Source organism: Bufo bufo, chromosome 6 (genome assembly GCF_905171765.1).
Source record: "Bufo bufo chromosome 6, aBufBuf1.1, whole genome shotgun sequence".
Lineage (NCBI taxonomy): Eukaryota > Metazoa > Chordata > Amphibia > Anura > Bufonidae > Bufo > Bufo bufo.
In genome coordinates, this window is record NC_053394.1 from 14,401,068 (window position 1) to 14,473,156 (window position 72,089).

Below are 72,089 nucleotides of genomic sequence, written 5' to 3' on the forward strand. Positions count from 1 at the left end.
GGATCATCCTGAGAAAGAAAGAAAGCGCTGGTGACCTCAACAATGCAAAAAGACCTGGACGCCCACAGAAGACACCAGTGGTGGATGATGGAGGTATAATTACCATGGTGAAGAGAAGCCCCTTCACAGCAGCCGACCAAGTGACCAACACTCTCCAGGATATAGGCGGATCAATATCCAAATCTACCATAAAGAGAAGACGGCATGAAAGTAATACAGAGGGTTCACTACATGGTGCAGCCACTCATCAGCCTCCAGAATAAGAAGGCCAGATTGGACTTTGCTAAAAAACATCTAAAAAACCAGAACACTTCTGGAAGAACATTCTGTGGACAGATGAAACCAAGATCAACCTCTACCAGAATGATGGAAAGAAAAAAGTATGGTGAAGGCTCGGTACAGCTCATGATCCACATACCACATCATCTGTAGAACACGGCGGAGGCAGGGTGATGCTTGGGCATGCATGGCTGCCGGTGGCCCCGGGGCCCTAGTGTTTATTGATGATGGGACACAGGACAGAAGCAGCCGGATGAATTCTGGGGTTTTCAGAGACATACCGTGCGCTCAAATGCAGCGAAACTGATTGGTCGGCGTTTCATAATACAGATGGACAATGACTAGTGTTGAGCGGGAGGTGCCATATTCGATTTCGCAATATTTTCGCGAATATTCGCTTAAATATTCGTCTTATATTCGTCGAAATCGAATATTCGTCATTTTTGTATTTATCGCGATTAAGACAATGGGGGCACATCCTAGCAATATGCCCCCATTGTCTCAGATGAGACAACCCCTTTAATATAGGTCATCCATATCTGATTGGTGGGAGTCCACCTCCCAGCACCCCTACCAATCAGCAGATAGAAGGGACTACGGTGCTCATGGGGTCACCGCAACCTTCTCCTCAGCTAGTGACCCTTTACAGCTCAGTCCAAACACCAGGTACCAAGCATGGCCAATGTACGGCAGTGTGCTTGGTGTACTATGAAGAGTCCATGGCGCTCGTCCAAATGCTGTGATCAATCCAGACATCTGAAGGAATTTTTGGGTTACCATTTTCAAGGGTAATGTACAGTATGTAACCTTCGATAACATAAAACGAATAGAATGCAAAACCTACTTACCTTGACTCATATTCACGGATCCCCCTGTGGCTGTTATGCAGTGTACTCAAGTTGTGTGCAGTAGGTGTTTCTGAGTGTAGTAGTGCAATGTACACTAACCTGGTACAGCTGACTCTCTGCAAGGGCAGGTATAGGTAGGGATAGTTCGTGACGCCAGTGCCAAGTAAACGGTGGCACGCCGTTTGCGGATGCAGGAATAATTTGAGGAAACGTGGTGTTAAAACAGAACTTCAACTTTAGTAGTTTGCAGGCAGAGACAATATTGGAAACGCAGTTCCTCAGCATACAGTCGATTTTGCAATTCGGTCGATGCAGGCAATTCAGTTATAGCAGGGTAATTACAGAGTGTTGAACACAGGATTTGCAGCAAAGGAGCTTGCACTCTAACTCTGTCTGATCCTGGAATGTAGCAACTCTTCACCAAGGCCCATTAACCTAAGTCTGGCTTTATCTCCTTGATTATGGCTTAGATAAGTACCTCCTCTGTTTCTCTCAGTACCTCTGGCTCCTCTGATCTTTGCCTCAGTCTCTCAGCTTCTGAATGGTTCCTCAGGCCCTTAGGCTAAGATGTTCCTGCTTCTGCATATGGGTATTCAGGAGGGAATCTTCTCCTGAACAGCAGGCTTCAGGCCTGGACTTGTCTCAGACATTGTCTAATCTCCAACTGTAGCTTACTGAAACTAGACTCCGTCTCCCCTGCACTTCCTGGTCTGGGCCTTATATAAACTAGGGCTCCCTAGCTCCCTCTATGGACTAGAAGTAGGAATGACACCCCTAGCAGGCCTGCAAGTGCAAGTTTCAGTGACAGGAAAATACACACATTACATTACATTTTATAAAACTGACATAAAGCAACTTCCCATAATTAGGAGGGACGACAGCACACCAAGTGACCTTTGGTAGTAACGGGTATTACAACTCCCGTATACTACATACCCCACTGCTTTAAGCTGAGTACGACCTCGTACTCCATCATGGGTCGCCCAACTGGAATCTCTACCTGAAATAGAAAAGAGACATGCAGGCATACATACATGTAATTCATCTGCATTTACAATTACATCAGGTCCAATTGGCAAAAGTGAAGGGTAGTGACAAGGGGCGTCGTTCTCTTCTCTCAGGATAGTGAATGGAACGGGGGCGCTGACCTGGCACAGCGTAACATTAGAACCAGGATAGTCCATGACAATGAATAAGTCCATGATAAAACAGTAGAAAACGGTATAAAAGTTCTTGGAGGCTCAAATAACAAACATGAGTCCGTACCCAGGTTATTTCTTATTAAATCACAGAGGCTCTCATGCGGTGGAGTCCATCTCTGGGCACAATACTTTTAAAAGAGTAAGAATCTCAGAGGCTCAGGTCCTTTTGAGTCTGTCTCCGGGCACGGTTCCTTGGTAACTGGTTGCACAATAAAATGGACAGCAAAGACAAGTGTTGTAACACCCCTGATCAACCTGAAAAGGGGGTGAAGGGTAAAAGGTGCAACAAAGGAACAGGCACAACTTGGCGTGGGTAGCAAAAGCAGGCAGGAGGTCCTGGAAACAAACGTGGCCTTGCTGACTTTGTGATTTCAGTGGTCAACACCTACCACTGAGCCGTGGACAAACTGGCAGCTGCAACAAAGGACCAGCAACATAGGACTCCTGTCCTGGAAGGGTTAACATCACCTTCTGGAGAAATAAATCAAAGGCCTAGCAGGCTGATCACAGTGGCATATTGTAGCTGCTTGGCTCTGCTGGCAGGTATCGTCTGTAGTAGTCCTCTACAGGAGGATGTGCCCACATAACAGTATCAGGGGGCAGCTGCAGGGTAAAGGGGCCCCTAATAGGTATTGGCCCCATAGGCCTAGGGGTGAACCCTCTGGTGGGCCGTGCCGGCCCTGGCATGATCACTGCAGGGGGTGACATGCTTGGCACCGCCGCAGCAAGCGGTCCGGTGCTCTGGGTGCAGCAATTCACGGCAATCGCGGGTCCGGTCTGGGGCACTGACGGAGCGGTGACAACAGAAGGCGGTCGGCGGGTGGTGACAGGCACCCTTACCTCATCCTTCCTCGGCGGTGTCTGGATCCTGGCGGTGTAGGTCTTACGCAACTCCCGCAACTTCTCCTCCAGCCGGACGATCTGCTCACCGATACTCTCTGTGTCGGAGTCGCTGTTCTCTGCTGGCGCCGCCGGCGCAGGTACAGTCACCGATGACGCAGACTCGGCCTCTTCAGGTTCTGGACTTGCATCTGGTCTCCGTCCCATCCGGATGTTCTCAAAGGTAGCACTAAGTCCTTTTAACCGTTCCAGCTCTGATATTGTCTTCTCCCGACGAGGCAGCTCGGGGGAAGGATAGGGGCTCACCCATTTCTCCAACACGGTTGGCTGCCAGAAGACGTTCGGCCCGATGAAGGAGCTCCGCTCCTGAAAGGCGTGATGGGCCGGCTCTGGAGAGCGTTCCGGTTCTCGCTCGCAGCCAGAGTAGTCTTCTCCTTCTTCTGCCTCCCAATCCTCAGGTCCTCGCTTCGGACGGGTCACAGCAGTCGCATAGGGGCCGCGCAGGCCCTCGGCAGGGGTGTACTCCACTTCCTCTCCCTCGCGGAGGCTGTGCTGGTACGAAGGGAGGTAGTCTCTCTTGACAGACCTTCGATTCACATAGAGGTCTCTGCCAGTCAGATAGTCTTGAATAAACCCGTAGCCACGGGATTTGTCAAACGACAGCACCACTCCCTTTCTCCTTTCCAGGCGGGGTTGGGTGTGCGTATGCTTCTCGTGGATGGTCTTGGTCAATTCCTCATACACGATCTTAGTCTTTATGTTCCGCTTGATAGCGGCCTCTCGGATCTCCGCCATCAGGGAAGACCATTTGAACGATGGCTGAGAAAAGTCCCTCCATGAGCCATAGTAGGGCTCGGGTTCTTTCTCCCTGGTGCGGCAGGCGGGTTGCTCCGGTCCCGGAGAGTAGGCCGGTGGAGCCTCCTCTAGCTCTACACCGATGTCAGTCATCTTTTCAATCCTTGGTGCGGACGCTGCAGCAACACTCTGCTCACAATCCAACATGCTCGATCCTTCTGAGGAGAGCGATAGGGTCGCGTCAATTAGAGTAGCCAGCTCCTCCCACTGCACTGGGGAGCCGCCCCCCAGGTATTCCAGTATATGGAAGGCGGTGTCCATGCTGGCAGACATGCAAATGTCCAGATAAGCCGTGGCGCCTGCCCTTGACCTTCTTCCCGCTTTTTCCTCAGAAAGGCGCCAATTTTTCCCGCCTTTTCGGGATGAAGGTGACGCAGCAGTAAATTCAGCAAGCCCAGCGGCCATCTTTAGGTACAAACGCTGTCTATTCACTGACGGCAAGCAGGAATGTTTAAAGTCCACAAAACCACACTCCAATGCAGCGATTTTCTTCCTCTGTGCAGCGCAATACTGTACAGCGCTTTTTAGAAGTTTTTGACACACTTTGGGTATGATTTTTAATCCACAAAGTCCACTTGTATAAAACAGGAAAATTGTCACTTTGGTCACAGGGCAACGGTATAAGGCACAAAGTTCACGCTTCTTGCACTAGAAAGCGTGCGTATCCTGTTCGTGACGCCAAAAGAGACGTGCAGTGTACTCAAGTTGTGCGTAGTAGGTGTTTCTGAGTGTAGTAGTGCAATGTACACTAACCTGGTACAGCTGACTCTCTGCAAGGGCAGGTATAGGTAGGGATAGTTCGTGACGCCAGTGCCAAGTAAACGGTGGCACGCCGTTTGCGGATGCAGGAATAATTTGAGGAAACGTGGTGTTAAAACAGAACTTCAACTTTAGTAGTTTGCAGGCAGAGACAATATTGGAAACGCAGTTCCTCAGCATACAGTCGATTTTGCAATTCGGTCGATGCAGGCAATTCAGTACAGCAGGGTAATTACAGAGTGTTGAACACAGGATTTGCAGCAAAGGAGCTTGCACTCTAACTCTGTCTGATCCTGGAATGTAGCAATTCTTCACCAAGGCCCATTAACCTAAGTCTGGCTTTATCTCCTTGATTATGGCTTAGATAAGTACCTCCTCTGTTTCTCTCAGTACCTCTGGCTCCTCTGATCTTTGCCTCAGTCTCTCAGCTTCTGAATGGTTCCTCAGGCCCTTAGGCTAAGATGTTCCTGCTTCTGCATATGGGTATTCAGGAGGGAATCTTCTCCTGAACAGCAGGCTTCAGGCCTGGACTTGTCTCAGACATTGTCTAATCTCCAACTGTAGCTTACTGAAACTAGACTCCGTCTCCCCTGCACTTCCTGGTCTGGCCTTATATAAACTAGGGCTCCCTAGCTCCCTCTATGGACTAGAAGTAGGAATGACACCCCTAGCAGGCCTGCAAGTGCAAGTTTCAGTGACAGGAAAATACACACATTACATTACATTTTATAAAACTGACATAAAGCAACTTCCCATAATTAGGAGGGACGACAGCACACCAAGTGACCTTTGGTAGTAACGGGTATTACAACTCCCGTATACTACAGTTATTCCGATGCTTACCAGGTCCACTCTGGTCTCTACTTCCTGGTCCAGACTCATGAAGGTATAAGAGTGTCCTGCGTTACACAGATAACTCAGTGATGTGAGTGGACACGGTGTAATGCTTCATTTCCCCTGTGGTGGCACTGCAGGAAAACTCAACACTTACTCCCAGGTTTCCCCACAGATCACAGCTGATGGCTGGGAATCGCGGCAGGTAGATACTTTCTTATTAGATTACTGTCAAGGAATCTTTCTAACAAATAAGGATCGTCCAAAGCAGAGGCTCTGTTCCGGACAGTGGGTGTGGAACCTTTGCGTCAACCAACCGGTTAGACTTTGGGCTAGATGTAAGGACTTTATTTACGCAGCCCCCTAGTATTCCCCCTATAAACCTATACAGGGATCTGGTCTTCGCTACGGGGGAGCCACCAGGCTCGTATTATTGTTTACTATTCATGAAGTAAACTGATCTATTTTTTTTTTAAAGGAGTTATAGTCATCACGGGCCACGCTGGATCTTCAACCAACATGACGGTGACGGGCACTTCGCGATCAAATGGATGAGGGGAGTATGATTTTTACATTTTTTTAAAAATTTTACACTTTAATATTAATGTCAGATGCTGCGATCAGTGAAGAACGCGGCATCTGAGGGGTACAATGATGGGGCGTGGTGCAATTGCCGCTCCCTGTCATTGCACCCACTACTTACAAAGAAATGCACTTCATGATGAAGTAATTCGGCACAAAGCAAAATTTTTTTTGTAACATTCGGCGAAGCAGCCAAACCTAATTTTCCAATACTTCTGTGATCTCTAATTATAACCACACATATTCATTTTTACTAACCAGATTTTCAAAATTCTAATTTCTGTAGATGATTAGCGGGCACCATCTTGGTTGAGCTATTTTTAAGGGCGTACAAAAATTTGCTTTAAGCTTGTGTGGATATGATTCATTGACCTGGGCAGAAGTCATTGTGCAGAGAGGGGGAATAGATACGCTGTGACCATCACCTATTGTGAATGGTGGATATACACTCACCTACAGAATTATTAGGAACACCTGTTCTATTTCTCATTAATTCAATTATCTAGTCAACCAATAACATGGCAGTTGCTTCAATGCATTTAGGGGGGTGCTCCTGGTCAAGACAATCTCCTGAACTCCAAACTGAATGTCAGAATGGGAAAGAAAGGTGATTTAAGCAATTTTGAGCGTGGCATGGTTGTTGGTGCCGGAGGGGCCGGTCTGAGTATTTCACAATCTGCTCAGTTACTGGGAATTTCACGCACAACCATTTCTAGGGTTTACAAAGAATGGTGTGAAAAGGGAAAAACATCCAGTATGCGGCCGTCCTGTGGGCGAAAATGCCTTGTGGATGCTAGTGGTCAGAGGAGAATGGGCCGACTGATTCAAGCTGATAGAAGAGCAACGTTGGCTGAAATAACCACTCGTTACAACCGAGGTATGCAGCAAAGCATTTGTGAAGCCACAACACGCACAACCTTGAGGCGGATGGGCTACAACAGCAGAAGACCCCACCGGGTACCACTCATCTCCACTACAAATAGGGAAAAGAGGCTACAATTTGCACGAGCTCACCAAAATTGGACTGTTGAAGACTGGAAAAATGTTGCCTAGTCTGATGAGTCTCTATTTCTGTTGAGACATTCAAATGTTAGAGTCCGAATTTGGCGTAAACAGAATGAGAACATGTATCCATCCTCTGATGGCTACTTCCAGCAGGATAATGCACCATGTCACAAAGCTCGAACCATTTCAAATTGGTTTCTTGAACATGACAATGAGTTCACTGTACTAAAATGGCCCCACAGTCACCAGATCTCAACCCAATAGAGCATCTTTGGGATGTGGTGGAATGGGAGCTTCGTGCCCTGGATGTGCATCCCTCAAATCTCCATCAACTGCAAGATGCTATCCTATCAATATGGGCCAACATTTCTAAAGAATGCTATCAGCACCTTGTGGAATCAATGCCACGTAGAATTAAGGCAGTTCTGAAGGCAAAAGGGGGTCCAACACCGTATTAGTATGGGGGCACTAATAATTCTTTAGGTGAGTGTATATATACAGTACAGACCAAAAGTTTGGACACACCTTCTCATTCAAAGAGTTTTCTTTATTTTCATGACTATGAAGGCATCAAAACTATGAATTAACACATGTGAAATTATATACATAACAAACAAGTGTGAAACAACTGAAAATATGTCATATTCTAGGTTCTTCAAAGTAGCCACCTTTTGCTTTGATTACTGCTTTGCACACTCTTGGCATTCTCTTGATGAGCTTCAAGAGGTAGTCCCCTGAAATGGTCTTCCAACAGTCTTAAAAGGTGTTCCCAGAGATGCTTAGCACTTGTTGGCCCTTTTGCCTTCACTCTGCGGTCCAGCTCACCCCAAACCATCTCGATTGGGTTCAGGTCCGGTGACTGTGGAGGCCAGGTCATCTGGCGCAGCACCCCATCACTCTCCTTCATGGTCAAATAGCCCTTACTTTCAAAGTTTTCCCAATTTTTCGGCTGACTGACTGACATTCATTTCTTAAAGTAATGATGGCCACTCGTTTTTCTTTACTTAGCTGCTTTTTTCTTGCCATAATACAAATTCTAACAGTCTATTCAGTAGGACTATCAGCTGTGTATCCACCTGACTTCTCCTCAACGCCACTGATGGTCCCAACTCCATTTATAAGGCAAGAAATCCCACTTATTAAACCTGACAGGGCACACCTGTGAAGTGAAAACCATTTCAGGGGACTACCTCTTGAAGCTCATCAAGAGAATGCCAAGAGTGTGCAAAGCAGTAATCAAAGCAAAAGGTGGCTACTTTGAAGAACCTAGAATATGACATATTTTCAGTTGTTTCACACTTGTTTGTTATGTATATAATTCCACATGTGTTAATTCATAGTTTTGATGCCTTCATAATCATGAAAATAAAGAAAACTCTTTGAATGAGAAGGTGTGTCCAAACTTTTGGTCTGTACTGTGTATATATATATATATATATATATATATATATATATATATATATATATATGTTATCTTTCATTTTATTTCTACCTGTAATCATAATAAGGCTACTTTCACACTTGCGGCAGGATGGATCCGACATGCTGTTCACCATGTCGGATCCGTCCTGTGGCTATTTCGCCGCGCCACCGGACCGCCGCTCCGTCCCCATTGACTATAATGGGGACAGGGGTGGAGTTCCGGCGCAGTACGGCGGTGCACGGCAAAAGCCACCGGACTAAAAAGCCTGACATGCAGTAATTTTAGTCCGGCGGCCTTTCGCCGTGCACCGCCGTGCTGCGCCGGAGCTCCGCCCCGGAGCTCCGCCCCGGTCCTCATTATAGTCAATGAGCGGCGGTCCGGTGGCACGGCGAAATAGCCACAGGACGGATCCGACATGGTGAACAGCATGTCGGATCCGTCCTGCCGCAAGTGTGAAAGTACCCTTAGATGACTTTGTTCTCTGAAGATCAGGAAGCTCAGTGGTAGAAAAAAACTTTACCTAAAGTCTAAAAATATATATTTAATAAAAAATAAAAAAAACTTGGTTTAACTTACAATAACTTTCTGAAAATACATTCCCTTTAAATTAAAATGTCCCTTGAAATTTTGGGAATAGTAGGGTTAAATGATTCATTTAAGCCCTCATGCACACGACTGTTGTTGTGTTCCGTTCCGCAAAATGGGGTTCCGTTGTTCCGTGATTCGTTTCCGTTTTTGTTTCCGTGTGTCCTCCTCTATTTTTGGAAGATCACCAGACATGAAGGAAAGTAAAAAAAGTCTAAGTCAAGTATGCCATGCAAATGATAGGAAAAAAACGGACGCGGAAGCGCGGACGCAGATGACAATCTTGTGTCCCTCCGTGTTTTTTCATGGTCCCATTGACTTGAATGGGTCCGCGAACCGTTTTCCGTGAAAAAAATAGGACAGGTTATATTTTTTTGATGGACTGGAACCACGGATCACGGACACGGATGACAAACGGTGCATTAGCCGAGTTTTCAACAGACCCATTGAAAGTCAATGGGTCCGCAGAAAATCACAAAAAACGGAACAACGGGCACGGAATAAAACAACGGTCGTGTGCATGAGGCCTAAGGGTCCATTCAGACGTCCGTTGAATGGGTCCGAATCCGTTCCGCAATTATGCAGTACGGGTGCGGGCCCATTAATTTTCAATGGGGCCGGAAAAGATGCGGACAGCACACAGTGTGCTGTCCGCATCCGCATTTTTGGTCCGCGGCCCTGAACTTCCGGCACGTGGCTCCGGAAAAAAATAGAGCATGTCCTATTCTTGTCCGCAGCTGCGGACAAGAATAGACATTTCTATTGGGGTGCCGGCCCGGTGTTTTGTGGATCCACAAAACACTGCGGACGTGTGAATGGACCCTAACCCTACTATTCCAAAAATTTCACAAAAAGAAATGAAGCATAATGGAGTCGCCCTTTAATTATTGCACTAAGCGCACAATGTTCCAATTTTGCTGGATTAACATTGTAGCACTGGCCCCTTGACACCTGACACAATGGCTGCCCCCTCCTCCGACGTCTCCATACTCCCTGACACGTAGATGAAGCTTTAATCCCTCGGCAGCTCAATAAAGTCAATAGTGAAGTTAGGTTATCGCCGTCCGTCCCCGGCCCATTGTGTTCTGCTTCCTCAGTCATTTTCTTTTTGCTGAGGTTCCTGACTCCTAATCCCTCATTACTCAAGGATTTTATCTGCAGCGAAATCCCTCCAATGAGCTGAGACCGAAATTCTCCTCTGTTTTAATTAGACTCTATAAAGAACGACTCAATCACCGCAATCACCGCGCCATCCTATTACTGAAGTCACGGAAATTACCGACGCTTCAGATCTCACTTTATAGGAGACATCTGCCTGGAAGTTTACTGACACATAATTTATTTCCTTTGTATCAGAAAAAGATTCACATTAGTAAATAATATTACAGAATAATTACAGAAATTAATTTCCAAAAGAATTCAGTACGTCAGAGGAGTTCCCGAATGTAATGGCGTAATATCTGTCATCTCCAAACATCCATCATTCATTTACTGCATGTGTGTCGTAGTAGATGCGGGACAGTATTATACTACCGACACCGAGTATTTTAACCATATCATCATTTTTAAGCATTTTTCCAAGCTGTATAAATGTGAATGTTTATTGGATTGAAGCAGATCAGGTAATATGTATTTATGTAATGAGGAAGAATATGGCCTGAGGAGATCAACAACCTAGATCATGGTGTGCATAATTATTAGGCAGCTTGTTTTCCTCAGGCAAAATTTCCCAAAAAAGAGTTTTAACTGACTCTGAAAAGTCAAAAATTGTTCTGTCTTTCCTAGGAAAGCGGCGCTCTTGAAATTGCTAAGATATTAGGGAGTGATCACAGAACCATCAAACGCTTTGTTGCAAATAGTCAACATGTTTCGATAAAAAGACGTAAATCAACTGCCAAATATTTGAGAAGAATCAAACATGAAGTGACCAGGAAGTCATTATCCTCCTGGGCCGTCATATTGCAGAACTGCAGCCTCCCCTGAGGGCCCAGAAGTACAAGGTGTCCAGTGCTCATAGACATGGCCGAGATAAGGAAGCCTGAAACCCAACCACCACTGAACAAGACGTCAAGACTGGGAGAAGAAATATCTGAAAACAGATGGATCAATGGTTTTATGGACGACTGAGATGAGGGCGACTCTTGACGGACCAGATGGATGGGCTCATGGCTGGATCAGTAATGGGCACAGAGCTTCACTTCGACACAGACGCCAGCAAGGTAGAGGTGGGGCACTGCTATGGGCTGGTATTATTAGGCTCAATTCACACCTGAGCGTTTCTGAGACGCGCGTTTTACGCGCATATTTATCGCACGTTTTACGCGCGTTTTTATGCGCGTTTTTTGCAATAGTAAACGCGCGTTTGACGCGCGTTTGTGTGATTGACTGCAGTGTTGTCCAATGAGCAAATATCCCTGTCTATCTGAAGTTTGGCCAATCATAGGGCATTGTAGGTGTGCAATTCCATGTGTGTTGGTAGAGTGTGTGGTTGGTAAAGTCATGGAATGCTTTAGACGGCGACGTGTTGCGGCACTTGTTGCAGCTATCGAACTGGAACGCTTGAGGAGAAGGCGGGACAGCGGGCGACGCTTCTGGGTCCACCCTGTCATTGCCAATAGACAGGAGAGGGGCCAGTTCTGGGCACTGTATGCGAAACTCCGTGGCCATGAGGACAAGTTTTTTGACTATACCAGGATGTACATCCCCAGGTTAGTACGTATATGTTGTTGCAATGTTTTTTCAATGGTTAAGCTAAGTGTTTTGTGCTTTTTGTATTGTTAACCCTGAGCATTTTATTGTTTCCCAGCTTTGACGAGCTCCTGGTGCTGTTGTCCCCTCATTTGCAGCGTCAGGACACCTTCATGCGGGACTGCATCCCACCAGTGGAAAGACTGGTCATTACTTTGCGGTAAGTCGCCTATTATTGTGGCCATTTTACCCATTTGCAGTGTGTTGTGCCAGGATCTGAGTTTCGCCGTGTTTCTCTTGTTGTTTGGGATGTATGAGTGTTTGTGCGGGGGGTATGTGATGTGTATGTTGACAACGTGTGGCATACATATCCCATACATGCATCATGTATACACATTTGCCCATGTTTTACCCCTCACTTTCCAAAAATACTCCAAACATTTCCTTCCATTTTTTTTCGTTGGTGAATGTATTAACATCATACATTTCAAAATTAAACAAAGGAGCAATTTTTTGGTATCAACATAAACATATTACAAAGCATTTTCTACATATGTGACCGTTTTTGTCACCCAAACCCTTGAGGCCGAGAATTTCCCTCTTCTCCTTTTCACAGGGTTTCATATTGAGGGCCAGAAAACTCTGCCTCGGGATCCCGCCGTGTCTCTCGGGCTCCGCGAGACTGATTGGCGGGTGGCATTTCAGTGGTGGTTGAGGTGCTTGGGCCCGTGCTTGAAGAGGGATATGTGTATGATGTGTGTTGTGTCTGCCATGTGTCATGAGGGTGTTGTATATTACTTTGTGTGTATGTGTGTGCTGGGTATGTGTGAGGGTGTTGTTGTGCTTGTTGGGGATGTTGTGGCCCATATTGTGGCCCATATTGGGGGCAATATTGTGGCCCATATTGGTGCCCATATAGTGCTGGCTGCTGTGGGGCCTGCTGTGGGGCCTGCTGTGGGGCCTGCTGTGGGGCCTGCAGTGGGGCCTGCAGTGGGGCAGTGCTAGATGTTGCGATCTCGTAAGGGATGCAATATTTGTCTATGGTCTTCGTCAACTCATCCCTTAGTTTTGTGACCATATTTCGGGGCACATGAAGCATTTTCTCCTCTAGACTGAGGAGAAAATAGGCATCCGAAGAAAGTTTGGGCACAGGATGTGCCAGGGCATCCAGGCAGCCTATTAGCCTGTCCTGTTGCCTCTCAGTTCTCCTCCTTTTTTGTCTGGGCTGCTGACTTGCTTCTGGGACGGCTGGGCCAGGCTGCAAGGGGCTCACCAAACTCGGAGTGGGTGGGGGGCCTGGAGGACTCATTGGCCCCATAGATGGTCCGGGCTCACTGTCCATTGTTGTGCCCTCGTCCTCTTCTTCGTCAACTCGCGCCTGGCTGGGTTCCCAGCTACTATCGGTGCTGTGAAGTGGAAAATCAAGGTAAGTATGTTCCCCATATGAAATTGAATGTATGTCATGTCATACCACAGCCTCTCCTCAATGTGTATGGCCTTGACTCACCTCCGCATTTCCGTGCATGGAATCAAAAAAGACAGCTGCTGGGCATGCACGTAAGTGGAGCGTGCGCCTGGGGACGATCCGCTCCTCTGCTCCCTTTGTTTGCGCCTATGGCGGATAAAGGCGTCTTTGAGGCTTTTCCATTTCCCTTTCATAGTGGTGACTTAGGAAAAAAAAAAACACAAATTAATAATGTCTCTTTATTTTCTTACATTTGTTTCAGATATTTAGCTACCGGACAGTCATTGACCAGTCTACACTTCGCCTTTCTCATCGGGAAGTCCACAGCCAGTATGGTCGTCCGGGAAACCTGCGTGGCAATTTGGGACGTCCTTCATCCTGCTGTGATGGCCCAACCACAGAAGGAGGATTGGCTGCAAATTGCGGATAATTTTTTAGAATACTGCAATTTCCCAAACTGTGTCGGCGCAATAGATGGCAAACACATCCGCGTTCAGAAGCCCATCAGGAGCGGGAGTCAATTTTTTAATTATAAAAAATATTTCTCGTTTGTTCTTTTTGCGGTGTGTGATGCAAACTATTGCTTCAGGTACATTGACGTGGGGTCCTACGGCAGCAGCTCAGACTCAGCTGTTTTCGGCCATTCTGCCTTTGGCCAAATGCTCAATAATAATGAGATGGACCTCCCGGGGAACACCACACTGCCTGGGACCACTTATCCGGCTATGCCCTTTGTTTTTGTGGGGGACGAGGCGTTTGCGCTGGGGGAGCATGTGATGAGGCCGTACTCCAGCCGGGGACTCTCCATTGATAGGCGGGTATTTAATTACCGGCTGACAAGGGCACGCAGGGTGGTGGAGTGCGCCTTCGGCATTTTAGCAAACAAATGGCGCTTTCTCCATTCTCCGATTAATTTAAAATTGGACACCGCCATCTCGGCCGTGAAGGCAGCGTGTGCTCTGCATAATTTTGTACGTGTACGGGATGGCTTTAATTTTGAAGATTCCCTCAGCCATTCCTTGGAGAGTCCTAATCCGAGCGGTGTGCGTGGGAGCAGACACGGTGTGGCTGTCCGGGACCACTTCACCGAATATTTTGTATCACCACATGGGGCGTTACCCTGGCAATGGGAAGCCATCTAAGTTTATGTTAATTTATATTTTTCGTCTGAAAAGAGTGTTTCAATTGGAATTTATTTTGCATTTTGGTGGTTTATTACTATGCCTAAATGACCAAATTTGAAATGCACTTTTGTGCATTTGATTTTTTTCACCTATATAGTGCCCCTTGTGGATGCCCCTATAGTGGCCATCAATAGTCGTCTGTTAACACTGGAAAAAAATGTGGGCGAAAACATGTGTCCCATTTAAGTGCCCCATACTCGGCCAGTAGAATATAAGCCCATGTGGGCGAAAGAACGGATTCCATCAAGGTGCCCAATACTGCCACGTTATAAACAGAAGCACCTAAAATATGCCAGCCCACCCATAGCCCACAATCTGTGGATTTGGAAAATGGACACAATATCAATAACAACTTAGGATTCCAATCCCTCAACCCAAAATTAGGGATACATTTCAAAATGCCACTACATTTGCGGAGCGCAGTCTGCCACAAGACAGTGGAACCACTGCAAATTGAACATACTGGGCCATTGCATTGTACCAGAATGTGGGGAGGGTGAACCAGGACAGTACTAAAAACTAAAGGGCTGAGGGGACACTATACAACATGTAATGTCCACATCATTCTTTGTAAACTAAGGCCACTGAGTGTCCATATACAAGAACAGGGATGGTGATGCTGCGTCGTTCTCTCACTGTTGCTAAAATCCCACTCCATGCATGCCTGCACAGGCTCCAGCAAGTAAAATACAGCCCAGCATTTGTGGAGGTGGCGTTTGACAACAGCTGGAGGGCTGCAGGTAGAGCTGGCCAGGGCTATTACATATAGTTGGTACACCACTGCACACAAGGAGTTTACTTTTCACATTACAACACACATGGAAATACCTTTTCCCTTTTTCACTGTCTTTGTGAAAGTTGCCCAATCTGGCCAGATTCTTTTACCAATATCCTCCCAGGCCTGCTGCCTGCTGCTCCTAATTTTATAGTTGGCATCCTGTGTGTCATATAGGCAGCGTTTGGCTTGCACCAGCCTGATCAGGGTCTCAGTGTCACATCCAGACTCCTCCATGCTGGCTTCTCTCCAAAACTGTGCTTTGCACCTGGTGTTGTGCCTTTTCCAGCATGTTGCAAAATCATAAACGCGCGTTCGAACGCGCGTTTTCGGTGTAAAAAACGCGCAAAATACAAGCGTTGCGCGTTCCCATTGAAGTCTATTGGGCCAAAACGCGCGACAAGCGCCCAAAAAAACGCTACCGAACTTGTGTGAGCGTCGGGCGTTTTACAGCGCGATCGTACGCGCTGTAAAACGCCCAGGTGAGAACCATTCCCATAGGGAAGCATTGGTTTCTCCTTGTTGAGCGTTTTACAGCGCGTTGGAACGCGCTGTAAAACGCTCAGGTGTGAATTGAGCCTTAAAGATGAGCTTGTGAGAACTTTTCGTATCTAAGATGGACTCCATATCAACTCCCAAAGCAGTGATAGCAGATCTTATATCTGGCTGTTGTAATGCCCTGGAGCAGGGGGCACTTTGATGTTTGGACATTTGTGGACATTTGTCTATTTCCCCTATGCAAAGTGTAAACTTCTTACTTTGTTTCTCTTGAAAGGGTTAACTTGCATTGTTTAACATTGTATAATTAGGGTGTGTCAATTTAGGCGAGAATTATTTTTTGGGGGATTTATGTAAATGAGGGGGTCTAAAAATGTGCCTATTGATGTGTAATGTCCTAATTTAAAAGGTTTTTCGTTATTGATAATCATTTAGCTTGGTAAATTTGTGCTTGATTATAACGTATATTGAAATTTCCGAAAAAAGGGAATAAATTAATATAAACTCCACAAAAATTTGCTCAAAAAGTTGTTTAATGAAGTAAAACAATTTGAATTATATTCTGTCTCTATTATCAAACACTGAAAACACATTGTAAACATTTTTTTAAAGCTTCAGCCAACAATATTCATCAAATCTTGCTTCGATTCATTCCTAGACACCATTCTTCTGCTTGCTTCCTGGCCTCTAATGAATCCTTCTCGTTTCTCATGAGTATGCACTTTGCCAGAAGCCTCTGTTACTTGTTTCACACACCTCTCTATGGACTGTCCATGACATGGCCACTTTGGAACTTGCATTGGCTCTTGAACAAACTTTCATATTTCTGATATTTTGAGTTTACAAGTAAGTGGAGGTTCATATACTTTTTCTGACAAGTCTATGAGTTCCAAAAGTGAAGTTGCATTTGGATTTACTGCAGGTGTTTTCCTAGGCCGAACAGATAGGTCTCCTGGTGTATCATCATCTTCATTCCTTAATTCAATTATCTTCTGGACCCCTGCTTTCCTTTTTTTTTGGTCTTCTGAGCATAAAAGTGTCTGAAGCACCGTGTCACTAAATGCGAACCACGATGAACGTTGGATTGTTTGCAAAACAATATCTGCTACTGCCTTCTTCTGGGATTTTAGGAGCTTCAATTGATAAAGAATGTGGAGGGATCCTTCCACCCAAGAGAATTTCGATTTGATTGTAAACCAGCAGGGATAGTATATGCCAACAATGTATTCCACAAGCAGTTGCAACGTGTTCAAGTTGTTGCCTTTAAGGCCATGTTTTGAAACCCATATGCGACAAATCCTATTTGCAGTTGTTAACCACCGAGAGTGGCTTACAGGACCAATTTCTAATAATGCCAGATCAGTTGGAAGTACACCTGTCCTTATAGCCTGAGTTATCCTGTAACCATAAGCCTGATCTGTAGAGAGATCTTTGACAACAGTGTTACTCAATGGAACCAAAGGCTCTGGAAAGGATATTCTGACAAATGAGGGATTGATTTCAAGTTCATCAAGCATGTTGCCAATTTTACCACTCCACTTGTTGTTAGACAAAGTTTTCCCATCCAACTGTTTGATCAAGTGCCGCAAAGGTAGCTCATTAGTATGAAGAGCACCAACCAACCAGATGAGTTTACGAGTCAGCTTTACCTCAACCCAATGCATGACTTCTCCTTCACAACCAGTGTTAAAGGGTTTCTATCACTTTGTTTCACCTATTTAGCTTTCAGACACTAGCGATCCGCTAGTGTCTGCTTTATCTAACCATCCTAATATAAGAGCTTATTGTCCTGCCGTTTAGCTAAAAAAATAACTTATATAGATATGCAAATGAGCCTCTAGGTGCTATGGGGGCGTGATTAGCACCTAGAGGCTCCGTCTACCTTAACAAACTGCCGCCGCCCAGCGCGTCCCTCCAGCCCGCCCATCTCCAGCTGAAGCGATCCTCTCCGTGCGCGTCTCTGTTCTGTGCATGCGCAGTGAATGTCTGATCGCTTCCCTGCTCAGACATCTCCACTGCGCCTGTTCCTCGGAGCACTATGACGTCATCGGCGCAGGCGCAGTGGAGATGTCTGAGCAGGGAAGCGATCAGATATTCACTGCGCATGCGCCGAATACGAGGAGCATCGCATTCCGGAGGAGATGGGCGGGCTGGAGGGACGCGCTGGGCGGCGGCAGTTTGTTAAGGTAGACGGAGCCTCTAGGTGCTAATCACGCCCCCATAGCACCTAGAGGCTCATTTGCATATCTATATAAGTTATTTTTTTAGCTAAACGGCAGGACAATAAGCTCTTATATTAGGATGGTTAGATAAAGCAGACACTAGCGGATCGCTAGTGTCTGAAAGCTAAATAGGTGAAACGAAGTGATAGAAACCCTTTAACCTTCGTTGAGTCACCACTAGGGTTGAGCGAACCCGAACCGTAAATTTCGGGTTTGAACCGAACTTTAGGATTTTTGGACCTCGGACCTGAACCCGAACATTTCAGTAAAAGTTTGGGTTCGGGTTTGGTGTTCGGCGATTTCTTAGCACTTTTTGAAAGGCTGCAGAGCAGCCAATCAACAAGCGTTTAACTGTGTGACCTTAAAAGCCGTCACAGCCATGCCTACTAATGGCATGGCTGTGATTGGCCAGAGCAGCATGTGACCCAGGCTCTATATAAGCTGCAGTCACGTAGCGCTGCACGTTACTCTGCTGTTACTAGTGTAGGGAGAGGATGCTGCTGCTGGTGAATTCAGGGAGAGAATAGGAGAGAATCTTTAATCAGAACTCCAATTGAACTCAGCGATCTACATAGATTTAGTTGTGTGGGTGCAGTGCACAATCTATTTACCCTGCCCTGAGCCCAGTGACAGAGAAAAATAACTTTTATCCGTCTGTTAGTTAGGTGGGTGGCGGCGGCGGCCATTTTATGCAAGCTCAGTGCACCAGCACTGCATATGTGCTTTTGTGACATTCAAATCCAAGCTTGAAATACTGCAATTATGATCTGGGTTTAAAAAACACCCTTTTTTGGCAATTTCCTACATCTGGTGCCTTTGCAGCATTAGGCCCCCTGCACACGGCCGTTTTTTGCGTTCCGTATACGGAACCATTCATTTCAATGGGTTCGCAAAAAAAATTGAATGTACTCCGTATGCATTCCGTTTCCGTATTTTAGTTTTTCCGTTCCGTTCTAACATAGAACATGTCCTATTATTGCCCGCAAATCAAGTTCCGTGGCTCCATTCAAGTCAAGGGGTCCGCAAAAAAAACGGAACACATACGGAAATGCATCCGTATGTCTTCCGTGTCTGTTCCGTTTTTTGCTGAACCCTCTATTGAAAATGTTATGCCCAGCCCAATTTTATCTATGTAATTACTGTATACTGTACATGCCATACGGAAAAACGGAACGGAAAAACGGAACGGAAAAACGGAAACACAACGGAACAACGGATCCGTGAAAAACGGACCGCAAAACACTGAAAAAGCCATACGGTCGTGTGCAATAGGCGATAATTTTCTGGGTTTTTAAAAACACCCTTTTTTGGCAAAATACACAATTTTACAGCCCTTGCTGCATCTGCACGTGTGAAATTCAAGCGTTAAATACAGGTTTCATATTCTGTTAGTAAAAAAAACACACTTTTTTGGCAAAATACTTAATATTGTAGCTCTTGCTGCATCTGTGATTGTTAAAAACAAGTTTGAAATACTTCAATAATTTTCTGGCTTTGAAAAAACACCCATTTTCGGCAATAACCTCCATCTTGGGCCTCTGCCGAATTAGTCAGTGTGCAATTTAGGCTAGAAATACAGCTATAATTTTCTGGGTTTTACAAAAACACCCTTTTTGTGCAAAATACACAATTCTACAGACCTTGCTGAATCTGCTCGTGTGAAATTCAAGCGTTATATACAGCTGTCATAATCTGTTAGTAAAAATTTTGGACAAAAATCTTTAATTGCGGCCTAGTCTGCATCTGTACGTGTGAGATACACATTTTAGATACTGTGGCTCTATTCTGCTATTAGAAAAACACCCATTTAGGGCAGGATCCTAAATTTGAGAAATATGAGGAGAGCGTCAAATAAGGGACGTGGCCCCGATCGTGGTGCTGCTGGTGGAGTTCCTGTTGCAGGGAGAGGACGTGGTCAATCTGTGCCAGCTACACGCACAAGTGAAACCCCTTCCTCAGGTGCGAGGAGGCGACAGAACCTGCAGCGGTATTTGGTCGGGCCTAATGCGGCTCTACGAATGGTGAGGCCAGAACAAGTACAGGCGATAGTAGATTGGGTTGCTGACAGTGGATCCAGTTCCTTCACATTGTCTCCCACCCAGTCTCCTGCTGAAAGACCACAGTTGGCACCTGCAGCCGATGTCCATCAGTCTTTCACCTCACCCCCTTGCAAATCAGCCAAGCAGTCTGAGCCCCAATTCATGCAGCAGTCTCTTCTGCTTTTTGATTACTCTGTTAGTAGGGTTTCCCTGCAGCACGCACGGGTGAGTCGCTCGGCGGAACAGCACCACTTCACCACCAATGATTGGGCCTCCATGTGAGACCTGTGTTCCTTGTTGCGTTGTTTCGAGTACTCCACCAACATGGCCAGTGCCGATAACGCCGTTCTCAGCGTTACTATCCCACTTCTATGCCTCCTTGAAAAAACGCTGCTGGCGATGATGGAAGAGGATGTGGCACAGGAGGAAGAGGAGGAAGAGGGATCATTTCATAGGGTTTTCGGCCAGTCATTCACAAGTGGCTCCGAGGGTGGGTTCCTGCACCCACAAAGGCCAGATACACAATTGTCCAGCCAAGGCACAGTTCTGGAGGATGATGAGGTGGAGGATGAGGAGGAGGAACCGTGTTCACAGCAGGGTGGCTCCCAGACCAGCTCATGGCCATCACTGGTGCGTGGCTGGGGGATACAGAGGACACAGACGATACACCTCCCACAGAGGACAGCTTTTTGTTGCCTCTGGGCAGCCTGGCACACATGAGCGATTACATGCTGTAGTGTCTCCGCAACGACCGCAGAGTTGCCCACATTCTAACTTGTGCTGATTACTGGGTGGCCACACTGCTGGATCCCCGTTACAAGGACAATGCACCGTCCTTAATTCCCTCACTGGAGCGTGATCGTAAGATGCGCGAGTACAAGCGCACGCTGGTAGACGCGCTGCTGGTGGCATTCCCACCTGACAGCAGGGGCACAGTGGAAGCACAAGGCGAAGGCAGAGGAGGAGGAAGAGGTCGCCAATAGTGATGGACGAACATCTGCCGATCAAATGTTTGCGAACCGCAAGTTCGCAGTGGGTCCCATTCATTTTAATGGCAGGCGAACCTGAAAAACCTTCTGCTCATATTTGTAGCCAAGAAATAATTACTAGAATGCACAAATGCACAAATAGTCCCACAACATGGACAGTGACATACCAGATGTATTATTAGAATTTGCGATCTCCATTATTATTTTTTTTATGCAAAATATCGGCAATATAATTTTCGCATACGCGCATGCGCAAAAGGACTATACAGTACCCAAATGCACTATACAGAAAGTATATTGGTATATAACACCCCGCTTCAATCAGTTTTTTTTGGGGGGGGGACTGGTATATTACACCAGTAGAAATTATTTGCCCCAATAACGCTTGTCCCTCTATATACCTGCAGTATCGCAGCAGAACCGCACACGACTGCCGCACAATACAAATGCACTATAGTATACTGTCTAACATAGAACGTATATTATAACATTGTACAAGGAAGGCAATCCATTAGAATATACATAAAGATAAAACGTAGCCTTTAATAATGTTACTATGAGGGTCCATTCACACTTCCGTAAGTGTTTTGCGGATCCGCAAAACACGGACACCGGCGATGTGCATTCCGCAATTTGCGGACCGCACATCGCCGGCACTATAATGGAAAATGTCTAATCTTGTCTGGAATTGCGGACAAGAATAAGACATGTTTTTTATCGTAAACGGAAGCACGGATGCGGAAGTGCGGATCCGCGGATGCGGACAGCACATTCCCGACCCATTGAAAATGAATGGGTTTGCACCCGTTCCGCAAAATTGCGGAGCTGATGTGGACCCATTTTGCGAACTTGTGAATGGAAAAGATATTCCTCAAAATGAAAATAAATTAAATTATTAAAGTTAAGCAAAAAGCGTAGATGTGGTCGGCAATAACAAGAGCTCGGCGGCACCAAATCAGAAACCATATGTCCTACCACAATCCGGGGGGTTCCAGTGCACATCCAAGAATCCCGGAGGGAAAGCAAAAAACCATCCATCCCTGGGCTAGATGATGATGTGGTATTGAAGGACAGGGTGGGAAAAGAACTGTCCCTGATATTGCCCTACAGGGGGGGCTATTCTGGCCCTGATAGCCTAACCACAGACCACCCGCCCTGATAAGAGCGACCCCGTCCGGAACCTTACCCTATATAAAAAATGGCCCTAGTAAGCCCCTAGCCCCTAGACCCCTGACTTCCAGGTGATCACTATATAGATCTATGTGTTTTTGACTCATTATAAAAGTATATTATAAATATATCGCACCCCTCTGTGTATCACACCTATCGATAGCGCACCTATACTAGTGCTTAACAGGACTTTTGTGGCCCTATTAGCCAGCGTTTGGTGTCCCTAACAGCCTGTCCCTGCTCCACACAGCAACCTCTCCCTACACTGGCAAAAGACTGAATGTAAAATGGCGCAGGGCCGTAGATAAATTTTTTTTCCTGGAGGGGGTTCAGCTTTCTCAAATTATAAGAGTCATCATCCACATCCACAGATATCTCCCTTCCCCCCATAACAGTGTCCCTATTGTAAGACGGACCCGCCGTTCCTTCTGTAAGTGACTAAGTGAGCTACTTGTGCAAAGTATATGTACTACTACAGCACTACTATCTAATAATCTATCACTACTAACTTACTGGGACTGTCAGGACTCCAGATAGGCTCCCGCTCTTCAAACACTAAAACTAGGCAGCCTGCAGCCAGTGTATTATCTGAACGTGTGTTTAGCACGGCAGGGGGTGTCATCACAGACAAGCGCAGCCGCCTGTCCACAGCCAACGTGGACAAGCTCACGTTCATTAAAATGAACCAGTCATGGATCCCTCAGGACTTGTCCGTACCTTGTGCAGAATAGACATGTATACCGGCACTAAGCAGCCATTGTTATACTACAGCGCAATTGCTCATTCTTGTATTTTGGATATTTCACACCTCGTCCTCCTCCACCGCCGCTTCCACCTACTCCGCTACGTCCACCGCCTCCTCAAACTCCTACTCCATATGGAACTCCACCTCATAAATCAATTTTTTTTTTTTTTAAATTACGTATTTTATTTTATGTCATTTCAATAATTTGTCTGTTACACTTTAGGGTGAAATTCAGCAATTTTTGGGTGTGATAGACCCCTGCTCTACCTAGTAGACAGGTTAATAAATTTGACTAATTTTTCTGTTACATTCTTGGGTTGACATTTTACAATTTTTTACGTAAATAAACCCCTGCTCTGCATAGGTGACAGGGACCTAAAGGGAACCTGTCACCGGGCTTTTGTGTATAGAGCTGAGGACATGGGTTGCTAGATGGCCGCTAGCACATCCGCAATACCCAGTCCCCATAGCTCTGTGTGCTTTTATTGTGTAAAAAAAACGATTTGATACATCTGCAAATTAACATAAAAGAGTCATATCTTACTTGTGTGACCAGAGAAGAGTCATATTTTCAAGCTCTGACTCATCTCAGGTTAATTTAGCATATAGCATATGTATTAAAACTGTTTTTTATACACAATATAAGCACACAGAGCTATGGGGACTGGGTATTGCGGATGTGCTAGCGGACATCTAGCAGCCCATGTCCTCAGCTCTATACACAAAATCCCGGTGACAGGTTCCCTTTAAATTTCAAAAATTCGTGTTTAATTGGCCTTTTTCGTCGATCCTTCTGCTTTAATAATTTGTCCCACATTTCCGCTCGATCAAAATTAAATTTCATCCATTGACCTCCCTTGGATGTGGACTCTCTTTCTCACGCTCCCTCTCCGGCGTGGAACCCTGATTCGCCGATAACCGTGATCACCATGGTAGGCTCAGAAAAGAACATTGGAAGTTGATAGAGAAGATATCCAAATGGATGGTGGACGTCACAGGGACGTGCGATCAGGCAGAAGTTATCTAGAGTCAACAAAGCGGCAGCAAAGCCTCTCCTGTCTAACGTTTCCTAATCCAAAATACCCCAGTGACATTCCCTATAATTTTTTATTAATCATTCCAATAACAGGGCATCTTAAGAGTCCTGTATTGTTATTTATCGTCATTACCTCCCCGAGTCGGGAATGGGTAATGCCACGCGCCTCCTTTCCTTCAATTCTTCTGTTTTAATAGCTTCTCCCACATTTCTGCTAGATTACATTGAATATCATCCATTGACCTCCCGTGGATGTGGTCTCTCCTTCTCACGCTCCCTCTCCGGCCTGGAACCCTGATTCGCCGATAACCGTGATCACCATGGTAGGCGCAGAAAAGAACATCGAAAGTTGATAGAGCAGATATCCAATTGGATTGTAAACATCATGGGGACGTGCGACAAGGTGGAGCAGTATGTGTGCACACGCCTACATGTACTGACGGGTCTGCCCCTGCAACTTCTGGGTCTCCAAATTGGGCACATGGCCTGAGCTTGCCCTTTACGCCTTGGTGGTGCTGGCCTGCCCTGCAGCCGGTGTATTGTCTGAACGTGTGTTTAGCACGGCTGGGGGGGTTATCACAGGTTATATTTCCCAATGTTTTGGGGTGTACCCTAATTTGAACAAAAAAATAAATTAAAAAATTAAACCAGTGTTGACTACCTCCTCCTCCTACTCCGCCGCTTCCACCTACACCGCCACATCCACCACCTCCTCAACCTCCTACTCCATATGCACCTGGTCCTCCTAGATCAAGATTATTATTTTTTATTTTTACGTATTTTATGTTATTTAACCTCTTTAACCTGATGTCCTGGTACTTGAGGACACAGGGCGTACGGGTACGTCCTGTGTATTTCCGATCACCGCCGCCCAGCGGGCGGTGATCAGAACCCGGTGCCTGCTCAAATCATTGAGCAGGCACCTCGGCTAAATGCGCGGGGGGTTCCCGTGGTCAATTCAGACCTGCGGATTGCGGCTTTACCTTCGGTTTTCGGCTGCTGGCGGCGGTGCCATCGGGTCCCCATGCGGCTGTAGGGGGGACCCGATGGCATGGAAGGCAGCGCGATGCCTAAGGAAGACATCGCGCTGCCTTCCGATAACGAGCCTGTGAGATCCAGCCCCCTGGATCTCACAGGCAGGAAGCTGTATGAGTAATACACACAGTATTACTCATACAGCCAATGCATTCCAATACAGAAGTATTGGAATGCATTGTAAAGGATTAGACCCCCAAAAGTTCAAGTCCCAAAGTGGGACAAAAAATAAACAAAAAAAAGTTTAAAAAATAAAGTTTCAAGTAAAAATAAACAGAAATGTAATTTTCCCCAAATAAAGTAAAAAAAAAAAATTGGTAAAAAATAGGGGGGGGGGGGAGTATACATATTAGGTATCGCCACGTCCATATCAACCGGCTCTATAAACATATCACATGACCTAACCCCTCAGATGAACACCGTAAAAAATTAAAAATAAAAACTGTGCTAAATAAACCATTTTTTTGTCACCTTACATCACAAAAAGTACAACAGCAAGCGATCAAAAAGGCGTTTGCCCACCAAAATAGTACCAATCTTCCGCAAAAAATAAGCCCCTACCTGAGACAATCGCCCATAAAATAAAAAAACAATGGCTCAGAATATGGAGACACTAAAACATAATTTTTTTTTGTTTTAAAAAAGCTGTTATTGTGTAAAACTTACATAAATAAAAATAAAAGTATACATATTAGGTATCGCCACATCCGTATCGACCGGCTCTATAAAAATATCACATGACCTAACCCCTCAGATGAACACTGTAAAAAATTAAAAATAAAAACTGTGCTAAATAAACCATTTTTTTGTCACCTTACATCACAAAAAGTACAACAGCAAGCGATCAAAAAGGCGTTTGCCCACCAAAATAGTACCAATCTTCCGCAAAAAATAAGCCCCTACCTGAGACAATCGCCCATAAAATAAAAAAACTATGGCTCAGAATATGGAGACACTAAAACAATTTTTTTTTGTTTTAAAAAAGCTGTTATTGTGTAAAACTTACATAAATAAAAATAAAAGTATACATATTAGGTATCGCCACATCTGTATCGACCGGCTCTATAAAAATATCACGTGACCTAACTCCTCAGATGAACACAGTAAAAAATTTAAAATAAAAACTGTGCTAAATAAACCATTTTTTGTCACCTTACATCACAAAAAGTGTAATAGCAAGCGATCAAAAAGTCACACGCACCCCAAAATAGTGCCAATAAAACCGTCATCTCATCCCGCAAAAATCATACCCTACCCAAGGTAATCGCCCAAAAACTTAAAAAATTATGGCTCTCAGACTATGGAAACACTAAAACATGATTTTTTTTGCCTCAAAAATGAAATCATTGTGTAAAACTTACATAAATAAAAAAAAAGTATACATATTAGGTATCGCCGCGTCCGTGACAACCTGGTCTATAAAATATCACATGATCTAACCTCTCAGATGAATGTTGTAAATAACAAAAAATAAAAACGGTGCCAAAACAGCTATTTCTTGTTACCTTGCCTCACAAAAAGTGCAATATAGCGCAACCAAAAATCATATGTACCCTAAACTAGTACCAACAATACTGCCGCCCTATCCCGTAGTTTTATAAAATGGGGTCACTTTTTTGGAGTTTCTACTCTAGGGGGCTTCAAATGGGACATGTTGTAAAAAAAAACAGTCCAGCAAAACCTGCCTTCCAAAAACCGTATGGCATTCCTTTCCTTCTGAACCCTGCCGTGTACACGTACAGTAGTTTACGACCACATATGGGGTGTTTCTGTAAACTACAGAATCAGGGCCATAAATATTGAGTTTGGTTTGGCTGTTAACCCTTGCTTTGTAACTGGAATAAAATTATTAAAATGGAAAATCTGCCAAAAAAGTGAAATTTTGAAATTGCATCTCTATTTTCCATTAATTCTTGTGGAACACCTAAAGGGTTAACAAAGTTTGTAACTTGAGGGGTTTAGTTCACAGAATGGGGTCATTTTTGGGTGGTTTCTGTAACGGATCTCCTAGCACCCCGACCGGGTACCTCCGTTGAATGGATGCTCCTAGTGCTTTCCGAGGACTCCAAGCACTCCACTTGACACCGTACACACTGCAGACCCCACGAACTTCCGCAGCTTGGTTGAGGTCTCACCGTCTCCTACCCACCCTGGACCTACGACAAGGCTCCAGGCTCCAGTGGGTGAACCTCTCCTAAAACCAGAGAGCAGGAACAGCTCTTAAAAGAGCTAGTAGTTATGCCAGGGGAGTATAGCAAATCTCCCAGCGTATAGCAATCCCCAGCATCGATCAGTTACCCAAACATCAGCCTCAACATAGTAAAGGGTATAACAGGAACTCTTTATTGAGGGCTACCCGCCCGTATTTATGCAGGTCCCCATCTGGTGTACACGCCCCTAGGGGACCAGAAGGAAGACTGTGACACAGGACAGATACGTAGCACTCAGGATACACAGACACAACACATCCCCACGATGCATCATGGTTTCCTACTCTCTGCCCTGGAGACACCTGAGGAGTAATTCAATTATCTCTCAGGACAAAGGGAAATTGCCAATACACATGTGGGGGACAACAGGACAGAAATCACCACCCAAACACACAATGTCACACCCCCACAGCAAACACAGACATTTAACATAGCCCCAGATAGCTCAAGTCTGAGTGCATATCATTAGGTGAATGGCACTCAGAATACACAAATACATTAAAATTAGCTATCTGGGTACCCTCACCTAACAAAATACAATTTTACCAGTGTCATGAAGTACAATATGTGACGAAAAAACAATCTCAGAATGGCCTGGATAAGTCAAAGCGTTTTAAAGTTATCACCACATAAAGTGACACTGGTCAGATTTGCAAAAAATGGCCTGGTCCTTAAGGTGAAATAAGGCTGTGTCCTGAAGGGGTTAAAGTAATTTCCCTATCTACATTTGTTTGCAGAGCACTTGCCATGCTCTTAACCACATTTTGATGCCATTTGCAGCCCTCTAGCCATTTACATGACATTTTTACATCCATTTTAGTGCTCAAAAGTTCGGATCCCCATTGACTTCAATGGGGTTCGGATTCGGGGTCAAGTTCGGGTCCCGAACTTGAACTTTTTTGTGAAGGTCGGCCGAACCCGTCGAACCCCAACATCCAGGTGTCCGCTCAACTCTAGTCACCACCAATAGCCTGCAAACTTTTATCAATGCGTTTTTTTTTTTTTAAATCCACAAGATGGTTAGCAATAACTTCAGCAGGTTTCTTTTTCGTTAAGTCTTTCTTTGGAGTAAAATGGCAAAGATACCTTCCACCTGGCTCACTGCAAACAGTGTAATGCTCTTCTTTCACAATACTTGGAAACTGATGACTTGAGTTATCTGCTTGTAGCAGAACTTTAGTGGAATCTTGGCGTCCATCCAGGGCCGTCTTTGCCGCAGGGCAAAAGGGGCAGCTGCCCCGGGCCCAGTTGCTCCTGGGGGCCCAAGGGAGCTCCGTTTCCCGAGTCTATGCAGCAGCGCAGAAGTCTTCAGAACAAGCTGAACTTACAAGCGCTGCTGCCTGCTTAGCAAGCACGTCGGCGCCCGTCACGTGGTAAAAGGGGGTGTGTGACTCACTGCAGGCTGGTGACTGACTAAGTCCCCGCCTCCGGTCCGGAGCTAAAGGGATTGAGTGGTGAGTCACAGCCTCACGTGACCAGACAACCAGACCAGTGACTCACTCACCTAATAGTACCTTAAGTCACACAGCCAGACCTGCCACTGCCGCGCCAGGGGGGGAGGAGGTAAGATAAAGCAAAAAGCAGTGGCCCTGCATATATATTGACTTTATTTTATATTAGAAACCGGTCAGGTCAACGAATCCAAATTAATAATTGCTATTCATAAATTAGTGGGGGATTATTATAGAGACATAAGGGGTTGGGTTGGGTTCTTCTCTCTGTCTGCTGCTGAACGGTGGCCTGGGGCCCACCACTGGCCACATTTACTAATCTTTGCTCAGGGGGGGCCCTCATGGTGTGGACTGGACTGGTCATTTTCACAAAGGAATATAGCTTAACCATTTATGTGCAAAAGAGAAAAAAAGAGGTGGCCGGTGGTGGCCCCAGGCCACAGTTCAGCAGACAGACAGAGAGAAGTCCTTATGTCTCTCGTGACTCGTCTCTCTAATAATCCACCAGTAATTTAAATAACCCCATTAGTGGGGGATTATTATAGAGACGGGAGACAAAGGGGTTCTCTCTGTCTGCTGAACTGTGGCCTGGCCTGGGGCCGGCCGGCCACATTTACTAATCTTTGCTCAGGGGGGCCCACATGGTGTGGTGTGGACTGGTCATTTTTACTAAGGAATATAGTTTAACCGTTTATGTGCAAAAGAGAAAAAAATAAGTCACTAAAAGTCAGCTCCAATCAGATATCTGCACATAGACTAAGAGTCTTGGTCTATGTGCAGATATCTGATTGGAGCTGACTTAGTGACTTCTTTTTTTCTCTTCTGCACATAAACGGTTAAACTATATTCCTTAGTAAAAATGACCAGTCCACACCATGAGGGCCCCACTGAGCAAAGGGTGACACCAGCCATAGCAACGCCACTGCCTCTATCTGTAAGTCGCTGGAGTGCACAACAGGCTCGCTTTTCTGAAGGAAGTGGAACTGTGAACTGTCTGAACTCTGAACGGCTGTACAGTCAGTAGTGGCACGTGACACATGTGGCAATAATAATGTGTCTGCTGGCCTGCAGCCTGGTAAAGACCTGTGTCAAGTCATGTGTGATGTGCATCCCAATTATGCCATACATACGTGTACAGATACTGGTCCTGTACTCCTGTGAGGCTGCAAGGCAGGGGTGTGGTGTGGACCACTCCTGAGACTGCATTTTGCTTAGGCCTCATGCACACGGCTGTTGTTTGGGTCCGCATCCGTTGCTCCGTTCCGTGGCCCCGGGCAAAAAAATAGAACATGTCCTATTCTTGTCCGTTTTGCAGACAAGAATAGGCATGTCTACAATGGGCCGCCCGTTCAGTTATGCAAATTGCGGAAGGCACACGGGCGGCTTCCGTTTTTTGCGGATCCGCGGTTTACTCTACGAGGTGTGTGGATTATTATTTTTTGTGTGTGTTGTGGTGGAGGGCGTGATTGCATGCTAGGGTGTGTGAAGGCGGGATCCAGGGGGCCCAAGTAAATTCTTGCCCAGGGTCCAATCAATATTAAAGACGGCCCTGCGTCCATCAAAGAAGATACATTCAATCTTGCCTATCCGGCATCGAGCATGAAATTCTTCATCAAGTGATTTCATGACTTTTTCTTGGGCCCTTTTTACTTTATTGTCATCAACCACAAGTCTCCTGTCTCCTTCAGTAATTAATCCAGCATCCAAAAATGCAGCCGTTGTAATGGCAGCTGTAGCACGTAGACCGACACCATACCTAATACTTTGCAATGCAACATTGCGCAATTGTAATCTATTATACTGACTTGTACTTAAAGTAGAAGGTGCATCCGAATCATCACATGGTATCTGCAAAGGTTCTTCAGAATCTTCATCTTCAACATCAGTTGGCTCTTCATCTTCTTCGGAGAAAAGAACTTCATTTGGTTGTAATGACTGTGATGTTAACTCTTCCTTCCTTTTCTGCTTATATTCAGAAATTCTTCTTACTTCATCTTCGTGCCTCTTCTGCTTTTTAATTTGTCTTCTGTGCTCAGGTAGATCTGGTAATCCAATTTGATGCTGTCCAACAGATCCAACCTTCTCTCTTTGACCATTAATAAACACTAGTTCTTTGACAGGGATCTTCATGTCCTTAGAACAAGAGCAGGAGATGTGCACTTCATGTTTACAGTCAGCACCACCTGGACATGGACCCTCAAATTCTGAACATTGCTTAATCTCACACTTGCAATTGAGGATGTCAAAGAGCTTGTCTAACGTTGCTATGAAAGCCCCTTTCACTTCCAGTTTGTCTCTGCCAAGTGATGTGTTTTTGGCCTTTTCCCAGTTTTCTTCTATCTTCTTCAGGACTGTGACTCTCGAATTTAAAATTGGCACCACAAAACAACTGTTTGCTAGCTCCTACTTTTCAAGCACTTTTGGATAAATTTCCTTTGCAAGAGTGGCTGCTGGGTAATTTCTGACATTCTCTCGCCTCTGCTCTCTTAGCAGAAGGCCATATCTTAGAACATCACGCAGAGTTGGGAGTTCAGAAGGCAGCATTTCTTGATCAGTTCCAATGAAGTTACTCATGTGAGTTGAAGTTGCCAGTCTTGTCTTCCTTTTACTAGCCATGGTTCCGAATTTTCAGATTGTGCAAGTGGAAGAAACTATTCGTGCCTGGAAAAAGAAAGACAAGAAAATGTTACTATTTGTATGAAACTATGATAAAAATTGATAAAGTATGACATTAGTAAAGATTATTAAAAAGACACTCTGCTGCAAATGAGTATTGCTAGTTTAAAAACTTTTACGACATATTTTATAGTATAATATAAGTATATTCCTAACCTTAGAGCACTTCTTGAAAGAAGACAGTTTGCTGCGAATTTTACATAAAAGGTCAAAATATCACAAAATTGAAGTAGCTATTTACCAAGCAAAACAATGTAATTGCCATTTCTTGTAAATATTATTGTGAATTGCTAACCAAAAGACAACTTTTTGACCACCCTCATTTTTTGAAAAACAAAGTCAAAACATTTGACACGCCCTATTGTATAATTGCATTTTATATGTTGTGATATATATCCTGTTCATTATCACTGTATTTGAAAGGCTCTGTGGAAAGGGTTAGTGATTACTGAGAGACTTTTGGGACTTTGAATGAGAAGCTGGTAATTTACCACAGCTGCCATAGAGTTTAAAGAAGAGCATATTTTGCCAGATGTTGTTTACCACCAAACCCAGACAGCCTGACCTTGTGAATGTTTGGTTTAGCTCTGTTGTTATGTCTGGAAACTTGGTTTTGGCTGGAAAAACTGCTGTGTCATTGCCTTTGAGTATCTTTTAAGCTGTAATGTAAGTCTAGGACAGACGGAAAGTGTTACAATGTATCTGTTTGTACTGAGATTCTCCACTCCACCCCTCCCACTAGAAGGTTCTAGTCTAGCTAAAGAGCAGTCAGAGCCCCTAGTGTTCTGCAGTTAGAAACCAGTACTTGGAGGGGGAGACTCATGCCAGTTTGCAAGAGTGACCAGAAGAAGATGCTGAGATGGGGACGCTGAGCCACAGACCATGGGTCACCAGCCCTTTGACCAAGGAGCCACCCGGACTACTGAGTCACAGACCATGGGCCCTTGACCAGGATGCCAATCTTCTGAGAGAGGGAGGGGGACAGCTAGCTCAGGCCTTTCCTCAGCATCAAACCCTTCTTCTGCCAGGAGGGAGACTAGAGAAGTCAGCCCAGTGCTCTACCTGTATTGTTTTGCACCAGTAAAGAAGCACACTAGTTCACTGCAGACCCTGACTCTCTTGACTTATTCCCCATTGGGGTGCACCACGTCTTACTATCCCTTCCAGAGAGCAGCAACACATGGTGACACCTCCACGGTGTCCGGGGGACCCAGCATAGTGTTGGGGCCACCCCAAACCCGGTCACTCTACTGTTGGCTGACGTGGTGTGATTATACACGGATATACCCCATGAGTCTGCGATCACTGCTCTGCAGTGGTTCCTAGCCATGTACAGTGACTACAGTTTTTGTGTTCTGCTATCTGGTATCTCCTAAAACACAATTATTTTATCTTCAATAAGGAGTTTTTTTGCAGATTTCAGGAGCGTCCATGGGCGCTAAATGTCACCATCTTTAGCAGATATTTTTATGCTTTATTTTGGAAGCAGATATTTATTTGGTGACATTAACCCTTTTGCTCAGTGGTATTGTCGCTACATTGACGACATGCTGTTCATGTGCTGCGGCCATGTGGCCGTCTTACCGGAGTTCATCCATTTCCTGAACAGTAACACCCTCGATCTTAGTTTCACTCATTACCATCATCATGAACATATTACTATTTTTGATTTAAATTTACAAATAGACTGGATGACCCAAAAGGTTATAAGTACACCCCACAGGAAAAGCACAGTGTGCAGCTCCAAACTGCACGCAGATTCCTGACACTTGTCCAGTATTATAAAGTAAGCTCCGAGTAGTGAATTCCCTCTCGCCAAAAGGAACTGCTCCACTGATGATGGCTTTAAAGAGGAGTCTCCGTTCACATTAGGAGCAGACTGAGCAGCCGCGGTTATCCCTCGTGGATGCTAAATAGAAAAAATAGACGGGATTGGTTATATTCCAACAGATCAGTCACGGCACAGGACGGTAAAACGGCTAAACCGGTGCATTTCTCCACCCCTTACAGCTGTGAATTTAAAGCAATCAGTGGTATTGTGAAGAAATATCTACCGCTTCTAAACATGGATCCTGGCTTCTCAGAAGTCATCAAAGGTGGCGTTCAATGTATCCCAAAAAAGCTAAGTCTCTGGCCCAGATTCCGTCCTCCATCTGTTTGTAGACAGGGCCGGTCGCTCTGCTCAGCCCACCTGGTTACAATATAATGGCTCCTTCAGGTCAGGACACACCCGATGCACATGCTGAAGTGCCATGAAAATATCCAAAGATTTAGTTTCTTCAGCCAATATTACGGAGCACAAAATCAGACAGTACATCAACTGTAATACTAATAATGTAATATACCGTATCACATGTAAAACCTGTAGACACTTATCAGATGGTACCAACTTGGAAAATAAGAAGAAAAAACATTAAAACATATATCTGCCGTTTCCTACCATATTCTCCATGTGCATGAAAGTAACAGTTCACACTTGGAGGTGCAAGGTATTGAAAAGGTGACTCTGCCGGTCAGAGGTGGAGATGCACACCGCAGACCATTAAATGCCGAAGCCAGAGGGATATTCAAACTGCAGACCCGTGCCCCTACTGGACTGAACCACAAGCAAGATTTTATATTACATTACTGAGTTTGACCTGTTTTGGTGTGTTTTTGTTTTTCCTCACTTTAGTTTTTCCTATGTATATTGCTGGTTGTGTCCGCTGTATCTGAGCTTAGTGGGGGTCATTCACTGTGAGCTGTTGTCACACATGTATTACATTGTCTAATTAATTGACTTCAGCTCCGCCCCAACCCCAGATATGAGCAGCACCAGTTTTTACACCACCGGCCGTGTGCTCCCCGCATCACGGATGTGGACCCATTCACTTGAATGGGTCTGCAATCCAGGGCTGCGATGCGGAACGGAGGCACGGAACCCCACGGAAGCACTACGGAGTGCTTCCGTGGTGTTTCTGTCCGTGCCTCAACACCGCCAAAAAATAGAACATGTTTTATATTTTATCAAGTTGAATGGGTCTCGATTCGTCCCGGACGCCGCATGGATGTTGCCCGTGCAAATTGCGGTCCCCAATGCACGGAACAACCACACAACAACCATGTGCATGAGGCCTAGGGGTGTTATATACATCCGATATGCGTCACAGGAGGTGCGTTTTTCTGTGCACTATGTGTCTGCCATTACTGGATTTTGTTACTATTTTTCAATAAAAAAATTCTTATTTAGTTTTATCCGTTTTATCTGGAATGAACTTTTTCTTCAGTTTGCATTTGTTGGAGTGCCATGCAATTCCCTCATCTGGACCCCTGCATTGCAGCTGGACGTGATTATATTTTGCAGTATTACAGTAGATATATTCTTGTACATAGGAGCAGTATTATAGTAGTTATATTCTTGTACATAGGAGGCAGTATTATAGTAGTAATATTCTTGTATATAGGAGGCAGTATTATAGTAGTTATATTCTTGTACATAGGAGCAGTATTATAGTAGTTATATTATTGTACATAGGAGGCAGTATTATAGTAGTTATATTCTTGTACATAGGAGGCAGTATTATAGTAGTTATATTCTTGTACATAGGAGTATTATAGTAGTTATATTCTTGTACATAGAAGGCAGTATTATAGTAGTTATATTCTTGTACATAGGAGCAGTATTATAGTAGTTATATTCTTGTACATAGGAGCAGTATTATAGTAGTTATATTCTTGAACATAGGAGGCAGTATTATAGTAGTTATATACTTGTACATAGGAGGCAGTATTATAGTAGTTATATTCTTGTACATAGGCGTATTATAGTAGTTATATTCTTGTACATAGAAGGCAGTATTATAGTAGTTATATTCTTGTACATAGGAGCAGTATTATAGTAGTTATATTCTTGTACATAGGAGCAGTATTATAGTAGTTATATTCTTGAACATAGGAGGCAGTATTATAGTAGTTATATACTTGTACATAGGAGCAGTATTATAGTAGTTATATTCTTGTACATAAGAGCAGTATTATAGTAGTTATATTCTTGTACATGGGAGCAGTATTATAGTAGTTGTATTCTTGTACATAGGAGCAGTAGTATAGTAGTTATATTCTTGTACATAGGAGGCAGTATTATAGTAGTTATATTCTTGTACATAGGAGCAGTATTATAGTAGTTATATTCTTGTACATAGGAGCAGTATTATAGTAGTTATATTCTTGTAACATAGGAAGCAGTATTATAGTAGTTATATTCTTTTACATAGGAGGCAGTATTATAGTAGTTATATTCTTGTACATAGGGGCAGTATTTTAGTAGTTATATTCTTGTACATAGGAGCAGTATTATAGTAGTTATATTCTTGTACATAGGAGCAGTATTATAGTAGTTATATTCTTGTACATAGGAGTAGTATTATAGTAGTTATATTCTTGTACATAAGAGCAGTATTATAATAGTTATGTTCTTGTACATAGGAGGCAGTATTATAGTAGTTATATTCTTGTACATAGGAGCAGTATTATAGTAGTTATATCCTTGTACATAGGAGCAGTATTATAGTAGTTATATTCATGTACATAGGAGCAGTATTATAGTAGTTATATTCATGTACATAGGAGCAGTATTATAGTAGTTATATTCTTGTATATAGGAGCAGTATTATAGTAGTTATATTCTTGCACATAGGAGGCAGTATTATAGTAGTTATATTCTTGTACATAGGAGGCAGTATTATAGTAGTTATATTCTTGTACATAGGAGCAGTATTATAATAGTTAGGTTCTTGTACATAGGAGGCAGTATTATAGTAGTTATATTCTTGTACATAGGAGCAGTATTATAGTAGTTATATTCTTGTACATAGGAGGTAGTATTATAGTAGTTATATTCTTGTACATAGGAGCAGTATTATAGTAGTTATATTCTTGTACATAGGAGCAGTATTATAGTAGTTATATTCTTGTACATAGGAGCAGTATTATAGTAGTTATATTCTTGTACATAGGAGCAGTATTATAGTAGTTATATTCTTGTACATAGGAGGCAGTATTATAGTAGTTATATTCTTGTACATAGGAGCAGTATTATAGTAGTTATATTCTTGTACATAGGAGCAGTATTATAGTAGTTATATTCCTGTACATAGGAGCAGTATTATAGTAGTTATATCCTTGTACATAGGAGGCAGTATTATAGTAGTTATATTCTTGTACATAGTTGGAGTATTATAGTAGTTATATTCTTGTACATAGGAGGCAATTTTTATTAGTATAAACAAGCAAAAATACAATAGTACATTCCAAAATAAGAATGAACAAACAATTATTAAACTGAAATCATACATATCATCAAAATACAAAATTTATAATAACTTTAACTTAAGAGTCCATTGCAAATAAATGGGAGAAAAGATGAATAAATAACATAATTTCAGGATACATGAACCAAAAATTACTCCAAATATACATTCCTCCATAATTTTTCATTCTCGCCCTTTCTCCTAACTTCTATAGATCTGATCCACCTTAGCTCCGACAGGATGAGGTTTACGGCTTTCTCATGATTGAAGGGCTCACTGTGGATGGACACTCTTGTTCTTGTATGCCAGTGATAGTATTTAACGATGGTAGTAATCAGATGCATGGTCCCCCGGTCAATGTCAGCTACCTGTGATGTCACACCATATACAATGTAAAGAAGAGGACCGGCACTCGCAAATGGAATTTTCACTGCTGTGGTTTATTCAGTCACTCTTAAAGACATAGTGACGCGTTTCAGCACATAGAAAGTGCTTTCATCAGACCATACAACACACTACTATCATTGTGTCTTATATACATTCAAAAGGTAAAGGGACTGACGTCATGAGATGTAAGGCTCCTCCCACATGGAGGCCGATACAGGTTCAGTTGTGTGCATACCATAGACCATGGGAATCAATGTAAAGCGGTGGAAAAATTCAAGTCCGCTGAAAATCAAACATAAATCAAAGTATAAGCATTATGCATATTATGCAAACATGATCAAGCATTAGATAAAGCCAGAAATATTGTAATCCCTGTTGAGGCCTCTTGGTTCCACCGTTTGAAGTCGGTGGATCCAGTACGCCTCTCTCTTTAGGAGCATTTTATTCCTATCGCCACCGCGGCGGGGTAATGGTACATTTTCGATCACTTGAAATCGCAGTTGGGATATTGCATGTCTTTTCTCATGAAAATGGTGCGGTAAAGGAAGCAGTAAATTCTCGGTGCGAATAGTGGACTTGTGTTTGCTTAATCTGTCTTTGATGCGCATAGAGGTTTCACCCACATAGAGCAAACCACAGGGACATTTGAGGATGTATATGACGTGTTTGCTGTCACATGTGAACATGCCCTTAATTGGGATCTGTTCACCGGAATGGGGATGTGTAAGATAGGCGCCTTTAATGACACTGGAGCAGTTGTTACAGTTCAGGCATGGGAATGTGCCCTGACGTGGAGTGGTCAGTGTGGTCTGTCGCAGACTGGGTTTAATGGTGCCTATGTCGGCTCGAATAATTTTATCCCGGATATTATCTGATCTTTTGAAGCACATCATGGGCGGAGTCTGGAATGCCTCTATCTGGGGGTATGACCTCGAGACTACGTGCCAGTGTTTATTAATAATGCCTCTGATCTTCTGTGTCCATGGGTGATATTTCACCACTAATGGGATGCGGGGTGGTTTATTTGTTTTCTCTTCCTGCGGTTGATCGAGTTTTTTCTTTTGGGTTTCTAGTAGATGTCTGGGATAGCCTCTATTGAGAAATTTATTGGTCATCTCTTTCATCCTTGTTTGACAGGTGTCAGGATCCGTGACGATCCTTTTTACACGTTGGTACTGTGAAAAGGGGATACTTTTTTTAATTGCTGGGGGATGACTACTTGCGAAGGTAAGCAAACTATTGCGATCCGTTTCTTTAGTGAATAGATCGGTACACACCGTGCCATCATCACTGCGTATTACCCACGTATCCAAAAAAGATATTTTCCGATGATCAAAGTGCATGGTGAACTGTAGTTCACTCCAAATGGAGTTAAGGTAGAAATTGAACTCCGTGAGGGATCGAACGTCGCCTCGCCACACGCAAAACACGTCATCAATAAATCTACGCCAAAATGTACAATGTTTCAAGAATAAAGGATTAGAATAGACAAATTCGCTTTCAAATGATGACATGTAGCTATTTGCATAGGGCGGCGCGACGTTCGATCCCATCGCGGTCCCGCGACACTGTTGGAAAAACGTATCTTGAAATAAAAAATAATTTCTTTCTAGTATGAATTTTAGAAGGGTCAGAAAAAATTCTTTTTGGGGTGCTGTGTGATGGCTGGTGTTGAGCAATCTGGACGCTGCTTCCAGACCTTTGTCATGAGTGATGGAGGTGTAGAGGCTGCACACGTCAAACGTGACGAGTATGCAGTCTCCATCCATTTTAAGGAGGCGGACCTCACTCAGAAAATGTCCTGTGTCGCGTATATAGGAAGGTGATTGTATAGTCAAAGGTGTGAGGATTTTCTCAAGAAAAATAGCAGGGGGGGAGAGAATTGAATCGGATGAAGCCACTATGGGGCGTCCAGGTGGTCTTGTCATGGATTTGTGAATTTTAGGAAGGGTGTAAAATACTGGCGTGATTGGGTGCTGATTTATTAAAAATTCACATAATTTATTATCAATAAGACCTTCTTCTCTGGCCCCTGTCACTATTTTCTGCAGTGTATCTTTTATAGAGTATACTGGGTCCGACTGTAAGGTTTTATATGTGTCAGTGTCATTTAATTGACCTAGGATCTCGGATATATAATACTCTTTATCAAGAATGACCAGGGCCCCCCCCTTATCTGCTGGTTTAAATACAAGGGATTTATCATCAAGTAGATGGTTCAATGCATGTTTCTCTTCTGAAGTTAAGTTGTGTCTTATATGTAAATGACCCTGTCTACAATGTTGCAACAAAGTATTAACATCACGTTGAACTAAACTGGCAAAGGTTTCCACAGGGTGATATATTTTTGGTGGTGAGAAATGACTTTTTACTCTCAATGCAAATTGTTTCAGGGTTAGTTGATCACAATGTTCCTCAATACCGATGCGGTCATCATTAGTGTCATTGTCATCTTTGCAAAAATGCGCTTTAAGGCGCAGATTGCGAAAAAAACGCTGAAGGTCTATGTCTAAAGCAAAGGTGTCCAGCGTCCCAGTGGGGCTGAAGGACAATCCCTTCTTATTCCTCACAGCGCGTATACAGATGGCAGGACAAGTCCGGAACAGCTATTCCCTTCTTCCATACAAGAGACCTCAGAGCAGGTTCTGCGTCCTCCGGTTCTGGCAGCGACACCTCGGGTGGAGCATCAACTCATTTTTTAGCCAAGCGCCGCGGCAAAAGAAGAGCAACACCAGGAGAGCCGGCCGCCATCATAGGAGAAGCAGAGGCACCGAGGATGACACGATCGCAGGTACAGCAGAGAACTTAGTTGTTAATTTATCCAGTAAAACCGTGAGCCCTGCACAACTGAACTTACTAAAGAAGGGATTGTCCTTCAGCCCCACTGGGACGCTGGACACCTTTGCTTTAGACATAGACCTTCAGCGTTTTTTTCGCAATCTGCGCCTTAAAGCGCATTTTTGCAAAGATGACAATGACACTAATGATGACCGCATCGGTATTGAGGAACATTGTGATCAACTAACCCTGAAACAATTTGCATTGAGAGTAAAAAGTCATTTCTCACCACCAAAAATATATCACCCTGTGGAAACCTTTGCCAGTTTAGTTCAACGTGATGTTAATACTTTGTTGCAACATTGTAGACAGGGTCATTTACATATAAGACACAACTTAACTTCAGAAGAGAAACATGCATTGAACCATCTACTTGATGATAAATCCCTTGTATTTAAACCAGCAGATAAGGGGGGGGCCCTGGTCATTCTTGATAAAGAGTATTATATATCCGAGATCCTAGGTCAATTAAATGACACTGACACATATAAAACCTTACAGTCGGACCCAGTATACTCTATAAAAGATACACTGCAGAAAATAGTGACAGGGGCCAGAGAAGAAGGTCTTATTGATAATAAATTATGTGAATTTTTAATAAATCAGCACCCAATCACGCCAGTATTTTACACCCTTCCTAAAATTCACAAATCCATGACAAGACCACCTGGACGCCCCATAGTGGCTTCATCCGATTCAATTCTCTCCCCCCCTGCTATTTTTCTTGAGAAAATCCTCACACCTTTGACTATACAATCACCTTCCTATATACGCGACACAGGACATTTTCTGAGTGAGGTCCGCCTCCTTAAAATGGATGGAGACTGCATACTCGTCACGTTTGACGTGTGCAGCCTCTACACCTCCATCACTCATGACAAAGGTCTGGAAGCAGCGTCCAGATTGCTCAACACCAGCCATCACACAGCACCCCAAAAAGAATTTTTTCTGACCCTTCTAAAATTCATACTAGAAAGAAATTATTTTTTATTTCAAGATACGTTTTTCCAACAGTGTCGCGGGACCGCGATGGGATCGAACGTCGCGCCGCCCTATGCAAATAGCTACATGTCATCATTTGAAAGCGAATTTGTCTATTCTAATCCTTTATTCTTGAAACATTGTACATTTTGGCGTAGATTTATTGATGACGTGTTTTGCGTGTGGCGAGGCGACGTTCGATCCCTCACGGAGTTCAATTTCTACCTTAACTCCATTTGGAGTGAACTACAGTTCACCATGCACTTTGATCATCGGAAAATATCTTTTTTGGATACGTGGGTAATACGCAGTGATGATGGCACGGTGTGTACCGATCTATTCACTAAAGAAACGGATCGCAATAGTTTGCTTACCTTCGCAAGTAGTCATCCCCCAGCAATTAAAAAAAGTATCCCCTTTTCACAGTACCAACGTGTAAAAAGGATCGTCACGGATCCTGACACCTGTCAAACAAGGATGAAAGAGATGACCAATAAATTTCTCAATAGAGGCTATCCCAGACATCTACTAGAAACCCAAAAGAAAAAACTCGATCAACCGCAGGAAGAGAAAACAAATAAACCACCCCGCATCCCATTAGTGGTGAAATATCACCCATGGACACAGAAGATCAGAGGCATTATTAATAAACACTGGCACGTAGTCTCGAGGTCATACCCCCAGATAGAGGCATTCCAGACTCCGCCCATGATGTGCTTCAAAAGATCAGATAATATCCGGGATAAAATTATTCGAGCCGACATAGGCACCATTAAACCCAGTCTGCGACAGACCACACTGACCACTCCACGTCAGGGCACATTCCCATGCCTGAACTGTAACAACTGCTCCAGTGTCATTAAAGGCGCCTATCTTACACATCCCCATTCCGGTGAACAGATCCCAATTAAGGGCATGTTCACATGTGACAGCAAACACGTCATATACATCCTCAAATGTCCCTGTGGTTTGCTCTATGTGGGTGAAACCTCTATGCGCATCAAAGACAGATTAAGCAAACACAAGTCCACTATTCGCACCGAGAATTTACTGCTTCCTTTACCGCACCATTTTCATGAGAAAAGACATGCAATATCCCAACTGCGATTTCAAGTGATCGAAAATGTACCATTACCCCGCCGCGGTGGCGATAGGAATAAAATGCTCCTAAAGAGAGAGGCGTACTGGATCCACCGACTTCAAACGGTGGAACCAAGAGGCCTCAACAGGGATTACAATATTTCTGGCTTTATCTAATGCTTGATCATGTTTGCATAATATGCATAATGCTTATACTTTGATTTATGTTTGATTTTCAGCGGACTTGAATTTTTCCACCGCTTTACATTGATTCCCATGGTCTATGGTATGCACACAACTGAACCTGTATCGGCCTCCATGTGGGAGGAGCCTTACATCTCATGACGTCAGTCCCTTTACCTTTTGAATGTATATAAGACACAATGATAGTAGTGTGTTGTATGGTCTGATGAAAGCACTTTCTATGTGCTGAAACGCGTCACTATGTCTTTAAGAGTGACTGAATAAACCACAGCAGTGAAAATTCCATTTGCGAGTGCCGGTCCTCTTCTTTACATTGTTTGCTGGGACGCCGACCTCTTGACACGTGCACCGCAGCCATCACAAGGCAGTGCCGACCCTTATCTTCAATACACCATATACAATGTCTGGGTAGGTCAGAGACTGCAGTCTTTGGATTTTTAGCTTGCTGGTTATCTCCTGCCATATCTGTCGCCCTCCCCAGCACTCGGTTATAAAATGTTCCATAGTCTCCTCCTGCTGACAGCCCAAGGGACACATGCGATCTAGAACACTCAGGAACTTTAAATTGCCTCTGACAAAAAGCTTCCCATGGAATGACAGCCAGGCAATGTCAAACAACTTTGCAGGAAGCCTTGGTCCGTTGAGGAACCTAAGACTTTTCTGCAAGGTGGCTGTTGTGCAGTCTCTCAGTGCTGGCTGCAAGTTATAGAAGGCCCTACAGATCCTTATATAGAGATCCTTCCTGGTCTTAGTCTCCAGATACACCTTGTCTATTCCCCATTTCTTCACACACTTTAGACCATATTCCAGGTACTGGGGGAGGAAGCCACGAGTAAACCGACCCCTCTTGAGACTGCCGCCTCGCACCCAAGACTCTGCAAAAGGCAATATCCAGTCCCTGACACTGTTCACCCACAGGGAGCTGCTGTTTGAGTCCAGGCAACCAAAATTAACTTTCAGAAACATGGAGTCAAAGAACACCCTTGGATTTAACATATCCAGCCCACCCTCTCTCCTCTGTAGGTAGGTGATCCCTCGTTTTATTGGGTTCAACCTGTTCCCCCACAAAAGTTGGAAGAACAGGCTAAAGAGCCTAGCCGAGAAAGGTTCTGGCAAAGGAAAGACAACAGAGACGTACAAGAAGACGGGGACCAGGTAGGTCTTCAACATAGTAACCCTTTCTCTATAGGTCAGCCTCCAGTTCTTCCATCGCTGAACCTTTGCATTTCCGGAATCCAACTTTTCTTCCCAATTTAGTTTGGCATTATCTTCCCTCCCAAATTTGACCCCAAGGATTTTAATATAGGTGGAGGCCTTTGCAAATTGTGGCAGATCAAAGTCTGGATCAGTACTTAAAGTCCAGAGAGCTTGACTCTTCTCAAGGTTGACTAGAGACCCTGAGGCCTCCGAGTAGCTTCTGATGGCTGCAGACAACATCTCCACCTCTCGAGGCTCAGATATCACCACAGTCACATCATCCGCATAGGCAACTACTTTCAAAGGCAAGCAGTGGGGGACCGGCACCCCCTGAAAATCACACTCCTGTAGTGACCTCAGGAACGGGTCCAAGGCAAACACATACAGCAGTGGACTCAAAGGGCAACCCTGTCTCACCCCTGCCTCTACTTCAAAAGTGTCCCCTTGCCAACCATTGATTAGAGGAAAGCTCTTCGCCTCACAATATAAAGTTTTCAGCCAATCTACAAATTGTCCTGGAATACCGTACTTTGACAAAGTGGCCCATAGATACTCGTGATCCACTCTGTCAAAGGCTTTAGCCTGGTCCAGACCTACAACATATCTCCCACACCTCAGAGCTTTACATCTCTCAAACATCTCCCTTATCGAGATGACTGCTCCAGAGATGTTCCGCCCTTTTACTGTGCCAAACTGACAGCCTGCCAACAGTGCCCGGGACAAACAGACTAACCTAGAGAACAGGATTTTTGCCAGAATCTTCCTGTCGACATTCAAGAGGGCAATCGGCCTCCAGTTCTTGATGTCACTAGGCTCCTTACCTTTAGACAGCAGAATTAGCGAGGACACCCTCATGGACGGAGGCATCAGGTGATTTTCTAGACAATTTTTGTACACGTCCACAAGGATTGGGGCCAAGTGGTCTCTGAACTTCTTATAGAATTCTGCTGTTATACCATCTGGACCTGGTGCCTTCTTCAGATGTAACTGATCAATGGCCACTTTAACTTCCTCCACTGTTAATTCTGCTGTCAAAGGAGAAAAGTCCACATCATTAGTATCAGGGCCTGGAGTTGCCTCCAAGAATTGAGTCATCTTCTCTTTATCCAAAACCTTCTTCTGAAATAAGTCAGCATAGTAAGATCTCACCACCCCCAGGATACCCTCCCGAGATTCCTGCAAAACACCCTGGGAGTCAGTGAGACCTGCCACCGATTTATTAGCCACACGTTCCCTGCAATTCTCAAAGGGATCAGGAGCCTCTAAGGTCCCATAATCCCGTTCCAGAACCAGGGAGGTGTACCTGCTGTACTGATACTGCCTTATCTCAGATTTCAGTCGGTCGATCTTTTGTTTTTCATCCCCACCCGCCGAATACAGTGACTCCAATTCTTTCCGCAGCCTGAGATACTGGCTATACTTACTCTTCCCTCTTTTAACTGACAGTCTCTGTAAGAGGGATCTGATCTCCACCTTGACATCCTCCCACCAGTCGGCCACGTTGTTATAAAAGTCCACTCTCTGTAACTGAACCTGGAAAAGAGAGTGGACACAATCCTGGACATAGACATCATCCAGGAGGCTGGAATTAAGCCTCCATAGCCCTCTACCAATATCAGAGCGTCTAGTGGCTCCCAAGCAAAAAAACAAAGCCAGGTGGTCAGAGTAGGGGACGACCTTCTCACTTATCCCGCTAACAGTCTCTGTGGGGTTCACAAATGCCATGTCGATTCTACTGCTTCTGTCAGCACAAGAATATGTGAAGTTTGGCTTTCTGCCACCCCATGTGAAGACATCACTTAGGCCAGCCTGCGATATTATGTTACTTAAGACTCTGGAGTCTCTGACCACCGCTCTGCCCGAGGACCGGTCACCTGATGACAAAGTGACATTAAAGTCCCCTGCCATTACCACAGGTATAGAGGTGAAAAGATACTGCTTCACATCATTAAACAGCTGGATTCTCTCAGCCACTGTCTGTGGGCCGTAGATGTTAATAAAGCGGAGCCGTCTACCATGGATGGTCACTTCCAGCACCAGGCACCTTCCCATAGCTACCTCCGTTAACCTGTGCACAGTCACGTCATTGGTGTTAAACAATATGGCCACCCCGGCATAAGGCTCCACAGCCAGCGACCAGTAAGAAGGACCGGACCGCCATTCACTCTCAGCCTCACGTAGATGCCCCAAGGTGTTCAAACGTGTCTCCTGCAGAAAGATGACATCTGCATCCAGGTATCTGAGGTGATCGTATACCGCGTGTCTGGTCCTTCTTACTTTGATGCTGTTCACATTGCTCGAAGCAACTTTTAGAAAAAACCCAGCCATCACAAGACAACAGAGAAAGAGCAGATAAGTGACTCCCATCATCATAGGTCAGGATCAGAGGCTTCCTGTCTACCACCGGTCTCCATATCTGACTCTACAGGGGCTTCTACAGGAGGGGGCTTCTTCTTTGTTGGGGGGTCCCCTGTGTCTGCCTCACACTCATTATCTATTCTCTGTTGCTCTTCCTCATAATCCCCATCAGACTCTGATAACGCCTCATATCTGTTTGATAGGACCATGACGCCTGCACCGGTACTGACTTTTTTCCTGGTGTTTTGGCCCAGGTTATGTTCCTCCTCAGACTTACGGGAAGACTTATCTTTTTTACTCCTTTTGTTCCTCTTGGCCTCTTCATATACAGAAGGTGATACAGAGGCGGCTGCCTGAGACTGGTCCTGAGTGACCACCTCCATGCTGCCCTGTGTGTTCTCTGAAGGCTGAGGTTCGGGTGTTGTCTCACCTGACCCCTGTTGTACCTCGTGCCTCGCCAGTATGGTCCCTGACATCAAAGCCTCCTCCTCTATAGCGTCTGCGGCCTCCACTAACTCCTCATCTGGAAGCTCCCTGCATACGTTATGCCAGGCATCTGGGCAATCCTTATGTGAGTGGCCTATCTGTCCGCAGAGATTGCATCTAACGTTCTTACACGTGGCACTCAGATGGCCGAGCTCACCGCACAGGTTGCACTTGACCACTGTGCACACATTTGCCACATGACCGACCTTGCCACACTTGAAGCACTTTCTAGGTTGCCCAGGATAGAAACAGACGCCCTTCTCTCTACCGATAAAGAAGGAGTTAGGGAGATGTAAGGAGATGTTATTGTGCTGGCGCAGCTTCACCAGCACCTTCCACCCTCCAGTCCAGACACCATCATCGTCCCTGTTCTTAGTGAGGTCGGACACGAGGTCACAGTGCCTCCGGAGCCACACCACAATGTCCTGGGGAGGAACAGATTCATTCCAGAAAATAACATTCACAATAACAGTGTCTGGCTTGGAAATGGGAATGAAAATGAACTTATTCCAGCCCTCGGTGTCTCTAACCCTGGCAAAGTTTGCCCAGAACCTATCCAGACTAGACATAAGCTTAAAGCTGACATCATAGCCCTGCCTGTCTGGTAGATTTATCACCGCCAGGATGTCCTCTGGAGCAAACCCCATCTGGTGGCACAGGAGTTCCCTCACCACAAACTTCCTATCGGGGAGGTCTTCTTTGGTGCCTCGGTGTTTAAACCTCACCACGTTCCTCCTCTTAAACGCCTGGCCTGTATAGCCTGCACTGGAGGTGAAGGATGGAGCGCCGCGGCTCCAGGCATTTCTGGGAGGATCCTGACGGGCCTCACTACCCTGAGTATTGGGGCGAGTGTCTCCACTAGAGGGGCCTGACGGGGGGGCACTACCCTGAGTATTGGGGTGTGCGTCTGCACTAGAGGGGACAGTCTCATCCGATGTGGGTTGTGTTAAGGGGGGGAAATTACAGACATCATTCTGTACACCTTCCTGACCGCCATCCACCTCTATATCCCACACAGACTGTACAGTATCCCCAGCCCCCAACCCCTCAGGTACAATATCAATGTCCCCGGTCTGTGCCCCAGTAACAGAGCTCTCCTGCGTCTCCTCATCACCCTGACCCATGGATACATGTCCACTGTCCTGCCGTTGGGCTGGCTCTGCTGGGACTTGTGGTGCCACATATCCAGGATGTTGCTCAGGGACAGCTGAAGGTTCTTGCGGCTGCACTTGCACACCTCCCTTCTGGAAAGAGAAACTTGCAGGCTTCAGTATTGGTTGTGTCACATGCCGGGGCTCATCTGGGGACACGGACCCTGATTGTGCTCTAGAGGAGCGGGATCCAGAGTCACTGTTCTGTCTCTGCTGTGAGAAGCGTTCCTGGTTCCCGTAGGACTCGGCCAGGGGCCCCATCCTCTCCAGGACACAGTCCATCTCCTTCACCACCTGTGCCAGCTCTATGCTCAGTGAGTGTAGCTTGGTATCGTACAAGGTGTTACTATCGGGGTGCGCAGTTTTCAGGTTGTATACACAGTCTATCTGCATCTGCAGCAGTTGTTTGTGGTGCTTTAACTCCCCCATTCTCCTTACCAGAGACGGGATCTCCTCCGCCATCTGCAGCTCAGGTGCTCGCGTGGTCTCCTTCACCTGCTGTCCTGGTCGGGGCAGGGGTCCAGGCTGTTTGGATTCACCGGTCTCCTGCAGCTTTGCCTTTCCAGCTTTACTGCTAGTACTTGCAGTTGCATCTGCTGAGGCCTGTTCACACTTTGCAGTGTTTGTAGACATGGCATTCCTGGTTACCTGTAGAGGCATTGCTGCAGATCTGGTGCGGCCTTGGCAGGCCATGCTGGAAGCCACAACTTGCTGTTTCAGGTTTTCTTGCAATGTTTGTTTCTCCAGTGATGTCCGTCTCTGTCTGTGTGCAGGAGAGGGGAGCTGCTCACCTGCTGCACGACCTGTGCTCATCACCTCTGCACCTTGCTGGCTGGACTTGGGATCCGCTTGCATCTTCACTGCACTCACTTTCTTCTCTTCTTCTTTCTTCAGAACAACAATATTTCCTTCATTCTGCTGCTGACTGGAAACTTTGGGATTAGTATCCACTTTAGGAATGGTTTGGGAGTTTTCTCCCAGTGTAGGCCTGGAAGCCTGGGCCTTGCTGAGGGAAGTTCCCCGCCCGGGCTGGCCACACCCTGGGCTCTGGACAGACATCCACAGGCTCAGGAGAGCTACTCACACACGTCCTCACAGCTAGGAGGCAGTATTATAGTAGTTATATTCTTGTACATAGGAGCAGTATTATAGTAGTTATATTCTTGTATATAGGAGCAGTATTATAGTACTTATATTCTTGTACATAGGAGCAGTATTATAGTAGTTATATTCTTGTACATAGGAGCAGTATTATAGTAGTTATATTCTTGTACATAGGAGCAGTATTATAGTAGTTATATTCTTGAACATAGGAGGCAGTATTATAGTAGTTATATACTTGTACATAGGAGGCAGTATTATAGTAGTTATATTCTTGTACATAGGCAAATTATAGTAGTTATATTCTTGTACATAGAAGGCAGTATTATAGTAGTTATATTCTTGTACATAGGAGCAGTATTATAGTAGTTATATTCTTGTACATAGGAGCAGTATTATAGTAGTTATATTCTTGAACATAGGAGGCAGTATTATAGTAGTTATATACTTGTACATAGGAGCAGTATTATAGTAGGTATATTCTTGTATATAGGAGAAGTATTATAGTAGTTATATTCTTGTACATAAGAGCAGTATTATAGTAGTTATATTCTTGTACATGGGAGCAGTATTATAGTAGTTGTATTCTTGTACATAGGAGCAGTAGTATAGTAGTTATATTCTTGTACATAGGAGGCAGTATTATAGTAGTTATATTCTTGTACATAGGAGCAGTATTATAGTAGTTATATTCTTGTACATAGGAGCAGTATTATAGTAGTTATATTCTTGTAACATAGGAAGCAGTATTATAGTAGTTATATTCTTTTACATAGGAGGCAGTATTATAGTAGTTATATTCTTGTACATAGGGGCAGTATTTTAGTAGTTATATTCTTGTACATAGGAGCAGTATTATAGTAGTTATATTCTTGTACATAGGAGCAGTATTATAGTAGTTATATTCTTGTACATAGGAGCAGTATTATAGTAGTTATATTCTTGTACATAGGAGCAGTATTATAGTAGTTATATTCTTGTACATAGGAGCAGTATTATAGTAGTTATATTCTTGTACATAGGAGCAGTATTATAGTAGTTATATTCTTGTACATAGGAGCAGTATTATAGTAGTTATATTCTTGTACATAGGAGCAGTATTATAATAGTTATGTTCTTGTACATAGGAGGCAGTATTATAGTAGTTATATTCTTGTACATAGGAGCAGTATTATAGTAGTTATATCCTTGTACATAGGAGCAGTATTATAGTAGTTATATTCATGTACATAGGAGCAGTATTATAGTAGTTATATTCATGTACATAGGAGCAGTATTATAGTAGTTATATTCTTGTATATAGGAGCAGTATTATAGTAGTTATATTCTTGCACATAGGAGGCAGTATTATAGTAGTTATATTCTTGTACATAGGAGGCAGTATTATAGTAGTTATATTCTTGTACATAGGAGCAGTATTATAATAGTTAGGTTCTTGTACATAGGAGGCAGTATTATAGTAGTTATATTCTTGTACATAGGAGCAGTATTATAGTAGTTATATTCTTGTACATAGGAGGTAGTATTATAGTAGTTATATTCTTGTACATAGGAGCAGTATTATAGTAGTTATATTCTTGTACATAGGAGCAGTATTATAGTAGTTATATTCTTGTACATAGGAGCAGTATTATAGTAGTTATATTCTTGTACATAGGAGCAGTATTATAGTAGTTATATTCTTGTACATAGGAGGCAGTATTATAGTAGTTATATTCTTGTACATAGGAGCAGTATTATAGTAGTTATATTCTTGTACATAGGAGCAGTATTATAGTAGTTATATTCCTGTACATAGGAGCAGTATTATAGTAGTTATATCCTTGTACATAGGAGGCAGTATTATAGTAGTTATATTCTTGTACATAGTAGGAGTATTATAGTAGTTATATTCTTGTACATAGGAGGCAGTATTATAGTAGTTATATTCTTGTATATAGGAGCAGTATTATAGTAGTTATATTCTTGTACATAGGAGCAGTATTATAGTAGTTATATTCTTGTACATAGGAGGCAGTATTATAGTATTTATATTCTTGTACATAGGACCAGTATTATAGTAGTTATATTCTTTATCAAATTTATTTTTATTTGAGAAAAATACACAGTCATGTAGAAAGTCATACATCTTGTGTCCAGGCGCAGCTGGATAAGTGCATAGTCATCAAACACAATGTATTCAAGATGATTGCATACACGACTTCAGATATTGAAGTGGAATATGTAAACAAATATCTGATGAGGGGGGAGGGGATATAACGAGACAAAGGAAGGTGAGTTAAGGGAGAGAGGGGAGGGGGAGAGTTGGATGTCAAACAAAATCTTAAGTCAAGACATATCTAAGCCTAGAATTTGTGATATAGCTTCCAAGGAGACCATAGTTTAACAAAAACTACTCTAGAGTGATTTTCCCAGTGGGCTAATTCTTCAAACCGATATATTTGGTCAATTTTTTCGGTCCACATCAGGAACGAGGGAGCTGATTCATTTTTCCATAATAGAGGGATCAGCAGTCGAGCTGCTGTAATAAGCATGGTTTGTAGATTATACTTTGAGGGGGTTAGCGTGCTATTTGGACACCAGAGCAACAGGAGTTTTGCATCTAAGGTAATCTGGACATTACATATCCTGTTTATAGCTGCTTCTACTTTAACCCAAAACGGTTTTATTTTCTCGCAGCTCCACCAAATATGAGATAAAGAGCCAATGCCTCCTCCACACCTCCAGCAACTGTTTGGGATGGCAGGATTTAGCCTGTGAAGGAATTCCGGTGTCTTATACCATCTTGTAAGTAATTTATAAGAGTTTGCTTGGATTTTAATACAGCGGTTGAAACCATGTGAGTGTGTGAGAATGAACGCTTTTTCAGGTTCTGATAGAGTCAAGGATAGTTCCTTTTCCCATGCTGCAAGGAACCACAGATCTGGAGGTGCGGAGGAGAGTAGCTCCCTGTAAAATGTGGAGAGAGGTTTCTTGGGGCGTAGGGCATTAGAGATCTTCCCCTCTATCCATGAGGGATCTACCGCAGGCCTAGGAAATGATTCCAAGAGCGCCAAATCTTTCTTAAAAGCCATAAGCGCTAGGAAAGAGGCACCTTGGACCCTCGGGATTTCACATATTTTACTCCAATTTAAAGCACCTGAGACAGTCATGATGTCTTCCAGCTTAAAGTTAGATAGTATAGCCCAAATTCCTGTTGCTTCAGAGGTGGTAGGGTGAACATATGCCTGCATCAGATCTAAGGGGAGACTCAAGCTTGGGAACTTGAGGGTCGAAGACCCATATAGTTTGGTCCATTCCAATAACAGACCTTTCCATAAGGGCGAGGCATACTTATTATTAGCGGAACATTTGCGTAAGCCCCATAGAGCCAACTTGTCTATATGAAAGCAAATCACACTCCAATCGGGAGACAAGGCCGGGAGGGCGCCAGGAGATGAGGCTCAAAGCTATGTTCAGCATTGATGCTTTATAGTAGAGGTAGATGTCGGGTAGGCCGAAGCCTCCCAACCTCCTCTCCCGAGTGAGAGTGGCACAAGCCAACCTGGGGGACTTGCCAGACCAGACAAAGGATGAGATGACCCTGCGGACCTCCACAAAGAAGGAACGGGGTAGCCAGATAGGGAGTGTTTGGATGAGATAGAGCAGTCTGGGGACAATAAAAGCTTTAATGAAGTTTTTCCGCCCAATCCAAGAGATAAACGGAAGTTTTAGAGAGTGTAAGTGTGTTCTAATGGATTTCAGTAAAGGGACATAGTTTAACTCGAAAAGATCCTCTGGTTTTGCTGAAATATGGGTACCCAGAAAAGGGATTGACTTAGGGGCCCACGAAAAAGTAGCGGAACTTTTAAGCGTGTTTACAGTAGCGGATGGGCAAGAAATATTCAGGGCTTGTGACTTAGTATAGTTGATCTTAAAATTTGAGACCGTTCCATATTCTTCAAAAAGGGCTTGAAGTCTGGAGAAAGAGGTTAGAGGGTTGGACGTTATAACCAAAAGATCGTCTGCAAAAGCAGCCGTCAGATGGCTATGCGACCCCAAGGTGATCCCCTTAATGTCCGGATCTTGCCTGATCCTGACCAGCAGGGTCTCCATGACAATAACAAAGAGGGCAGGTGAGAGTGGGCACCCCTGCCTCGTCCCATTAGTAATGGGAAAAGCTGGAGAGAGTGTTCCATTAATCCGTATTCTGGCAGAGAGTAGCGAATAAAGTGAGAAAATGGATTGGATAAACTGGTCCGGAAGGCCAAACTTTGACAGTGCCCGAGACATGAATTGCCAGCTGATCCTGTCAAAGGCCTTCTCTGCGTCTCTACTGAGAAGAGCTAAAGGTATTGAGTGCTGACGAGCATGCGTGATCAATTGTATGACGCGGACCGTATTTTCACTCCCCTGCCTGCCAGAGACGAACCCTACCTGCTCCTCGTTGATAATGCCAGGGAGAACCGACTGAATCCGTTGAGCCCAAATTTTGGCCCACCACTTCACATCTGTGTTCAGAAGCGAAATAGGCCGGTAACTCCCGCAATTTAGGGGGTCCTTATTTTCCTTGTGGATTACCGTGATATGGGCTGAAAGCGATTGGGGAGGGAGGGAGCCCCCTTGGAGTAAGTAGTTACATAAGGTATTAAAATGGGGAATTAGGGTCTGCTTAAAGGTTTAGTAGTAAGAGATGGTAAAACCATCAGGGCCTGGGCTTTTCCCTGAGGGTATGGAGGAGAGAACCTTACCAATTTCATCGTCTGTGATAGGAGATAAGAGCTGGGCTGACTGAGCGGGGGTAATAGTAGGTAGCTGGAGGGAGGAGAGAAACTTCTCAGTTGCCTCACCTAATTGAGCTGGTGACATATTATCTGGTGTTTTAAGGTTGTATAGGTCCCTATAGAAGGCACAAAAGGTCTTTGCTATGTCTGGGGTCCCTTTATGAAGGACGCCTTTGTCATCTTTAACTGCAGCTATAAATGAGTCAGTTTTCTGCTTCTTAACCAAAGCGGACATTAGCCTATTCCCTTTGTCACCGTGCGCATATGAGTGGAATTTGGCTCTAAGTAACAGCTTAGCTGAAGTGACATTTAGCAGGTTCTTGAGCTTAGTACGGGCTTCAGAGAGCTCCAAGGCACAACTAAGGGCCTGGGAGGATTTGTGCGTTAGCTCTAGAGCCTGAATCTGGGAGAGAAGTGTCGCCACAGCCTGATCCCGCTGTTTTTTAATATGTGCACCTAAGGCTATTAGTTCTCCTCTCAGGACCGCTTTATGGGTTTCCCATATAATGGAAAGGGAAGGGGGCATCTGGGCCTAAAGTATTAGTTGTGAAGAAGTCAGTTATGATAGAAGATAATTTAGCAGCATGGGAGGGGTCAGAGATGATGGTCTCATTAATACGCAAATTCCATTCCCTCTTCGGGAGGTCCAGCAGGGACACACTCAGGAATACCGGAGCGTGGTCGGATAAGGTGATGTTCCCTATGTGGGATTTAATAACCCTATTAGTACAGGATTTAGATAAAAATAGATAGTCTAATCTGTGATAGGACAATTTAGCAGCTGAATAGAAGGAAAAATCCCTACCAGTAGGATTTGTGGTGCGCCAGACATCTAGGACCCCTAACCTCTGTAGGGCCAGTTTAAGGCGCCGCAAACGGGCATGTGTAATGGCAGACTTCCCATTTGAAGAATCTAATGCAGGATCAAGGGTAGCATTAAAATCACCTCCTAGAATAACCATTCCCTCCTTAAAGGAGGATAGTAGGCCTAGGGTCTGAACGAGCCAAGCAACCTGCCCTCTGTTGGGAGCATATACAGTTGCCAGGGTAACAGTTGTGTCAGCGATAGTGCCCTTAACAAACAGGTAACGACCCTCAGGGTCTGCAGAGACGGCAGAGTGCTTAAAGGGGAGCTGCTTGTGGATCGCTATGCTGACACCCCTGCTAGCCGAACTATACGTGCTGTGGAACCATTGGGAAAATCTTTTGGGGGGCAATTTGGGGATCTTACCCTCTCTGAAGTGGGTTTCCTGGAAGAATGCTATAGATACTTTATCCCTCTGTAAAAGGGCCAGGATTTGGGACCGTTTGCAAGGCTCGTTCATTCCCCGGGCGTTAAAGGAAGAAATCACAATAGACGACATTCTGAAATAGAAAGCAGACAGTCAGCATCTGAAAATACAATATATGACATCTGATGGAGGGGGGGGGGGGGAGGGGGGGACACACGAGGAAAGGAGGGGAGACAAACAGGTAAGACATTAAACAGTAGTGCAAATATATTCTGCATAGAGAGCTCTACTGAGCACCTGACAGTACGACCCTTTCTCTTCACGGCTACCAGCCGGGGTCTGTCAGGTGGGGGGTCCCGCAGAGCTATAGAGGGCCTTTTACTGGCCATCTCACAAGGAAAAGGGGGTGACCCAAAGGTAACACCGGGTTAACCCCTGCATATCAAGAAACGAGCAGGGAACAGGCAAGGTCCAGAACCTCTTATGAATCAGACCATAACTGCACGCTGAGACATTATTTTCCGCAACAGGCGGACATGACTGGCCTGGGATCAGGCCTGAAGCCCTCAGGGAACAGAAAGGCTCCAGCTCACATCACCTCCAGGCAATCAGTCCCAGGGACATCGCTTGGAACAGGAACAGAAAGGAAAACTCCTCAGGCATCTTCTATGCTCAGGTAGGCGGGTGATCAGACTTTTCAGCCCTAGCCCTGGGCGACCTTTTATTATAGACAGGGCGCCATTCAGCAGCATGGGGTGGCGGGAGAGGTGGATCCTCCATGTCGGCCGGCATCCATGATGGAATTTCGATCAGGCTTAACCCCAGCTGAGCCCAGCTGGCATGCAGATCTTTCGGCGACCTAATAGAAATCTGGCGTCCGTTTCTGAGGACCGCAATCCCGAACGGGTATAGCCACCGGAACGGGGTAGCTGCAGCTCTAAGTGCATCCAGGAGCGGCTTGAGGATGCGCCGTTTAGCAAGCGTGGATGGGGCCAGATCCTGGAAAAACATGATCTGCGTACCTCCATACTGCAGCTGCTCCTTCTCTCTGCCGGCTCTCATGATCGCTGCGGTATCGATGAAACTGAGGAGGCCGCATATGACATCCCGTGGGGGTTCTGTATTCTTCGGCTTAGGCCTCAGCGCCCGGTGAATCCTCTCAATAATTATTCTCTCCGCTCTCTCAGGGCCCAGCAGGTCGGCGAATATCTCCTGCGCCACTTTCTCCAGCGCTTCACTGGCGAAGGATTCTGGGAGCCCGCGAATCCTGAGATTCCTCCTGCGGCTCCGATTCTCCTGGTCCTCGACCCTCAGGAGCGCCTCGTTGAGCAGGTCAGTGTGGGAGCTGATCGCTTTGTAGGCTTTTTCTTCCCTCTGAAGAGCCGCCTCCTGCGCGCCCTCCAGGTCTGACCCCCGGTGACCCATGCTCCGGAGATCTTCTTTAATCTCTGATAAATCACTCTTGATCGGAGCTAAAGCTGAATTAAGCACCTCCAGGAGTGCCGCTTTTGTGAATAAGCCCCTCTGCCTCCTCGATTTACAGGTGGATGCATCTGAGACACTCCCGCCATCTGTGTCTTCCTCCATGTCAGATGCCTGGGCTGGAGCGGGCGCCATCTTGGGGGTCACAGCCGACCGAAGCTTTGCATGTTTTTTAAGGAATTGATCCATGTTGGGCTGTCTAGATTTCACAGGAGTAGGATCCGCTTGATCCCTGGATCGATCCTTGCCCGTTTTGCCCATCAGAGCGGTGCTGTTAGCTTATTATAAGGGTTAATTCGCCGGTAAGGATGAGGAGCTCAGCAACTTGCAGCCATCACGCTACACAGCCAGGCTCCGCCATAGTAGTTATATTCTTGTACATAGGAGGCAGTATTATAGTAGTTATATTCTTGTACATAGGAGCAGTATTATAGTAGTTATATTCTTGTACATAGGAGGCAGTATTATAGTAGTTATATTCTTGTACAGAGGAGCAGTATTATAGTAGTTATATTCTTGTACATAGGAGCAGTATTATAGTAGTTATATTCTTCTACATAGGAGCAGTATTATAGTAGTTATATTCTTGTACATAGGAGGCAGTGTTATAGTAGTTATATTCTTGTACATAGGAGGCAGTATTATAGTAGTTATATTCTTGTACATAGGAGGCAGTATTATAGTAGTTATATTCCTGTACATAGGAGCAGTATTATAGTAGTTATATTCTTGTACATAGGAGGCAGTATTATAGTAGTTATATTCTTGTACATAGGAGCAGTATTATAGTAGTTATATTCTTGTACATAGGAGGCTGTATTATAGTAGTTATATTCTTGTACATAGGAGCAGTATTATAGTAGTTATATTCTTGTACATAGGAGCAGTATTATAGTAGTTATATTCTTGTACATAGGAGGCAGTATTATAGTAGTTATATTCTTGTACATAGGAGGCAGTATTATAGTAGTTATATTCTTGCACATAGGAGCAGTATTATAGTAGATATATTCTTGTACATAGGAGCAGTATTATAGTAGTTATATTCTTGTACATAGGAGCAGTATTATAGTAGTTATATTCTTGTACATAGGAGCACTATTATAGCAGTTATATTCTTGTACATAGGAGCAGTATTATAGTAGTTATATTCTTGTACATAGGAGGCAGTATTATAGTAGTTATATCCTTGTACATATGAGCAGTATTATAGTAGTTATATTCTTGTACATAGGAGCAGTATTATAGTAGTTATATTCCTGTACATAGGAGCAGTATTATAGTAGTTATATTCTTGTATATAGGAGCAGTATTATAGTAGTTATATTCTTGTACATAGGAGCAGTATTATAGTAGTTATATTCTTGTACATAGGAGGCAGTATTATAGTAGTTATATTCTTGCACATAGGAGCAGTATTATAGTAGTTATATTCTTGTACATAGGAGCAGTATTATAGTAGATATATTCTTGTACATAGGAGCACTATTATAGCAGTTATATTCTTGTACATAGGAGCAGTATTATAGTAGTTATATTCTTGTACATAGGAGGCAGTATTATAGTAGTTATATCCTTGTACATAGGAGCAGTATTATAGTAGTTATATTCTTGTACATAGGAGCAGTATTATAGTAGTTATATTCTTGTACATAGGAGCAGTATTATAGTAGTTATATTCTTGTATATAGGAGGTAGTATTATAGTAGTTATATTCTTATACATAGGAGCAGTATTATAGTAGTTATATACGTGTACATAGGAGCAGTATTATAGTAGTTATATTCTTGTACATAGGAGCAGTATTATAGTAGTTATATTCTTGTACATAGGAGCAATATTATAGTAGTTATATTCTTGTACATAGGAGCAGTATTATAGTAGTTATATTCTTGTACATAGGAGCAGTATTATAGTAGTTATATTCTGGTACATAGGACCAGTATTATAGTAGTTATATTCTTGTACATAGGAGGCAGTATTATAGTAGTTATATTCTTGTACATAGGAGCAGTATTATAGAAGTTATATTCCTGTACATAGGAGCAGTATTATAGTAATTATATTCTTGTACATAAGAGCAGTATTATAGTAGTTATATTCTTGTACATAGGAGCAGTATTATAGTAGTTATATTCTTGTACATAGGAGGCAGTATTATAGTAGTTATATTCCTGTACATAGGAGCAGTATTATAGTAGTTATATTCTTGTATATAGGAGCAGTATTATAGTAGTTATATTCTTGTACATAGGAGGCAGTATTATAGTAGTTATATTCCTGTACATAGGAGCAGTATTATAGTAGTTATATTCTTGTATATAGGAGCAGTATTATAGTAGTTATATTCCTGTACATAGGAGCAGTATTATAGTAGTTATATTCTTGTACATAGGAGGCAGTATTATAGTAGTTATATTCTTGCACATAGGAGCAGTATTATAGTAGTTATATTCTTGTACATAGGAGCAGTATTATAGTAGATATATTCTTGTACATAGGAGCACTATTATAGCAGTTATATTCTTGTACATAGGAGCAGTATTATAGTAGTTATATTCTTGTACATAGGAGGCAGTATTATAGTAGTTATATCCTTGTACATAGGAGCAGTATTATAGTAGTTATATTCTTGTACATAGGAGCAGTATTATAGTAGTTATATTCTTGTACATAGGAGCAGTATTATAGTAGTTATATTCTTGTACATAGGAGCAGTATTATAGTAGTTATATTCTTGTACATATGAGCAGTATTATAGTAGTTATATTCTTGTACATAGGAGCAGTATTATAGTAGTTATATTCTTGTACATAGGAGCAGTATTATAGTAGTTATATTCTTGTACATAGGAGCAGTATTATAGTAGTTATATTCTGGTACATAGGACCAGTATTATAGTAGTTATATTCTTGTACATAGGAGGCAGTATTATAGTAGTTATATTCTTGTACATAGGAGCAGTATTATAGAAGTTATATTCTTGTACATAGGAGCAGTATTATAGTAATTATATTCTTGTACATAAGAGCAGTATTATAGTAGTTATATTCTTGTACATAGGAGCAGTATTATAGTAGTTATATTCTTGTACATAGGAGGCAGTATTATAGTAGTTCTATTCTTGTACATAGGAGCAGTATTATAGTAGTTATATTCTTGTACATAGGAGCAGTATTATAGTAGTTATATTCTTGTACATAGGAGCAGTATTATAGTAGTTATATTCCTGTACATAGGAGCAGTATTATAGTAGTTATATTCTTGTACATAGGAGCAGTATTATAGTATTTATATTCTTGTACATAGGAGCAGTATTATAGTAGTTATATTCTTGTACATAGGAGCAGTATTATAGTAGTTATATTCTTGTACATAGGAGGCAGTATTATAGTAGTTATATTCTTGTACATAGGAGGCAGTATTATAGTAGTAATATTCCTGTACATAGGAGGCAGTATTATAGTAGTTATATTCTTCCACAGAGGAAGCAGTATTATTGTAGTTATATTCTTGTACATAGGAGCAGTATTATAGTAGTTATATTCTTGTACATAGGAGCAGTATTATAGTAGTTATATTCTTGTACATAGGGGTCCGTATTATAGAGTTATATTCTTGTACATAGGAGGCAGTATTTTAGTAGTTATATTCTTGTACATAGGAGGCAGTATTATAGTAGTTATATTCTTGTACATAGGAGGCAGTATTATAGTAGTAATATTCTTGTACATAGGAGGCAGTATTATAGCAGTTATATTACTCCACAGAGGAGGCAGTATTATAGTAGTTATATTCTTGTACATAGGAGCAGTATTATAGTAGTTATATTCTTGTACATAGGAGCAGTATTATAGTAGTTATATTCTTGTACATAGGAGAAGTATTATAGTAGTTATATTCTTGTACATAGGGGTCCATATTATATTAGTTATTCTTATACATAGGAGGCAGTATTATAGTAGTAATATTCTTATACATAGGAGGCAGTATTATAGTAGTTATATTCTTGTTCATAGGAGCAGTATTATAGTAGTTATATTCTTGTACATAGGAGGCAGTATTATAGTAGTTATATTCTTGTACATAGGAGCAGTATTATAGTAGTTATATTCTTGTACATAGGGAGCAGTATTATAGTAGTAATATTCTTGTACATAGGGGTCCGTATTATAGTAGTTATATTCTTGTACATAGGAGCAGTATTATAGTAGTTATATACCTGTACATAAGAGCAGTATTATAGTAGTTATATTCTTATACTTAGGAGCAGTATTATAGTAGTTATATTCTTGTACATAGGAGGCAGTATTATAGTAGTTATATTCTTGTACATAGGAGGCAGTATTATAGTAGTAATATTCCTGTACATAGGAGGCAGTATTATAGTAGTTATATTCTTCCACAGAGGAAGCAGTATTATAGTAGTTATATTCTTGTACATAGGAGCAGTATTATAGTAGTTATATTCTTGTACATAGTAGCAGTATTATAGTAGTTATATTCTTGTACATAGGAGCAGTATTATAGTAGTTATATTCTTGAACATAGGGGTCCGTATTATAGAGTTATATTCTTGTACATAGGAGGCAGTATTATAGTAGTTATATTCTTGTACATAGGAGGCAGTATTATAGTAGTTATATTCTTGTACATAGGAGGCAGTATTATAGTAGTTATATTCTTGTACATAGGAGGCAGTATTATAGCAGTTATATTACTCCACAGAGGAGGCAGTATTATAGTAGTTATATTCTTGTACATAGGAGCAGTATTATAGTAGTTATATTCCTGTACATAGGAGCAGTATTATAGTAGTTATATTCTTGTACATAGGAGAAGTATTATAGTAGTTATATTCTTGTACATAGGGGTCCATATTATAGTAGTTATTCTTATACATAGGAGGCAGTATTATAGTAGTAATATTCTTATACATAGGAGGCAGTATTATAGTAGTTATATTCTTGTACATAGGAGCAGTATTATAGTAGTTATATTCTTGTACATAGGAGGCTGTATTATAGTAGTTATATTCTTGTACATAGGAGCAGTATTATAGTAGTTATATTCTTGTACATAGGGAGCAGTATTATAGTAGTAATATTCTTGTACATAGGGGTCCGTATTATAGTAGTTATATTGTTGTACATAGGAGCAGTATTATAGTAGTTATATACCTGTACATAAGAGCAGTATTATAGTAGTTATATTCTTATACATAGGAGCAGTATTATAGTAGTTATATTCTTGTACATAGGAGCAGTATTATAGCAGTTACATTCTTGTACATGGGAGGCAATTTTTATTGGTATAAAACAAACATAAATACAGAAATACTTTTTCATCATAATAAATCAGACTTTTTCATCATTCAGTATAAATTATACATGTTTATCAGGAAATAAAATGCATATTAACTGTAACTTAAAAGCACATTTTAGCTAAAGCAGAAAAAGAAGAAAAGTAAAATAAAATAAGAAACAAACACAGTTACATCGTACACTTGAACCGTCAGTCTAGATGGACGTTCCTCCATAGTTTTATATTTTCCCCTTTTTTCCTGACCTCTAATGACCGGATCCACCTGAGTTCTGACATGATGAGGGTTATAGCTGTGGTGTGATGGAATGGTTCGTTATGGATGGACACTCGGGTTCTGGTTTGCCAGTGGTAGTATTTGATGACGGTGATTATCAGATACATGGTCCCCCGGTCGATGTTATTCACATTAGATGTGACACCATAAATAATTTCTGGGTATTTTAGGGACTGTAATGATGGGATTTTTAGCTTGGCGGATATGTCATGCCAGATTGTCCGCCCACCCCAGCACTCTGATATAAAATGGAGCATAGTCTCCTCCTGCTGACAACCTAAGGGACACATGCGGTCTGACACACTGAGGAATTTTAGATTCCCCCTGACAAAGAGTTTTCCCTGCAATGAGAGCCAGCCAATATCACAGAACTTAGGGGGCAGCCTTGGTCCATTCAGAAGCCTCAGACTATCCTGTAAGGTTGAGGTTGGACAGTCTGGAAGTGCTAGCTGTAAACAGTAGAAGGTCCTACATACTCTGGAGTATAGATCTTTCCTGGTTTTACTCTCAATGAAAGACTTGTCTATACCCCATTTCTTCAGACATCTTACACCATAGTCCAGGTACTGGGGGAGGAAGTCACGAGTCAATCGGCCCCTCTTGAGACTGCCGCCTCGCATCCAAGGTTCTGCAAAAGGCAATATCCAATCCCTGATACTATTCACCCACAGGGAGCTGTTGTTTGAGTCCAGGTCACCAAAATTAACTTTAAGAAACATGGAGTCAAAGAAAACCCTTGGATTTAACATATCCAGCCCACCCTCTCTCCTCTGTAGGTAGGTGATCCCTCTTTTTACTGGGTTCAACCTGTTCCCCCATAACAGCTGGAAGAACAGGCTAAAGAGCCTAGCCGAGAAAGATTCTGGCAAAGGAAAGACGACAGAGATGTACAAGAAGACAGGGACCAGGTAAGTCTTCAGCATAGTAACCCTTTCTCTATAGGTCAGCCTCCAGTTCTTCCATCGCTGAACCTTTATATTTCCGGCATCCAACTTTTCCTCCCAATTTAGTTTGGCATTATCTTCCCTACCAAATTTAACCCCAAGGATTTTAATATGGGTGGAGGCCTTCGCAAACTGTGGCAGATCAAAATCAGGGTCAGTATCCGATGTCCAGAAAGCTTGACTCTTCTCAAGGTTGACCAGAGACCCTGAGGCCTCCGAGTAGCTTGTGATGGCTGCCGACAACATCTCCACCTCACGAGGCTCAGATATCACCACAGTCACATCATCCGCGTAGGCAACAATACTCAGGGGCAGGCAATGGGGGACTGGCACCCCCTGAAAATCACACTCCTGCAGTGACCTCAGGAACGGGTCCAAGGCAAACACATACAGCAGTGGACTCAGCGGGCAACCCTGTCTCACCCCAGCCTCAACCCTGAACGTGTCACCCTGCCAACCATTGATTAGAGGAAAGCTCTCAGCCTCTCTGTACAAAGTTCTCAGCCAATCTACAAATTGTCCCGGAATGCCGTACTTTGATAAAGTGGCCCATAGATACTCGTGGTCTACTCTGTCAAAGGCTTTAGCCTGGTCCAGACCTACAACATATCTCCCACACCTCAGAGCTTTACATCTCTCAAACATCTCCCTTATCGAGATGACTGCTCCAGAGATGTTCCGCCCTTTTACTGTGCCGAACTGACAGCCTGCCAACAGTGCCCGGGACAAACAAACTAACCTAGAGAACAGAATTTTTGCCAAAATCTTCCTGTCGACATTCAAGAGGGCAATTGGCCTCCAGTTCTTGATGTCACTAGGCTCTTTCCCTTTAGACAGCAGAATTAACGAGGACACCCTCATGGACGGAGGCATCAGGTGATTTTCTAGACAATTTTTGTACACATCCACGAGGATTGGGGCCAAGTGGTCTCTGAACTTCTTATAAAATTCTGCAGTAATACCGTCTGGACCTGGTGCCTTCTTCAGATGTAATTTATCAATGGCCACTTTAACCTCCTCCACCGTTATTTCTGCTGTTAAAGGAGAAAAGTCCAAATCTCTAGTATCAGGCCCTGGAGTTGCCTCCAAAAATTGGGTCACTTTTTCCTTATCCAAAGCCTTCCTCTGAAACAAGTCAGCATAGTAGCATCTCACCACCCCCAGGATACCCTCCCGAGATTCTTGTAAAACACCCTGGGAGTCAGTGAGACCTGTGATCAGTTTTTTAGCTACGCGCTCCCGGCAGTTCTCAAAGGGATCAGGAGCCCCTAAGGACCCATAATCCTGTTCAGCTACCAGGGAGGTGTACCTGCTGTACTGATACTGCCTTATCTCAGATTTCAGCCGGTCAATCCTTTGTTGGTCATCCCCACCCATCGAATAGAGTGACTCCAATTCTTTGCGCAGTCTCAGATACTGGCCATACTTACTCTTCCCCTTCTTAACTGACAGTCTCTGTAAGAGGGACCTGATCTCCTCCTTGACATCCTCCCACCAGTCAGCCATGTTCTCATAGAAATCCACTCTGTCAAGTTGGTTCTGAAAGAAAGAGTAAATGTATTCCTGGACAGAGCTATCATCTAAAAGACTAGCGTTCAGTTTCCATAGCCCTCTACCAAGATCTGGATGCTTAGTGGCGCCCAAACAAAAGTACAAGGCCAAATGGTCAGAATAAGGGACTGTCTTTTCCCCTCTTTCACTGATGGCTTCAGTAGGACTCACCAGAGCCAGATCTATCCTACTACTGCGTCCTGCACAGGTGTAAGTGAACTTTGGACGCCTACCACCCTGTACAAAAACATCAGACAGGCCGGCATGCAGAATAATGTTGTTCAGGACCTTACAGTCCCTAGTAAGGGGTCTACCACTAGGCCTGTCACTGGTTGTAGTGGTGGCATTAAAGTCTCCAGCCATGATAATAGGAATAGATGTGAATAAGTATGGCTTAACATCATTAAAAAGCTGAGTCCTTTCGCTCACTGTCTGTGGCCCATAGACGTTAATAAGCCGGAGTCTTCTACCTCGGATGGTAATCTCTAGCAGAAGGCACCTTCCCATCGAGATCTCCGTTAGTCTATGTACAATTACATCATGGGTGTTAAACAAGATAGAGACCCCGGCATAAGGCTCCACAGACATCGACCAAAAGGACGGACCAGATTGCCACTCTCGCTCTGCCTCTCGTATGAGACCTGAGGTGTTTAAGCGTGTCTCTTGCAAGAAAAACACATCGGCCTTGAGGTATCTCAGGTGTTCGTAGACGGCATGTCTGGTCTTTCTAGCTCTAATACTATTCACATTGCTGGTGACCACTTTAAGATGGAAGTCTGCCATCAGGAGAAGAAGAAGAAAGATAACCCCCATCATCATAAATCAGGGTCAGAGTTTTCTTGCTGACTACCAGTTTCCATATCCCATACAGACTGTGACTCGGCATGAAGAGGTCTCCTTTTTGTGGGAGGATCCCCTCCTGGGTCGTCATCACATTCCGCCATCATACGCTTCAGCTCTCTCTCTATTTCTGCCTCTCCATCTGACTCGGAGAGCACACCGTATCTGTTGGTTGTTACAGTTCCATCAGCCTGCCTGTCCACTCTCATTTTAGTGGGTTTTTGGACGGTGGTCCATTCACCCTCAGGCCTGCGACTGGACTTATCTTTTTTCCGTTTAAGGATTTTATTTTCCCCAGTGGTGGGTGCTGGGGCAGGGGAGGAGACAGACACTGGATGCTCTACAGGCTGCTCCACAACCTCCATGTCCCCCTCGGTGTTACCTGCCTGCGGGTGGTCCGGCACAGTATCATTCATGTGTGGGGTCTCTGGCACTGTGTATAATGACCCTGACAATAGCGCCTCCTCCTCCTGCTCCTCATCTGGGACATCTGCCCCTTCCACCAAGTCCTCATCAGGGAGATTTCTACAGATGTTATGCCATGCTTCAGGACAGTCTCTATGGGGGTGACCGATGTTACCGCACAGGTTACACCTTATGTTCTGGCAGGTGGCGCTCACATGGCCGATGTCCCCGCACAGGCTGCACTTCATCATGGTGCAGACACTCGCCACGTGACCTGATTTCCCACACTTGAAGCATAGCCTGGGCTGACCAGCATAGAAACAAACCCCTTTCTCCCGGCCAATGAAGAAGGAATTGGGAAGGTGATGGGTGATGTTCTGGTGCTGGTGTAATGTAACCAGGACCCTCCATCCCCCAGTCCAGATTCCATCCTCATCCCTGGTCTTAGTCAGGTTTGACTTGAGGTCGCAATGCCTCCTGAGCCAGATAATAATATCCTGAGGGGGGACAGACTCGTTCCAGAAAATGATGGTGACATTTACAGTGTCAGGCTTAGAGATGGGAATGAAGCTGAACTTGTTCCACCCCTCAGTATCTCTGACCCGGGTGTAGAGAGCCCAGAACCGGTCCAGATCAGACATGAGCTTGAAGCTAATATCATAGCCCTGTCTGTCTGGGAGGTTTATTACTGCCAGGATGTTGGCTGGCAGGAAGCCCATCTGGGTGCACAACATGTCTCTGACCACACACCTTCTGTCAGGGAGATCTTCTTTTGCCCCTTTATGTCTAAACCTGACAACGTTCCTTCTCTTGAAGGCCTGGCCTGTGTATCTGGCGTTAGAGGGAAATGATGGAGAACCCCGACTCCAAGCATTCCCAGATGTCTGACCAGTACCAGTATCCTGCGGGGGGCGACGTGTGGGCTGCTGACCGCCCGTACTGTGGGACTCTGCTGCTTGTGGTGTAACTAAAGGGGGGAACTCCTCAGCCTGAGACTGCACTGCCCCCTCCCCACCATCAATACCAGGGTTCTCTATGTTCCCAGCAGCCATAGATGACTCCTCCGCTGGAACATTATCACCCACAGAAACATCAGCAACATCAGACATGGCAGCCATAGAGGACTCCTCCACTGGGACATTATCACACACAGAAATATCAGCGACATCAGACATCTCAGCAGCCATAGAGGACTCCTCAGCTGGGACATTATCATCCACAGAGACATCAGACATCTCAGCAGCATTACAGTCCTCAGTATTAACCCCCTGCACCCCACAGTCCTGAGCGTCCTGCTCAGACACACCCTGAGGTGCTGCTACAGTGTTACCTGTAGGTGTCAGTCCACAGTCCTCCTGCAGTGCACTGCCTCCTGGGACTTGTGGTGTCTGCACTGCCACTTCATTGCTGTCATCAGGTAAGAGTCCACAGTTTTCATCTTGTGCAGTACTTACTGCTGGGACTTGTAGTACCTCACCGGGGGGCTGATGCAGGACTTGGCTCTTGTTTCTTAGATGTACTTTTTTTGTACAACTCTCTCTCCTCAAAGGGAAGAGTTGCTGGCTGTAATATGGGTCTTACGTGGGACTGCAGGGTTTCAGACCTAGATGTTGATTTGGTCCCAGAGTTTTTGTCCTTCTCAAACCTCTGCTGGTTCTGGTATGTCTCTCCCACTGGTCCCATTTTCTCCAAGACAGAGTCGATCTCCTGCGCATTGTCAGCGAGTTCCTTGGCCAGTGAGTCCAGCTTCTTGTCCAGTAAGGCCTGCTTCCCTGGGTTTGCAGCCTTTAGTTTGTATGTGCAGTTTATCTGTTTCTGCAGGTACAGCTTATGCTTCTTCAGCATCTCCATTCTCCTCACCAGTGCTGGGATCTGCTCAGCCAGGTGGAGCTCAGGTGGCTGCTCCGGAGGCCTCTGATTGCTGCTGGGGAGTTTTGCAGGCTGTTTGTTTGCAGTACAGGTTTCTGTCTGTCCTGGAACAAGAATCTGCATTTTTGGTGCAGAGCCTCGCAGTCCCTGGAGTTTTGCGGCTGCTGTCACTGCTCTTGGGTCACAATCTCCTGGTGGGCGACTGGATCCCGGCTGTGTAGCAGAGACGGTACTGGTAGCACCTTGAGGTCTTCCTCCATTACTGCCTTTGATCTCCTTCACAGCTTGCATGCCCCCAGACTTTCTGCGCTCAGAACCTATCACCACACGCTGTTGCAGATTCTCCTGGATGGTTTGCTTTTCCAGAGATGTCCTCCTCTGCCTCCCCGGGGTGGAGGTGGATTGTCCACCTGAGGCCGGCAATGGAGATTGTCTCAGCTCCTGCACACTCTGCACGGTTCTTACTTCTGGACTCTCCAACACTATGGTCTTGCACACAGGTGACCCTTTATTCACACTGGCAGGTGGTTTCACCGGACACTTACTTTTTCCTTCTTCTTCTCTTACGCTGGAACTGGTACTGCTGACATACTTTCTGTCCATAGAAACTTTGGGATTTACATCCCCTGACGGAGTTGTCTGGGTGCTTCCCAGATTTGGCCTAGAAGCCTGGGCCTTGCTTGGGGAGCTTCCCCCCCGGGGGTGGCCACTCCCTGGACTTTCTCCAGACATCAAAAGCCTCAGGAGAGCTCCTGACACACAACCTCTCAGCAAGGAGGCAGTATTATAGTAGTTATATTCTTCCACAGAGGAAGCAGTATTATAGTAGTTATATTCTTGTACATAGGAGCAGTATTATAGTAGTTATATTCTTGTACATAGTAGCAGTATTATAGTAGTTATATTCTTGTACATAGGAGCAGTATTATAGTAGTTATATTCTTGAACATAGGGGTCCGTATTATAGAGTTATATTCTTGTACATAGGAGGCAGTATTATAGTAGTTATATTCTTGTACATAGGAGGCAGTATTATAGTAGTTATATTCTTGTACATAGGAGGCAGTATTATAGTAGTTATATTCTTGTACATAGGAGGCAGTATTATAGCAGTTATATTACTCCACAGAGGAGGCAGTATTATAGTAGTTATATTCTTGTACATAGGAGCAGCATTATAGTAGTTATATTCCTGTACATAGGAGCAGTATTATAGTAGTTATATTCTTGTACATAGGAGAAGTATTATAGTAGTTATATTCTTGTACATAGGGGTCCATATTATAGTAGTTATTCTTATACATAGGAGGCAGTATTATAGTAGTAATATTCTTATACATAGGAGGCAGTATTATAGTAGTTATATTCTTGTACATAGGAGCAGTATTATAGTAGTTATATTCTTGTACATAGGAGGCTGTATTATAGTAGTTATATTCTTGTACATAGGAGCAGTATTATAGTAGTTATATTCTTGTACATAGGGAGCAGTATTATAGTAGTAATATTCTTGTACATAGGGGTCCGTATTATAGTAGTTATATTGTTGTACATAGGAGCAGTATTATAGTAGTTATATACCTGTACATAAGAGCAGTATTATAGTAGTTATATTCTTATACATAGGAGCAGTATTATAGTAGTTATATTCTTGTACATAGGAGCAGTATTATAGCAGTTACATTCTTGTACATGGGAGGCAATATTATAGTAGTCATATTCTTGTACATAGGAGCAGTATTATAGTAGTTATATTCTTGTACATGGGAGGCAATATTATAGTAGTTATATTCTTGAACATAGGAGCAGTATTATATTAGTTATATTCTTGTACATAGGGGGCAGTATTATAGTACTTATATTCTTGTACATAGGAGCAGTATTATAGTAGTTATATTCTTGTACATAGGAGCAGTATTATAGTAGTTATATTCTTGCACATAGGAGCAGTATTATATTAGTTATATTCTTGTACATAGGAGCAGTATTATATTAGTTATATTCCTGTACATAAGAGCGGTATTATAGTAGTTATATTCTTGTACATAGGAGCAGTATTATAGTAGTTATATTCTTGTACATAGGGGTCCGTATTATAGTAGTAATATTCTTATACATAGGAGGCAGTATTATAGTAGTTATATTCTTGTACATAGGAGGCAGTATTATAGTAGTTATATTCTTGTACATAGGAGCAGTATTATAGTAGTTATATTCTTGTACATAGGAGGCAGTATTATAGTAGTTATATTCTTGCACATTAGGAGCAGTATTATAGTAGTTATATTCTTGTACATAGGAGGCAGTATTATAGTAGCAATATTCTTGTACATAGGAGGCAGTATTATACTGGTGTGCAGCATGACGTAGGACGTGCTGCGTGCTCCGCCCCTCTGTTACCTTGAGCCGCCCCGTCTATCCTCGCTCCTAGCTGATCGCTTGCTCCACGGTCGTTCCGGAGGGTCCGCGGTGCTATGTGAACTCTAGGCATCGTTTAGCGGTACTTCTGGACCGGCTGGTGTACTATCCTTGCCTGATGCCTGGTGTCCTGGACAAGCCGTTGAGGAGCTCTGTGGCGCTGGACGGGGTGTACTGCGAGCAGTGAGAGGGCATCGCAGACAGCCTGTACGGCGCACGAACCTCTAAGTGAACTCCAAGCCGGTGTGTCGCATGGACAGGGCGTACTGCGAGCTGTGAGAGGGCACCGCAGGCGGCCCATGCGGTGCATGAACTCCCAAGGGAATACCAAGCCGGCTTGTTGTATGGACGGGGTGTACTGCGGGCCGTGAGAGGAAATCACAGCCACCCCGTGAGGCTTATGAACTTCCATGAACTGCCGAGGAACCCCAAGGCGGCGTGTCGTCCATGTGCAGCCTCTGCAAAGCAGTAGGCCATAGAGATGTCGGTGAAGGGGACTACATTGACCGCTTGTGACCTGGAACCACTTCGCTGACCCTGATCCACCGACTGATTGACTCCAGGACGGGCAAGTTTGGTGAAAGCCACCTGTTTAACTGTTTAATTGTACCATTAACACTCAACTAACTGAACTTCAGGCCAAATAGGCCATTAATTGTGGGGGTACACCGGCTAGTTTACTAACAACATTAACAAGTCAAATATTTTTGAATGACTTGAGTGACTCCCTTGATTCAGGTAGAAGGGACTACCAATATATGTCTTAAGTGTCACCTTGAAGGACCTGTGGATCTGGGGGAGATCTTTATGGTTTAGGTAGAATCGTGTTTTTGGGGCTCTGTCCCCATGTGATAGATTATTTTGCTAGCTAAAAGTTGGAACATGGCCTTTAAAGCACAAAATAGGAAATCTTTGAGCACTACGTCCCCAAAAGGCTTAGAAAATAAAATCCCTAAACCTAATATAGAGAGGTACTTAAGATCTTCCCCCACAAAAACAAGAGGTACACTTAAACCCCTTGCCCGCCCAGAGGAAAAGGAAGAGTCCAGAAATGCCGAAGCGCTTCCCGATAATAGCAGAAAGGAGGATATGGATAACCGGACACATTTGCGTATGGAAACAATCGAGCAAAAATTGGGGGATATTCTGGAGAAATTACCAACCAAGCCTTAGGAACACTGACAACCACTGTGTGTTCAATGCAATCTGATATCTCTCTCATCGGGGACGATATGGACAAAATCCGCTCCAGGGCTAATGAAACGGAATCATCCCTAATTGCCACTAAAAATGAAGTCTCCTCACTGGGCAAAAAAAATCGAGACGATTGATCTAGAACATAAGGCCCTTAAGGAAAAACTAACTGACTTGGAAGATAGGTCACGCTGAGGAAATATCCGATTGATAGGCTTCCCTGAAGGGTCAGAAGGGGACGACCCAGGGGGGTTCATTCATAAATGGCTGATGGACTCCCTGGGCCTAGAATCCTTCTCATCACTATTTATGGTTGAACGGGCACACAGAGTCCTCAACAAAAAACCGCCTGTTGGTGGCCCCCCAAGCAGCTTCCTCGCCAAAATCTTGTGCACCAGTGATCGGGACAAAGTATTGAGGCGAAAAAGAGAACTAGGCGATTTGATGTATAATGGAAACAATATCTCGATCTACCCTGACTATTCTTTCTCTACTCAACTTAAAAGAAGGCAATTTGGGGAGATTAAGAAACGTCTTATTTTTTTATTTTTTTATTTTTTTTTATTTAACAATTTTTATTGATTTTTATTTTATAATACAAAGAGAAGGAAAAAAGGAACACATCACAGTACAAGGAGTAAATGTATCCTGACGCAGCAGGAAATGGTAAATGAGCAACCAGTGTGATATCTGTACAGAGAAGGAAAGCCACGTTCCAACTCAAGGGAGTAATAGCATAACAGGAAATCACTAGGTTAGTAGTAGTAAAGTTGACATATATCCCAAGTGACCTAAGGCACTAGCTCAATTTTTTATTTAGAAGAGGACAGTTTAGGAGAAATTTCTATATCTCTTCCAAGCCGACCAGGTCAGAAGGAATTTCTTTCTGGTATTCAGCTCCCAGTTAGATAATTCTTCAAGGCGATAGATTTGATCAACCTTGTTCGTCCATTGGACAATGGAGGGGATTTCATCAGAGCGCCATTTTGTAGGAATTAGGAGGCGAGCAGCTGATAAAAGGTGTATGAGAAGCCCGTGACTTTTATCATATTTGAATGTGTTTAAAGATAGAAGGGCAATTTCTGGCGTGCATGGGGCCGAGGAATCACAAATGGAGTTGCTAATGCGGAATATCTGTTCCCACCAACTCAATAGGGAAGGGCAGTTCCACCAGATGTGAATGAAAGTGCCTTTATTTGAACCGCATCTCCAACACAAATCTGGTACGCTAGGGTACATGAGAGATATTTTATCAGGGGTTCTGTACCATCTGGATAAAATTTTGAAACCATTCTCCTGTACCCGGACGCATCTTGAGGACTTATG